Source organism: Giraffa tippelskirchi, chromosome 13 (assembly GCF_054371585.1).
Source record: "Giraffa tippelskirchi isolate mGirTip1 chromosome 13, T2T-mGirTip1v1.2.pri, whole genome shotgun sequence".
In the NCBI taxonomy this organism is placed as follows: domain Eukaryota; kingdom Metazoa; phylum Chordata; class Mammalia; order Artiodactyla; family Giraffidae; genus Giraffa; species Giraffa tippelskirchi.
The window spans coordinates 110069020-110141108 of record NC_137287.1 but is presented as its reverse complement, the minus strand read 5'-3'; the positions used below and the strand labels follow the sequence as shown (position 1 = coordinate 110141108).

Here is a 72089-nt window from a genome sequence, read left to right as displayed (position 1 = left end):
CCTGCCTCCATCCAGCTCCAGTGGGGCCAAGACTACAGAGCTCTGAGTTTCTCATCTGAGCAAAAAAAAAGCCTCAAAAAGGTCAAATGATTTAAGAGTTGCCAAAGGTGGTTGCTGTATCTCCCAGCCAACCTTCCTCTATGTGAGTACGTGTGTGTGGATGTGTAATACTCTTTTTCTTTGGGTTGAGTCTCCATGGAAATACACTGCAAAAGATGTGAAATCGAGGAGTAAATGACTCTACTAGGCAAACAACAAGCTGACATCCATGGGGCACTGCCGACCAGTTTGCAAAGGGAAAGGAGATACTCTTTGCTGAAATGCCCAGTATGAAGAAGGCAAATTTTCCTCACTGTTTATCAGACAGCTTTAATATCTATTTACTCGTTTCTCTATCATGTAGACAAACTCAGTTGCATTTTCCCATCATCAATTTGGTAGAAGCAGCACTTGCGCCCATTTTCAGAGTTACTCACGTTTATTCTCACCCCATCGACGCCTCTCTTCCCAGGGGGAGGGTGGGTTCTCTGAAGGGAGGATGCACTTTGGCTTTATTTACTGCTGAATCAACAGGACTGAGCTGCTCGACTTGGTTCGTAAGGAACCTTCTACTTGTAATTCAAGAAGAAATTATTAGTGTCCCCAGTGCTAAAGAGGGCAGCTACAGAAAGGAAAAGGGACCCCTGATTGTCTGACCCAAGTTAAGAAAGGAAGGATGAGTGTAGAGTAGTCATTTTCAAAGAGGTGTCCCTAGACCAGCAGGCTTGGAATCACCTGGAGATTTAATAGAAATGCATATTCTTCGTCCATCACAAACCCAATGAATTAGAAACCCGCTGATGGGGTCCAACAACCTGAGAAACCTCCTAAGTAATTCTGACGCACACTTAACGTTTGAGAACTATGGAAAGATAAAGAATATATATACAAGGAGGCACGTCCACATGCTGGGAGTGAAGGAGGCAGCTCTTAAATTTACTCCAGTAGTTTTAAGACAAGAGAATGCAAAATGTGTTGCAGAGACAAATGAAGTTCCAGAATACTCAAGTGGGAGACAAAAATAGGAGCTTTGAGCAAAATATCCTGTCTGGCAGCCAGAAAAGAACAACTACTAAGTGTCATAAACATGACAACTCTGTCAAAGATACATAAAATATGCTGTCATGCAGGCGTTATGGGTCAGTTTGTGTGGGGGGATGATAAAAAATATTTTCATTCATTAATACAAAACATTAAAACCTATCACTATCACCTACATGCTAAGTCACTTCAGTTGTGTTCAACTCCTTGCAACCCTATGGACTACAGTCCACCAGGCTCCTCTGTCCATAGGATTCTCCAGGCAAGGATACTGGAGTGGATTGCATGCCCTCTTCCAAGGGATCTTTCCCATTCAGGGATCGAGCTCAGGTCTCTTGCATCTCCTGCATTGGCAGAAGGATTCTTTTCCACTGCACCATCTCAGAAGCTGCTTATCATCTACAATCCCAAGTAAACAGCACACCCTTTTCTTTCCCTTACATCACACAACCTCTCTCCAAAAAATCTCAAATGCCTGCAGTGGTTCATGAGAAAGAAGTGAAATAATTTCAAAGTCCACGAATTTGGTGAGATTGGAATTATACACTCATAAAGACAACCATTTGTTCACATGTGATTTTTTTTTTCTCTTCCAGAGGTCATAGAGATCCAGGAGTAGGAGCAGGGAGAGAAAATGGCAGGTTTGGTTCTGAGCTAGAGGTGGATTGGGTGGATGGGACCAGCGGATAGAATAAGAGGCTGATGGGAAGGAGGCGGGTGACGGGTTGAAATGACTGGTTATAGACCCAGATTGAGAGGCATTTCTTTCTTTATTTACTTTTCTCAAAAAGTTTTTTTTTTTTTTTGACTGTGCTACAAGGCATGCAGGATCTTAATCCCTCAACCAGAGTTTGAATTTGAGCCCTCTGCAGTGGAAACAGGGAGTCTAATCACTGGACCATCACTGAGAACCATTTAAACCAAAGGAGATGGATGTCCTGAGACACTGGAGAAGATCTTTGTATCCGCATTCTCCCATGTGTGGATTGTGTGTGTTATCTGAGGCTAGGGAGAGATGACAGAGAGGGTGGGGGGTCACAACTGGCCACATTGAGTGCATTCTCTAAGAAGTCCTTCCATACATGATCAAGAACCATTTACAGTGGGTCTCTGGTGACAACCCCTGTGTCCAGTACTGGATATGTGACAGAGATACAAGCACTGCTAAGACCCTACCAACAGCATGGCTCATCTAGCTCTCTTACCAAGACAGACCTAACTTGAAAAGAACTACCTCTTCCACCCAGATGGAAAGTCAGAATGCCTTCTGACACTCCGTGTCCATGAAGGATGCTGGGAAACGCCCCTTGCCTGGTCTGGATGACTGAGCTACACATTTTCTGGGCAGGAGAGCAGAGTGGTGATGAATCTGCCCTGGAGACAGAGAGCTGGGTTTGAGTCCTGGTCTACCTCTTCTTAGATACGTGACCTTGGGCTCTGCGACTCTCAGCCCCTCCTCCTCACCAGCAAAATGGGGATTTTCATGACGATTAAACAGAGCAAAGTAAAGTACAGAGCCAACTCATTGGGAAAGACCCTGATTCTGGGAAAGATTGAGGGCAGGAGAAGGGGGCGACAGAGGATGAGATGGTTGGATGGAATCAACTCAGCGGACATAAGTTTGGGCAAATTCCGAGAGCAAGTGAAGGACAGGGAAGCCTGGTGTGCTGCAGTCCATGGGGTTGAAAAGAGTCGGACATGACTTAGCAACTGAACAACCAAACAACAAAGCATCTCATAAGTGCTATCATTATTATCTTTAATGAGGACAAAACGATCAAACTCAAAATCTCTCAGCTACAGTTGTCTACATTCTATGTAACCCCCATCCCTCCCTCCCAGCCCACCTCCTACCTCCCCACTTGCTCCCTACCCTTCCCCCCTTCCTAGTAAATGCACAAGACTAAAATTGCACCACCACACAGTAAGCACTCAGTAGCACTAAGTTACTGCTTTCGCTCCATTCGGACTTCGTGGTCCACATTTGGGCTTCCTGCTTCATGACTTGACTATCCCACAAGGAATCCTCCTCAGGAACTGGCCTGGGCCTGAATTCCCTACACCTTCTATATTCTAAGGCAAAGCTTCCAGATCTTCCCAGGACGCTTGAGGCACTACCATTGGGCCCAAGGGCTTCCATCTCGTCCATGAATGAAGATGATTCTCTTGGGAATGAAAAGGGGCTTTGTAGGAAAGCTGAGATGCTCAGTGGGAAGTTGGGGGAAGCAACTCCAGGCACAGGGAACAGAGCACAAGGCGCCAACACATAGAGATGTCCTTAATAGCTGGAAAAGAGGACTTCTGGAATGCTGGAACAATGGGATGAAACCGAAATGTGGGAATGGGGACCTGATCAAGCTGCAGAGAGGACAGACAGTGGGAGCAAGGAGCCAGTAAATGGTCAATGTAGGCAGGACAGAATTTTCTTGAAATTAACATCCCCCTGCCCTTGGGTATCATCAGCAAATCAAGAAGCTATATTGGATTTAAGTATATATGTTCTTCATTGTTTTTCTCTGACGTCTTTCTACCTTTTGAATCTGCTGAGAAGTCACAGCCCACTTGCCCTAAGCTGGATTGCTTTCCAAGGAGACTGTACTGGGGTAACCCCACCACGCCCCTCCAGGGTTAGGGGCAGCTGCTTCTTAAGGCTCCTTTCTGATCCTCTGGCTCCTGCATTTTCATGAAGGCATGTGTAGTCTGCCAACTTCATTGTCATTTATCCCTGGACAATTTGTTAACTTCAAGAATCCTTGAATGCCAACCTGGATGTCTTTATAATTGCTGTCTCTGTCAGAGCCTGTGTGAAAAATGTCACCAGGAGAATGAAATCAGAAAGCGAAGTTGCAGCTTGTTCCTCAGCAAGGTGACAACGACCGAAAGCATTACTTGCTTTCAGGACAGTTTTGAGAACATTTCCAGCTCCTGAAAGAAAAGATGTTTGTGAAATTGGCAAAGCTAGGCTGCTGACATTGACAGCAAATTCATAATGCGCATGCTAATCTACTTGAGAGGAGCAGACACACACCCTGGAGGAAGGCTCTAGATCCAGTTAGAAAAGGTTTTCATCAAAGGCAAGAAAGTTTAAAAACTTTTACAGACCAGAAAAACTAGCGTTGCCCACCCCTCCCCCCATCTTTTGAATATTCAGGTAAAGGGAAAAGATCTCTTTCTGCATGACTAAGTCTACTACCCAGTTCTACGTTTGGGGGTGACTCCCTTTTTATCCCTGGGTTGGGAAGATCCCCTGGAGGAGGAAATGACTACCCACTCCAGTATTCTTGCCTGGGAAATCCCATGGACAGAGGAGACTGGTGGGCTACAGTCCACGGGGTTGCAAAGCATTGGACAGAACTGAAGTGACCTAGCATGCACGTCAGCATGCCTTTTCTTTGAGGGTGGGGATTAATTTTCTTATTTGTAGGAGAATTGAAGGAAAGTATTCTCAATAAAAAGTCAAGTTTTCTGCAGAGACTGTCTACACTTATAGTTATATTCTCTTACAAGGATCATTTTAGTGCAAATGCTCAAAGCTGCTCAAATAACTTCAGAGGTAGAACTCTCACCATCTGCAACTGACTCATATGAAAAGACCCTGATGCTGGGAAAGATTGAAGGCAGGAGGAGAAGGGGACAACAGAAGATGAGATGATTGGATGGCATCATCGACTCAATGGACATGAGTTTGAGTAATCTCTGGGAGTTGGTGATGGACAGGGAGGCCTGGCGTGCTACAGTCCATGGGGTCGCAAAGAGCCAGACACGACTGAGTGACTGAACTGAACTGAACCCCCTGTCTGTTTTTGCAGACAAAGTTTTATGGAAACAGCCATATCCATTTGTCTATGGTCTGTGGCTTCTTTCCTGCTATAAAAGCTGTTTGGGTAGCTGCCACAGAGACCGAGGAGCCCACAAAGCTGAGTATCTTTATCTAGTCCTTTCCAGAAAAACTTTGCCAATCCAGGTGCTAAAACAGCCTCTTAATCTTTTTGTTTTGTTTTGGGCCTTCCTGTACTACATGCGGGACCTTAGTTCCCAGACCAAGGGTGGAACCCTGTGCCTCCTGCGGTGGAAGCACAGAATTTTAACCAATGAACCACCAGGGAGTTCCACTTCTTAACTCCTGATCACTCTAAATATTATACAATGCTTCCTTCACTAAAAAGCGGTTTCTTTGATCAGAAAATGAGATCTAGTGAGTGCAAGAAATGCTATAGCAATCCCACTTCTGGGCTTACATCCCTAAGAATTGAAAACAGGATCTCATGAGATATCTGCAGTCTCTTGTAGACTGCAGCATTATTCACAATAATCAAGAGATGGAGACAATCCAAATGTCCATTGGTGGATAAATAATGAAAATGTGATCACTACATGCATTGAACTGTTAGCCCTAAAAAACAAGGGGATCCTGCCATTTTGCAACAACGTGGATGAGCACATTTTGCTAAGTGAAATAAACCAGACACGGAAACACAGAACTGTATGGCCTCATTGGTATCTAGAATCTAAGATAGTCCAACTCAGAAGTGATTGGTAGATTGGTAGTGGTCAGAAGCTGTGGGGAGAGGGAAATGAAGAAGTGACAGTCAAGGATGCAAAGTTCCTGTTATGCAAGATCAGAAAGTTCTGAAGATCTACTACAGAGCAGAGTGCCTAGTGCTAACAATATTGTATATGTAAAATTTGCCAAGAAGGTTGATCTTATGTGAAGTTTTGTTATAACAATAACAATAATCATGAAGTAGGCAGCAGGAAACTTTGGGAGGCAGTGGGTATGTCTATGACCTTGATGATGGTTATGGTTTTAAGGGTATATACTTATCTTCAAATTCATTGAGATGTTTACATTACGTATGTGCATATTTTTTACGCTTGCCCAGTGGCTCAGCAGGTAAAAAATCTGTCTGCAATGCAGGAGACTCAGCAGATACCGGTCCAATACCTGGGTCGGGAAGATCCCCAGGAAAAGGAAATGGAAACCCTCTCCAGTGTTCTTGCCTGGAAAATTCCATGGACAAAGAAGCCTGGCTACAGTCCATGGGGTCGCAAAGAGTCGGACACAACTGAGCATGCATGCACATATTTGTACATGTCAATCATACCTCAATAAAATGGGGTTTTTTTGCTTTTATTTTTTTATTTTTTAAATCAGTTTATTTTCTATTTTTTAACTTTACAATATTGTATTTGCTTAAAAAGAGAGAGAGAGAAGAAACACTGCAGTGTATTATCCATTATCTGATAAGTGGTTCTCCTTTATGGTGCCTTAGGAAGATCATTCTTATCCTAAGAAAGTTCTTCCTTATATTCCTCAGAGATCTGTGGACCTGGGGATTCTGCCCTTTGAACACAGCTCTGACCCCTAGGGTACCAGAGCTCAGTTCTTCTTCCACAAGGTAGTTCTCTGAAGAATTAGCTGGGAAATGTTACTGGGAGAAGCAGCTCCAATTCCTCCAAGATTCTCTCATGGGTTATAGTTTAACACTTCTCCTCCCTGCTAACCCACCTCTGGGCATCCATTGTTCCTTGTGCCACCTGTACTGTGAATCCTAACCCTGAGCATGAGAACTCAGATATCCTGGCACTTCTAGACATTCTAAGGCTGAGTCTGGGCAGGGGCCACTTCCTACCATTGACATGTTCCATGTGCGCTTCTGATGTTAAGCCACATTGTCCCAGCCTGTCAGAGTGTAGTTGGGTTCCAGGTCAATGCATGGACCTTTGCATGTAAAATGCCAAATGTCATCATTTATTTCAACATATCCAGCTAGATTTGGATCTAGGCATTGCACCCTCTTTACCCAAATCAGTCCTAGAATCGTGCTTACATTCCGGCTTAATAATGTCTCAATAATTACCCCTTCCACAAATGTTATCCATCCTGAACTATTAAACAGTTGTCTGAACAAACTATGTTCCCTCTTACTGCCGTGCCCTTGTACTTGCTGTATCCTGTCAACCTGCTGTGTGCTATCACAATTGCCCCCCCTTCTACCTGATGGATTTCTCTTAATCGTCCTTTAAACATCACATCCCCCAGGAAACCTTCTCCGATGCCAGCATTTGGAGTTCCCCTCTCGACAATGTTCATTGTATTGTGAGAGCTTATGAATGGCAGGAATTGTGTCTTATTCATCACTGCATCACCATCGTCCAGCACAGGGTTTGCACATCACAGGCACGAAGTACATTTTGTAAATGAACAAACAAACGAATGAAGGAGTAATTCAAACTGAGGGAGCCTCGAAGACCGTTCTGAGGAATCCAGAAACGGGGAGTGGGAACAATTTTTAACTGGGTCATGGCCCATCACATGCCATGATCAGTCAAATTTTAGAGAGAGAGGTAAAGTCTCTGTGAAAGTGAAAGTGTTAGTGACTCAGTTGTGTTCGACTCTTTGCAAACCCATGGACTGTAGTCCACCAGGTTCTTCTGTCTACGAAATTCTCCAGGCAGGAATACTGGAGTGGGTTGTCATTCCCTTCTCCAGGGGATCTTCCTGACTCAGGATCAAACCTGGGTCTCCTTCATTGCAAGCGGAGTCTTTACCATCTAGTTGAGGCTGAATATATTGAAGGGGCAAAAATGAGAGGTAGTTAATTCAGGAGTAAGATGACAGAATCCAAAGGATACCAATGGAGATGGAGAAGGGGAAGTAGAATCAGAACGACTACCTGAGGCAGAACGGGTAGGACTTAGTGATAAATTGAATGGAGATAATGGCAACAATTTACTCCTGAATGACTAGATTCTGTTCAGAGTTGAGTTCTGTGCTGCCCAAGCGCCTGAAAGCTCTTTGCTGCCTCTATCCATTCTGCAAACAGGTAACTTACTCCCAAATCTGGCTGATAATTCAGAATCACCTCAGGTGCTTTTAAATTAATACAGATTCTGAGGCCCCATGTAAGACCCACTGAATCAGAGCTGTTTATAAAGCTCCTAGGTGATTTAGATGACTTGCCAGGTTTGCAAACTCCTGGCTGAAGCGTCTAGTTTGTCAAAAATGTCCTTCCCTGCCTTCTTCTAAGCTTAGGCTGTTGTCTTCTCTCTCTGTAAGTCTGGATGGATGTGACCTCCCTTTATATTAATCCTCTCTCTTTTTTTTATCTTGACTGATTTACAAGACATATTGATGTCTCTTTTTCAGGATGTTTATTTTCTCTGCACACATCTCACTTACGGCATTTACTAAAAGTAATGTGTGTTAAGCCACTTCAGTTGTGTTCAACTCTTTGCGACCCTATGGACTATAGTCCACTGGGTTCTTCTGTCCATGGGACTCTCCCGGGAGGAATACTGGAGCGGGTAGCCATGCGCTCCTCTAGGGAGTCTTCCTGACCTAGTGATCGAACCCGCATCTCTATGTCTCCTGCATTGGCAGGCAGGTTCTCTACCATTAGCACCACTTGGAAAGCCCAGTAGAGTAATAGTGAACATGTTTTCCTTAGCCTGTCTAAACTCAGTATTCTCACCTGTAAAATGCAGATAACACTACCTCCTCTTTGCTGCTATTGTAAGATATATCGAATATGCAAGTAAACAGTATGTGCATGAAACAGACTGGGTGCTGAATAAACATTTGGTCTTCCCATCTCAGCTAACTGCAAGGACTTTTAAGAGAAGAAGCATGTCTTAGGTAAACGTCTTTTATATCCCAAAGGAGTCTAGACCAATGACTTGTGCATACTCAGGGGATATTAAGCTAATGAAGAATCAATCAACCAATTGATAAATAAATCAATGGATGAAGAATAAATGAATGAATGAAAATATTGGTCTCTAATAACCATTGGTTGTCTATAAATGACCATCTCTGGTTGTCTCTAGGCTCAAGGCCTCCAAAGCAAGCTGCACATTATAATTTTCAAGGTATTTAAAAGTATATAGATCTCAGTTCTAATCCATGGGGAGATTCCTCCCCCCCGACCAACCACCATCACTGCCAAGCAGTTGTCTGGACACCAACTGGATGTCGTACAATTCAACCCAATTCCGACGCTATCTACCTGGAAATAGCATCAAAACCCGCAGGTTATGGGTTCAGTCCCACAAGACAGCCCTGCTCAATCCACCCACTTAAGATTCCAGTTGAAAGCCCAGGTTGTCACCTGTGCTTCTGACCAACTGGCTATACATCAGAGATTTCCATGACCCCCTCCTTCCTTGGGTTCAATTAATTTGCCAGAGCAGCTCACAGAAGTCAGGAAAGATTTTACTCTCTAGATCACTGGTTTATTATAAACAGCTATAACTCAGGAACAGCCACATGGAAAAAGGGCCTAAGGCAGGGTGTGGGGAAAACATGATGGCCTTCCATGGCTTCCTAGGTGCATCAGTCCCCCGGCACCTCCCTGTATTCACCAGTCCAAAAGCTCTCTCAGCTCCATCCTTTTGGGCTTTTGGGAGGCTTCATTACATCAGGATGATTGACTTCATTGGCCTTTGGTTATTGAGTCAATCTCCAATCTCTCTCCCCTCCCCAGAGGTGGGGGTGAGGCTGAAAGCTCTGACCCTTCAATCACAAGATTGGTGTCCTGGCATCCAGCTCCCATCCTTAGGTGTGGTCCAAAAGGCACTTAATACCCGTAACAAGAGACATCTTTGCAGTTCTCATCCGTAAGGAAATTTCAAGAGTTTTAGGAGTTCTGTGCCAGAAACAGAGACTCTAAATTTCTTATTATAAATCACAATATCACAGAATCCTTTAAAAATTCAGATGCCTAAGTTCTGTCCCAGATTTGTGAATCAAAGTATCTGGTAAGTGGAGGCCCGAGAATCTGAATTGTAAAATATGCCTTCTTGGATTCTGATGCACAACCCATCTGGGGAAACCACTGCTCTAGAGAACCAGTAAGAGGCCATATTGCTTTGTTTAATGTAAGGAGATATGTTTTCTTGTTCTACAGTAGTTATTGAAAGTTTCATTTCGATTGATTGTTCAAAACATGTCCATTAAGGTCCAACATCTGTTTAGTAGATATATCCCATTACACTCTTGTACTTAGGGCCACAGTCAAGACCTGACATAATCGGAGACATGGTTTAAACAAACTAATTACATAAGGGAACCCAGGGGCTGTGCTGAGCAGGGGTCATTGAACATGACATATGCCTTTAATCAAAACCAGGTACCGGGGGAAAATAAGATATCCCGAGCTGGAGTTACGCAGCATGGGGATTCTATAGCAGGTATTCCTAGGGCCAGCCTGGTATGGGGACTCTGTGAACAACATTGCTGCCACCACCACCTCCCACGCACTCAACATTTGAAATTTCCAAAACCAGGCTGGACAAAGATTGACTGATAGATGGCAGCAAAAGGGAGAGATCTGGCAAATAGATGGCAGAAAAAGGGGGAGATCTGACATGACTTTCACACCTTCTTGCTGGGGTGTTCTGAAGCACGGTATTGCTGAAAACAAATGTCTGGTGTGGCTGAATGATCAGTTCTGGCCCTTCATGAAATGGTAGTCACATAGGTATTTGCTTCCATTTTTGCCCACCTCACTCTCACAGCCTTGGGATTTTCACCTTCCAGGAAGACATTAGCACTTTGTCTCAGATTTTGTTCTAGGGCAACCAGGCTGAGACATTAATTGCTAGGCAGTTTTCTGTGCACTTTATATACACTATACTTTCTTTAATCCCTAACCATCCATCTAACATAAGTATCAAAATGCCTTTTTATAGAAAAGAAAACTGAGGATAACACAGTTAATGTATCCAAGGCAATGCACCCAATATGTGGCAGGGACAAAATTAAAACATACACTCTTGCACTTCAATGTTTATGTTCCTAAAAACTATACATGATTCCATATTCCAACTGGTGATGAGACTTTCTGGAATCAGTTAAATATGGTGAAACTCGTTGGTAAACTTCTCCCAGCATGCTTACATAAACTAAAGCACAATGACTTGGATCAGCCTCATCAGATTGGACTATAAAGGAGATATTTTCCGCTCCATATACTGTGAACATTTTAACCAGGACTGCCCTTACCAGGTAGGCTTCCTCAATGGCTCAGCAGGTGGAGAATCCACCTGCAACACAGGAAACGCAGGAGACAGGGGTTTGAGTCCTGGGTTGGGAAGATTCCCTGGAGGATGAAAGGGCAACCTGCTCCAGGATTCTTGCCTGAAAAATCCCATGGACAGAGGAGCCTGGTGGGCTACGGTCGCAGAGTCAGATATGACTGGGCACGCAGAGCACACGCATCCTTGCCAGGTGGATTCAGTTACACAAGACACATATTCACTTACATATCTGCCTGCCCTACATCTACGCGAAGAGGTTCTGATGGAAAAAAATGTTATATTTACATTTATATCCATGGGGTCCATCATTGTGCGTGTGTATTGATCACTCAGTCATGTCCGACTCTTTGCAACCCCAAAGACTGTAGCCTGCCAGGCTCCTCTGTCCATGGAATTCTCCAGGGAAGAATATTGGAGTGGGTTGCCATTTCCTTCTCCAGAGGGTCATCCCAATCTAGGGATCAAACCCACGTCTCTTATGTCTTCTGCATTGGCCGCTACTTAGTCTCTCAGTCACGTCGGACTCTTTGCAACCGCATGGACCGTATCTCGCCAGGCTCCTCTGTCCATAAAGATTTTCCAGGCCAGAATACTGGAGTAGGTTGCCATTCCCTTCTCAAGGGGATCTTCCTGATCCAGGGATCAAACCCAGGTCTCCTGCATTGTAGGCAGATTCTTCACTGTCTGAGCCACCAGGGAAGCCCTGGCAGGTGGGTTCTTTACCACTAGCGCCATCTGGGAAACAAATGCGTAAGTAATAAACTGAAAAATGAATTAATATAATAGTTTAGACAAGGTACTTTCACTTTGTTTATGCCTATGACATAATAATTATTTGAAAATGAGTGAACCACAGAATGAGTTTAAAAGGAAACTACATAGAGTTTAACTTAACTACACCATAAAAACTTGACCTGAACCTACAGTCCTTCCTTAACTAGCAAGAGCTATGTTCCCCAGCTGACTGTGGCACAGGTGCCCATGACATCCCGGTTTGCTGGTCCTCTTCTTATATCCTCTTCCAGAATTGTTGATGTCACTTATCAACATCTTTACCAAAACTCTACCAGGTTCTGAGTAAGTTTCAAATGTCTGTGATGTTTTGCAGAGTAAATGACTTTGAAATAGAGCAAAACCTCAAATGTACATCCACAACTCAAATATCCCTTAATATAAAAGCATTTCCTGTAGACTGACATTCAAGGTGATGTTTGGCTACAGCCAATCTAGGTTTCACGCCCACCATGTGCTGCCTTCACTTCCTCTTTGGTCCTCAAGTTAGTTCTTCCAGAATGAACTCTCTCTCAACTGATCTTCTGGTCCCACGCTGTCTCCTACTGTTTGCTGGTGAATACCCACCTTCTGTAAGGCTTTTTCTCTTTACTATTTTCTCTTCCATTCTGCTCTCATCAGATGCTATGGCTCTTATCTAGAATGAGCCATTCCTTTTTGGACACCCCCTGCCCACCATAAATTCTTCTAAAAGATGAACAACTCAACCTTGATTTCCTCCCATAAAATGTTATTTTCACCGGCCTGGAAACCACATTTCTAACTCACCTGAGAGAGAAAGAACCCTTGTGTAGGGGTGAGCAGGGGATATGATTTCGACAGGGCAGAGCCCTGAGCAAAGAAACGTGTCCAACATAGAGGCTGTGACTCACACAGAAGCTTTGTAGCTGAGGAGTTCTGCCTTTTATTTGGTTTGAAATATTTCCATCACATTCAATAAAATGGATGGCAGAATTTTTTTTTAAATATCTCTTTACACACTAAGGTTTGGTGTCTGATTCCAAAGCATGCTTCAGTATTTTGTTTTTTGTTTTGTTTTGTTAGTTTTGGTTTTACTCTTCATTCAGTTCATATACTAATTCAGCAATTACACTTGTTAATTGTTACTACACACGTGGAATGCTTCTGGGTTTTACAAGATTTGCAATGGAGGAAAATTAGGGAAAATCACGCAGTGATTCTTGACCCCTCCTTCCCATCCAGCCACACAGTAGAAGCACTGGGATCCCAGCCTCAAAGCTCCTTCGCTTCTCTTAAGTGACTCGGGCTTCCCCACATTCAGTGGTAGGATTCTCTTCTCATTTATCTATGATATGATGACAGGCTGATTAATTTTTTAAGAAAACATCGGACAGTATAATGCAATAAAAGGTCTGGGAAAGGAGGAGAAGTCCTAGTTCAAGTGTTCATGTCCAGAGCTCCAGCTACCAATCAAGATTGTTGGGAGAGCTGTTTGAAGGAGGAAATGCAGAGAGTGTGATGCTGCGAAAATCTGCAACTTCTCTGAAACTTTCACCACCTGTGAAATGGAAACAATAGTAATAACAATAACACACTTTCCTTCTAGTGCTTCACAAGTCAGTTGTAAGGAAAAAAAAAATAAGATAACATGTGTCAAGTGCTTGATAAACTGCTAAAGTTCTAAGCAGATGTAAGTTATTACATCACACCCAGAGTTCAGAAAGACAATTAGGCACCCACATTATACCACAGATTCAACTGTGATTAATGCATTCACTTTGGGAACTCTAGGAATTAATAACCATTTGCCATACATTCATTATGATCACATTAATCATTATAATTGATTGGTTAATTAGCTAATTATGGTTATAATGTAGATGTCATATGCATTTCCATAGGAATTCTTTGGTAATTCAACATTAATTAATGCCTGATCTTATCTTGATGCTAAACAGATCATGGGAATGACCTTCTAGCACCTGATTTGGTCCAAAGGGGACTTCACAGAAGAATACAATGAAGCAGGCATCATGATTTTCTGAACATTGGGTTTTAGTTGAAGAGTAGAAAGAATTTTTGAAAAAGTAAAAAGCTTAGAATCTTTTTCTTTTTTTAAAAGGTACTTTCAAATTTTTCTCATTTTCTCTTTGTACAAACCCCATGCAGGAAATAGAGGTTCATTACTACTGTCCTAGATCTTCAAAGCAAGATTTTTCTCAAAATGGGAAGGAGAGTATCTGAGAGGGAAAAGAGAAACAGTTACTAAAAGCTAACTCCCTATCCACTGCTTTGCTGGTGACCACAGAAACACGAGAGTCCCTATTCTCTGTCCCCAAGAATCTCACCATTTTCTAGGAGTCTCGAGTTTGTAGAAGAAACATAGAAAAAAACAGGGATGTTTTGGGTGAAAATTTTTATTTTTATTATCTGTTTATCACTTGTGATAGTTTACAAATTGGGGAATAATGGTAAGGAGTTTAAGGAAAATCAGAAATAATGTTTAAATGAGGCAGGGAAAGTCAGTTATTTACTATGGTGAATTGGCAAAAATTACTATATTTTGAAAACCCTCAAAATTTGGAAGTTAGCTAAATCTAAATTCATTGAAAGCTGGCAAGTACAGCAAACAAAGTAATTATACATACTTTCTGTTAACCCATTGACTGCTGTTTTATACTTCTGGGTGTGTATTGTCCTAAAAGTGAAATATCTTAAAAAAAAATAGAAAGTGGAAACATTGATATTCTGGGTTTCCTGGATGATTAAATCACCTTAGTCACCACTGAAATTTAAGACATATAACGTTTGGAACACATTACAAAATCCATGAAATGTGATGTCATACAAGATTAACATCTGAGATTCCAACTGCTACTATCACCAAAGTAAGTTTTTAGAAAATTACTTGAATGTATCCATTAGCACAAAATATTCATTTCCTCCTAAGACCGAAAGTTCAAATATAATTATCTTTAATGCATTAACAGAAGAATTTGGTGGTTTTTACTGTGATCACGGGATTTGAGCCAAAATTGTGGGGTTTTTTTTCCCTAAAGAAAAGGTGAAATAAAGCTCTAGTAATACATTTGGAATAGTCCCAGTTAAATTAAGAACTTGTAAGTAGAGTCATTTAGGGTGATAAAAGGGCACACATAGAATTAATCAGCTGATGGAAACCAACCATCTGTAAGTTACAGGGAAGGAGAACCTCTTTCTTGAGAAGGGAATGGCATTGGCTCAGGTTCTTAGCGGAGAAGGCAATGGCACCCCACTCCAGTACTCTTGCCTGGAAAATCCCATGGACGGAGGAGCCTGGTAGGCTACGGTCCATGGGGTCGCTAAGAGTCAGACACGACTGAGCGACTTCACTTTCACTTTTCCCTTTCATGCACTGGAGAAGGAAATGGCAATCCACTCCAGTATTTTTGCCTGGAGAATCCCAGGGATGGCGGAGACTGGTGGGCTGCCTTCTATGGGATCGCAGAGAGTCAGACATGACTGAAGTGACTTAGCAGCAACAGCAGCAGCAGCAGGTTCTTAGAAAAGTAGACGCTAAGACAAGATCTGAAATACAAGGGATGCAATGGAAGTAAAAGGAGAGTAAGCTAGAGAAGGTAGAAAGAGTCTTCAGACCATAATGCAGATCTGATATCTGCAAAGGACTCTAGGAAGGAAGAAGGGTTAAGCAGTAAAGATCTCAGACTTCTGAGCAGTTTCAAGAAAATTCTCAAGTCATTTAGGACTGGGATAAGAGCCTACCCTAATACCGCCTCCGTTGTAAAGCCAGTCTCTTGGTCCCTAAGCACCTGTGAGTGGTGCTGGCTGAAGATCTGTGGGAAGAAAAGGCAAACTCAGAATAGGTATCCATCTCTGCCAGGAGATGGCAGAGATCTGCTGACTCTTCTGGGAAAGAAGGAGCCACATGAAACCAATTTGCTAACAAATGACCATTTGCTCTCCTCAAGAAATAGCACCTTAGTGTTGGTGGCTGTTGCTGGGAAAGTTGGACATATGGGGGCAGCCGCAGCCAAACTGGCTTCGGTAAGTGGAAGCTCACACTACTGGGTCCATAGTAAACTCCCATATGTCACCATGGTTACTCTGTCCACACACTCAGCTCTGGGGTGGCCAGTAACGAAAGCTGTTTAATGTCACCAGGCTGAGTCATTTTTTCTACTTGGTTGTTCCAGGGCTTCTTGCATCATTAATGCTTTTCTGTTTGGGACTGAGGTGTGATACAAAAATCCTTAGGCTTTCTGCCCTCTCTCCCATGTTGTCCATCCACATGCCTCTACCTAAGACTTCCTTGGCTTACACTGTCTAGGCCATTTCATTCCAGGTCCCTGACCATATGGCCAAGCCATTGACCACTGCATTGGAGTCTAGATACACTCTCACCTTGGGCTACTTAGCTTTCCACACAAAGCTGATGACTGGGTGACTAGATTATAGGCTGAACTGTCTTCTTCCAAAATCCACATGTTGATGTCCTGACTCCTGGCATCTCATAATACAACCATATTTGGAGATAAGGTCTTTAAAGTGATAATTAAGCTAAAATGGAGTTTTTAATGGTCTTAACCCAATCTGACTGGTGCCCTTTTTTGTTTGGTTTTGTTTTTTTATTTTTACAGTGTTGTGTTAGTTTCTGCCATATTACAACATGACTCAGCCATGATTATACATACACCCCCTCCCTCCTGAGCCTCCCTCCCCTCCCTCATCCCATCCTCCAGGTCATCACAGAGCACCGGGATGCTAGGGCACACTGGGCTCCGTGTGCTGCACAGCAACTTCCCACCAGTTGTCTATTTAACATACAACATGTGTCCACAGTTGAAAATACTGTACTGAATCACCAAAATCTGCTAAGAGAGTAGAACTTAAATGTTCTCACCGAAAACAAAACAAAAAACGTGAGGTGAAGGATGCACTGATTAACTGGATAGTGAGAATCCTTTCATAATGTATCCATGTATTAAATCATCATGTTGGAGATTCTCTGTATACAAATGACGTCCTTTCCAAGAGTGTGTTCCTAAGTCCAGTTTGTTTGTAAGTCCAAAAAAGTTAGCCTAGGTTCCCAACGAACACAATCGGTTACATAGCACATAGTTGCTACGTGGTGTCCGATTCTTTGTGACCCTTTGGACTATAGCCTGCTGGGCTTCTCTGTCCATGGGATTTTCCAGGCAAAAATACTGGACTGGGTTGCCATTTTCCTCCTCCAAGGGATCTTCCCGACCCAGAGATCGAACCCACAGTCTCCTGTGTCTCCTGCAATGCAGGCAGATTCTTTACCCATTGAACCATTGGGAAGCCCCAGCTATATAGTACTGTACTGTAATAGGTTTATAACACTTTTCACACAAATAATACATTTTTAAAAACCAAACACATAAAATAAAGAAAACATTTTTAATCTCACAGTACAGTATCTTGAAAAGTACAGTAGTACAGTACAACAGCTGGCCCACAGGGGCTGGCATTGAGTGAACAGTCGAGAAGAGTTACTGACTGGAGGAGGGAGAGGAGGTGGGAGACGGTAGAGTTGAAGGATCGACAACAATAGGAGGTGAAGGGCAAGCTGCAGTCTCACTCACACTTGATGGTGATGGAATGCATGTTTGCATCTTTGAAAGTTTGCAACTTGAAGATTCATATGTAGGGGACTTATCGTATTATGATTTTATTTGCCAATTATACCTCAGTAAAGCTGAACAAAAAGTCACTCATTAAAGGAGTGCTAAACCTTGCAGGAATGAACCTGCCTTAGCATCCCCTACTGTAGTGACTCATTGGTGTCTCATGGGAAGCCTGGCCAAGGTGCCGCTCTTGGGGCAGATCCAGAAACGCCCCAGCTGGAAGTCATCAGTCGGCGGCATCCCCCACAGCAGGGGATATGAGCACAGCGCTTCCATGGCCACCACGGGGCAACAAAAAGGTAGAAATAAGGTGCCACATTAGTGCCTCCTACTCCTCGGAGGACACAAATGGTACTGTTAACCAAGTGGCCTTATCACTAAGTCTTGGAAAGCTTTAGGACTAAGTCTTGGGTCTTGTGAGAGAGCTAAGGCACTGGGAAAAACAGGATGACTTCTCCAAAGCACCCTTCCTTTGTTCTTCCATCAGCTGGGATCAGCTGTTTGGCAGGGAGAAGAGAAATAGAGAAAGAAATGAATGAGAATGAATCATTGAACTCACTCCCACCTCAGGGAAACATTTTATTGGATTTGTTTCTCTTTGATGCCAATTAAGCCCACAGGGTAGAACAGGCCAGTGAGTGAACATGTGGGCTGGGGGAGTGGATACAGGATCTGCCTATGGTTACTGTGCCATGGTTATAATTTATTATTAACTCTCTCTTCTGTGCCATGGTCTGTTGGACCATTTCAGGGGGCCAGTTCCTGGGGCCAGGACTGTGGCTCATCCAGGCAGATCAGACGGAACATGTTATTTACTTGCTTCTCTCCTTCAATCTAGGATGACTCAACCTGGCCCAAGGCAGAAAAAGTTTTCTTGACCTTGGATGAAACAGTGAGTTTTGGGAGAACTCAGAGTTAGACTATCAGCTACCCTGCTTCACTTATCATTTGACAAATTAGAAAGATCTTGGTGGAAGAGATTCATAACTTTGATTTCATCGCCTTGTCCTAAGAACCCAAATAAACATTTTCTTTAATGTTCATTTATCATGTTCCAGATGTAGTGTTACACTCCCTGAGCTCATTCATTCCCTCAACAAATATTTACTGAGGGTTGCTAGTGGTCCAGCCCTATGCATACCAAGTGTGAAATACACAACCTTGAACAGAATAGACAAGATCCCTCCTTGGGTGATGGCAAAATAAGGAGTACAGAATATCAGCTATATCAAAATATCATAATTTCAGATGGTGCTCACCTCTATGAGGTAAATGAAGAAAAAGAAGTGAGTGACATACATTATAAAATTTAATCTCCTCAAATCATCATGGTAGACAGGGGCTAATATTCCTATATTATCCCTGAGGGAAAGGATGTTCAGAGGGGTTATGTAACCTACAGAAGTTCCAACAGAACAGACAGGAATGGGGATTTGAATATAGACTAATATTTGAGCTAATATACCAACCTCACTTAGGCCAGAAGAGTTTAAAATCTCAGATCAGCTTTCAATTACAGCAACAGTCCCTTCTCCCTGGTCTTTCTTTTTTTTTAAAAAAAAAGTATTTACTTTTAGCTGCGCTGGGTCTTCACTGCTGTGTGGGCTTTCTCTAGTTGCAGTGAGCGAGGGCTACTTTCTGGTTGTGGTGCAACCACACTGCAATGGCTTCTCTTGCTGTGCAGCATGGGTTCTAGAGCACAGGCTTCAGTAGTTGTGGCGTACAGGCGTAGTTTCCCTGAAGCATGTGGAATCTTCCCCGACCAAGGATTGAACTGGTGTCTTTTGCATTGCAAGACAGATTCTTAACCACCGGACCACCAGGGAAACTTCTCCCTGGTCTTTCTTTTGCACTATATGTTCCAGCTTTTCCATTCTTGCTGGTCTTCCATTCTTGCTGTTTCTGAAAGAGTCCCAGCATCCTCCCTCCAGTCCTAGGCACAGGCTGACCAAGAGCTTTCCCAGGCCTGGGGTGCTCCCCCATGCCACTCTGAGTGATGGATTTACATGGCACTCGGCCACATCTTTGAGCAACACTGACTCACATAGAGAGAAAGTAATTCTCTTTTCATCTCTTTTTCTCTATTTCTGATTTTATTGAGAAGACAGTTTAGTACTAGACAAACATTTTTGACCACTTGCTGAATCCCTCTTCTATAAAGAAAAAGACTTACTGAGGCACAATTGGCATACACTTATCACAACTTTTTTGTGTGTGTTTGCTCCTTTTAACTGGAGAAGGCAATGGCACCCCACTCCAGTACTCTTGCCTGGAAAATCCCACGGACGGAGGAGCCTGGCGGGCTACAGTCCATGGGGTCGCTAAGAGTCGGACACGACTGAGCAACTTCACTTTCACTTTTCCCTTTCATGCATTGGAGAAGGAAATGGCAACCCACTCCAGTGTTCTTGCCTGGAGAATCCCAGGGACGGGGGAGCCTGGTGGGCTGCTGTCTATGGGGTCACACAGTGTCGGACACGACTGAAGCAACTTAGCAGCAGCAGCAGCAGCTCCTTTTAACAACTGTGTGAGTTCTGGCTGAGTTTCAATTTGTCTTTTCCTCATCATGTATCATAATTTGTTATTTCTTGCATGCCCAGTAATCTCTAATTGGATGCAAGACATTGTCCATTTTACCTTGTTACGACTGGAGATTTTTATATTCCTAAAAATATCCGTTAGATTGTTCCTGGATGTAGTGAAGTTATTTGGAAGCAGTTTAATTCTCTGGGATCTTGTTTCTAAAATGGGTTAGGTAAGATCAAAGAGGGCTTGTCAGGTGGTACAAATGGGAAAGAACCCACCTGTCAATGCAGGAGACAGACGCAGGTTCGATCCCTGGGTTGGAAAGATCCTCTGGAAGAGGGCACAGCAACCCACTCAGGTATTGTTGCCTGGAGATTCCCATGGACAGTTGAGCCCGGCGGGCTACCATCCATGGGGTCACAAAGAGTTGGACATGACTGAAGCGACTTAGCACACATGCCTGCACAAGATCAGAGATGTACTGATCCCTCACTTCTGTTGCAGAAGCCATTTGTGTGCTTAACCCCTTGCTCCGTGAATTAGGAGGTCTCCAGTCTGGCTGATGGGAGTAGGCAGTCCTTACAAAGGGCACTCTTAACTTGAATCCCTTCTTCATCTAAGTGTAGTGATCACTACTCAGTTGAATGTTTGCGGGGGAGGGAGCCCTTCGCAGGTACCTGGGGTTCCTCTGTGCAGCTCTCCCCCACACCCCCAGGCCACCAGTGCTCTGCTCCGTGAATTCTAGCTGCTTGCATCTCCCTGGACTCTCAGCTCTGTCTCCTCAGCTATCAGACTCCACCTGGGCTTCGCCTCCCTACGCTGCAATCTGGTGATTTTTACATTCCTATAAATATTCTTTAGTTTTGTTCTAGAATGAAGTTAAATTACTTGGAAACAGTATGGTCCTTGGAGGTCTTATTTCTAAGATTTGTTAAGTGGGATCAGAGCAGTTCTCACCAGCAGGAAGATTATTCCCTAGACAGGAAGCCGGGGCAATCTCAGCGTTCACCTCATTTTGCCTCTTGGCCAGGTCTTGAAAAATATTACTGCATATATATTTATCATTTTTGTTGTTGTTGTTGTTGTTTTAATAGAAAGCAAAAACATAACCCTTATACTCCATCTTGGTCAAGAATCCTCATTTCTTTTTTTTTTTTTTTCTTTTTTTTTAAGTGAAGATAAAGTAGACCCGAAAACTTAGGCAAAAAATTTTAGGGCTAAAATTGAATAACTTTGTCTTTTTTGCTTTATATTTCTTTTATGGTTAATTTATTTATAACAATCTGTCCTGATTTTCCGTTAATGGTAACATTAAAAAGCTCCAGAGTTAGGGGCTTCCTTGGTGGTCCAGGGGTTAAGACTCTACACTTCCAATGCAGGAGGCATGGGTTCAATTCTTGGTCTGGGAACTAAGATCCTACATACCATGACCAAAAGAAAAGTAAAAAAAGTTCCAGAGTTAAATGGATTTGTTCATGTTTAAAACTATATTCATTGAATCCATTTAAAGAAAATAATCAAGAAACAGCTGGGCAAGAAATCAGAAAATTCATCACTAGGAGAGTAAAGAGGTAACTCAAGTTCAGGGAGGGTAGATCTTGATGGCTCCAGACTTCCAACCTGACTCCATCCCAGCCTCCTTCGGCTGAATTCCCCTTCCTGGCTTTGAGCTCCTCCCTTTAACACCTACACCTACACTGGGCTAATCTTTCTGAGAGCAAATGTCACACTCTAGTGGTATTTCCACCCCCTGTGTCAGCCCCCGTTGTTTTCCTCTAAATCTGTGCCACCCTGTCCAACAGCCACATGTAGACACTGAGCGCTGGACACGTGGCCAGTCCTCACAGAGACATGTCAGTGAGGAATACACACGGGGTTTAGAAGACCGAACAAAAAGAATTTAGACTATCTCATGAATGATGTTTATATTCAGTACATGAAATATAATGTTTGGGATCAGTTCACTTCAGTTCAGTTCAGTCGCTCAGTCGTGTCCGACTCTTTGCGACCCCATGGACTGCAGCACGCCAGGCCTCCCTGTCCATCACCAACTCCCGGAGCTTCCTCAAACTCATGTGCATCAAGGAGGTGATACCATCCAACATCTCATCCTCTATTGTCCCCTTCTCCTCCTGCCTTTAATCTTTCCCAGCATCAGGGTCTTTTCCAACAAATCAGTTCTTAGAATCAGGTGGCCAAAGTATTGGAGTTTCAGCTTCAGTATCAGTCCTTCCAATGAATATTCAGGACTGATTTCCTTTAGGATGGACTGGTTGGATCTCCCTGCAGTCCGAGGGACTCTCAAGAGTCTTCTCCTACACCACAGTTCAAAAGCATCAATCCTTCAGTGCTCAGTTTTCTTTATCGTCCAACTCTCACATCCATACTTGGCTAGTGGAAAAACCATAGCTTTGACCAGAGATACCTTTGTCGACAAAGTAATGTCTCTGCGTTTTAATTTGCTGTCTAGGTTGGTCATAGCTTTTCTTCCAAGGAGCAAGCATCTTTTAATTTCATGGCTGCAGTCACCATCTGCAGTGATTTAGGAGCCCAAGAAAATAGATTAGGATCAGTTCAGTTCAGTTCAGTCACTCAGTTATGTCCGACTCTTTGAGACCCCATGGACTGCAGCACACCAGGCCTCCCAGACCATCACCAACTCCCGGAGTTTGCTCAAAATCATGTCTGGGCTAAAGAAAATACATTATTAAAATTAATTCCACCTTTTTCTTACCTTTTTTATAATATGACTCCTAGAAGTTTTGACATCACATATGTGGCTAGCATTTCATTTCTTTTAGACGGCACTGTTCTAGCTGCATCATCCATGGACACCTCCCAACTCTCAGCAGTTCCCTTGTGGCTTCCCTTGAGGCTTCCCTTGTGGCTCAGCTGGTAAAGAATCTGCCTGCGATGCAGGAGACCTGGGTTTGATCCCTGGGTTGGGAAGATCCCCTGGAGAAGGAAAAGGCTACCCACTCAAGTGTTCTGGCCTGGAGAATTCCATGTACTGTATGGTCCATGGGGTCACTAAGAGTCAGACACGACTGAGCGACTTTCACTTTCACAACTGTCTGCACAACACCTGACAGAGAAGAGGAACTTACCAAACAGGTGTCAAATGTCAGTGAGTGAATGAAAACATAAATGAGTGGCTTTAACTGGATTGAAGTTCAGAGGGGGAATATCGGAGCCTGGAGACAGCCGTAGTTTCTTCATCCCTGTAATGGGAATAATAATTTATGCCTCATAGAGATAATGAAGATAAACTGAGGTCATTTATCTTAATGGAGAAATCTTAACCCTGAACCTAGGTCAACAGGCAGATCAAGAGAAGTTAGACATTATAGGGAAAACGTCTCTACTTAGACTCACACCGTGTGAAGGACCTTAGCAGCCGTGTACAAAGAAAAATGAGAAGGAGATTCTTTTTGGTGAGTTTTTTCTTGCTTGTTATGCAAATGTGCTTTATACGCTTCTCCAGGCTCTTGCATAAGAGCCCAGTTTTGTGGCTTATAAACATTTGCCTCTGCCCCAGCCCCCACTGCTCAGTGGTGTCCTGATAACCGGTTCCTTATAAGCCATGGTGTGTGTGTGTGTGTGTGTGTGTGTGAGTAAAACACTTTCTCCCAGGTCTTATCTTATTGCTAAAAATAATGTACTTGTAAATTGCTTTATAAATTATTTATCATGAGGGGCTTCATCATGGAACAAGTGCTACAACGTACTGTGAAATGGGGGCAGGGAGGACTGGCAAGGAAGGAGGGAGAGAAGGAGGCATTGGAATCACTTATAAATAATATATTCATTGGCCAAAGAAAGTTATCGCCTTTTATGAAGTGTTTGGAATCTGTCTTGCATACTAAGTGAGCATCCTCTTGCGGACTCCTTGGTGGGCCACCCCAGCCTCCTTGCTGCTCTATCCCTGAATCTGGCGATTAGGATGCTGTGTGTTTATTTCAGCCAAAACCACAATTGCCACGTCTCATCACCCGGAAATAAACAGCAAACAGGGCTGACTGGTACCGCTGAGGAAACGCAAAGATGTGTTGGCAACTCCTGGGAACCGAGTCTGAGTTGCTGAGTTGGGCTCTGCATTTGGTATTCATCGCATAAGTGCTGCGCCTAATGAGGGCATTTGGTATTCATGTGGATGTCACATGTATTTCCAGAGACGCTGGGCTCTAATTTAGCATGGGTTAATGGACACCTCTATTAAAGTGTTATCGAAAGTTTGACATTCAAATAACCCAGTTTGAAAATCAGACAAACCTAGACATTAAATCTGAAGGAGAGAAAACGTAGGAGAAGTCAAGTGTATAAATGCCAACTTTAGACAGAAACATTAATCTGCCGTGGAGAGGGACGATGGGTTGGTCCAAGTGCTTCTTGCCCTTTCGTTTTGCCTGGTTCCTCCCATACCTAAGTCTTGGCATCTTCCCTGACTGCCTTTGCCAATATTTCTGTGATAAGGAAGAAAGAGGGGACAGAAGAAAGGGCACAGTTATATTAAATAAAAGGTGTTAAATAAAAGGTGCCACTCACCTCCTAAAATTCCCCACCATATCCTTGGCTCTTGTGTTCCAATCTTTTCAGTAACTATCTAAGGCACATTTTATTATTCCCAGAGAGAATGAAATTGAAAACCCATAGAACATAACTGATTCTCGAAGGCTCACACTTAGCTAGTAAACTAGTAAGAAAAGGTTAGAATAGTCACTATGCTAATATTTATGTTCTCTTTTCATTAATTTCACAAATATTTATTAGACACTAATTTGGTGACAGACTCACTTACTAGCCGGTTGATGTTAATGAATAAAATAAACTCTTGTACAACGACTTTGGGAATGTTTTACTTTTTGTTTTATTCATTTATTTATTTTTGGCCGTACTGTGTCTTCATTGTTGTGTGAGGGCTTTCCCTAGTTGCGGCAAGTGGCCCCTACTCTCTAGTTAGAATGCGCAGGCTTCTCATTGCAGTGGGTTCTCTTGCTTTGATGCTAGGGCTTCAGTAGTTGTGGTCTGAAGGTTTAGTTGCCTCACGGCATGTGGGTTCTTCCTGGGCCAGGGATTGAACCCATGTCCCCTGCACTGGTAGGTGGATTCTTAACCCCTGGACCACTAGGGAAGTCCCTCCAGCAGTATTTTATATAACTAAACTTATACTTACTTTATGACTCAGAAACTTCACTCCTAGCTATTTACCTAAGATAAATGAATGTAACCAAATAAGTGTGGCCTCTTTATTTATCATCAAAAACAAAATAAATGAACGTAATAGAATAGAATAGAATGCACAGAATCTCTTTATTCATAATAGTCAAAATAAAAAGTAGCCCAGATGTCCATCAGTAGAACAGATTGTGGTATCAACATATATCCGTACAATGGAACACTACTCAGCAATAAAAAGAATGAACTATTGATATATGTCACAATTTGGAAGAATCTTGAAAACACTATGTTGAATGAAAGAAGTCCTGCAAAAAAGAATACATACTCTATCATTCCATTTAGATTAAATTCTAGAAAAAGAAAAACTAATCAATATCAAAAAAGATCGGAACAGCAGTTGCCTCAAGGATGAGTGGAGTTGAAGTTTAACTAAGAGGGTACACAAGGAAACTTTTTTGGGGTGAGTGACATTAAAGTTTTCTGTGTTGATAGGGACTTGGTTTATATGAGTGATTTAGTCGCTAAGTCATATCCGACTTTTGCCACCCCATGGACTGTAGCCGGCCAGGCTCCTCTGACCATGAGATTGTCCAGGCAAGCACAGTGGAGTGATTTGCATTTTTTTCTCCAGGGAATTTTCCTGACCCAGGGATTGAACCCAGGTCCCCTGCACTGCAGGCAGATTCTTTACCAACTAAGCTATCAGGGAAACCCCTTGAGTTATATCAGTGTACATTTTCAAAACTCATCAAACTGTGCACTTAATACTTGTGCATTTAAATCTATGTGCATCTTACCTCAAGAGCAAAAGAAGAAATCATAAGTGACTATTGAACTCTGGTTTGTAATGATGGACATGCTGCAGTGCTTAGGGATGAAGTATACTGATGTCTCATGCTAGATTGAAATGCATCAAGTAATAAGAACAATGGACAAATGGGGGGATGGAGGGAGGGAGAGGGTATGGATGGATAAATATGTGTTAAAGATAATATATTAAAATATTATTTGTATAATATAAAGGATGTGTATATGGAGGTTCATTTTACAGTTCTTTCAATGTTCTTTATGTTTAGATTTTTCCATTATAGCATGTTGAGAAAAAACATTTTAAAATATGAAAAAAGACTCTTTCCCTGTGTTTCTATGGCTGACATTTTAGCAGTAAAAAAAAAAAAAAGAAGAACATTAAAAAGCTAAACACCCGGGCAAATATATAATTGCATATTTTGATGGCTGTTATGAGGAACAGAGACAGGGTGCGGTGTGAGAAATATATTGAAAAAATTTGTTAAATGGAAGATCAAGGGAAGCTTCTTTTGGAAAGTGGGGTTTAGAAAAGTGGGACACGACAATGAGAAAGGAACAATGATGAGAATTATGGGCATCCAAATGAGAAGGAGGAGCGTAGCACAAAGAGAGGACAGCAGAAGTGAAGACCCCAAGGTAGGAAAGAGTTTAGCACAAGCATAGACATAGAAGAATATGAACATGAATGGAGTGTAGCCAGCCAAGGAAAGAACCAGCGAGAGATGAGGGTGGAAAGGTAGGCAGAGACCAGACCATTCACAAGTTTATAGACCATGGTGAGTTGGGAATCATCTCTGAGGCAGTCGGAGCACACCTAGGGTATTATGTTTAAAGCCCAATGACAAAACAGCAACAGTAATGATCACTAATATGTATTAAGTGCCGCTTAGATGCCAGGCATTGTCTAGAACCTTATAATTTAGCTCATCTAACTTCACCTCTCTCCAAGCTATATACTATTTTAAATAAATATATAAATATGCATGCCCCATTTTTACTTAAGAAAACTGAGATTTGGGTGAAGTTAGATATTTCCCCAACATAACACAGCTTGTCCAAGGTGGAGATGGGATGTGAGTCTGAGATAAGGGGGCTTGGGAATGCTTAACTTGCCAGTGGAGAAATCTCCCTGGAGCCACAGCGGTCTTCTTCTAATCTATAAAGCTACCATGGGTAAGAGAGATTTTAGTTGTACCTTGTAATGACAAGAATCTGAATTAGCATCAATGAGACAATATTCTGAAAAAGCAAATTTGAAGCCAATGCTAGGAAAAAAAAATTGTAATGAACAGATTTTCCCAGAGATGGAAAAAGCCACAATAGGAGCTATAATTAAGGAGAGATTTCCTTCCCTTGGAGCCACTGGTGCCCAAGTGAGGTGGCCCCGGGACGGCGGGCCTTGAACATCACAAATGGGCTGGACCTCAGGACTTCGAAGTGCCTCCTAGCCCTGTGATGGTGGGATAAACCATCAGACTCTGTTTGTGGCTGCAGTTTCTCCAGCAGGTTGGCAGCAGCTGTCTTCTGAGAGCTGTATTAATAACATCTTCACTGACATTGCACGCACAAACAACATTTTCCATTTAAGCCACATTCATTGGTGGCCTCAGGAGAATCGCCGGTGAGACTGGAGTGCAGGCTAAATAGAGAAAGTCTGGACTGGCAGTGCAAGCACAATTACCATTCACAAGGGGGAATCCATGAGACCGCCCCCTCCCACCCCCGACTGAGTGGGAAAGCTGTCTGGCATTTGCTGGTTTACGATGTTGTTCTATGGTGGCTGAAGTCAGGTAACCAGGAACGTTCCAGTGCCTATGGACAGATCTCTATGGACTCAGATCTCGGGAATATAGGGTATATAGTTGTTGTTTAGTCACTAAGTCATGTCCGACTCTTTGCAACTCCATGGACTGTAGTCTGCCAGGCTCCCCTGTCCATGGGATTTCCCAGGCAAGAATAGCGCAGTGGGTTGCCATTTCCTTCTCCAGGGGATCTTCCCAATGCAGAAGTCGAACCTGAGTATTCTGTATTGGCAAACAGATTCTTTACCACCGAGCCACCTGAGAAGCCCAAGGTATATAGTTACCCAAGCTGAAAAAAGTAGTCAAGGAGGCCAGCCAGGGCTGTCACTGCCGTTGTTGTGTTATAGGTGTTTGTTTGTTACAGTTATCATTTGCCAACATCCTAACTCAGAAGTGGATGAGAAATGAAATGGTCTGAGGGTGTGCTGCTATGTGCCAGGCTCGGTGTTAAGGCACTGTATCATGGCATCTCACTGAATCCTCACAATGACTCTGGGAGTCTGCTTCTATTAATACCCCAGTTTAAGGTGAAGACACAGCTATTGAGTAACACTTTTGCACAATGGCAAAAATGGGATAACTGATATCCTAACCTACTCAAGTCAGACTCCACTGCTTCAGCCTATGCATGCATGCATGAATGAATGAATATCTGCTTAAAAATCACAAAGCCAAGGGACTTCCCTGGTGGTCCAGTGGCTAGGACTCTGAGATCCCAGTATGGGGGACCTGGGTTTGATCTCTGGTCAGGGAACTAGATCCCCCTGTACTGCAGCTAGAGATTCCACATGACACAATGAAGATCCCACACGCCACAACTAAGACCCAGCACAGCCAAATTTTTTTTTTTTTTTTTTTGAGAATGTATGCTGTAGACCACGTGCTCTCATGCATGGACACAGACTTCTTCATTTCTCTCAACTGAATGGGTTTGAAATGGTATTTCATTATAACTTTTTTTTTTTTTTTTAACTGAGGGATAATTGCTTTACAGAATTTTGTGGGTTTTCATCATACATCAACAAGAATCAGCCATAGGTACACCCAGGTCCCCTCCCTCTCAAGCCTCCCTCCCATCTCCCTCCCCACCCCACCCTTCTAGACTGTCACAGAGCCCCTGTTTGTGTCCCCTGAGGCATACAGCAAATTCCCACTGGCTATCTATTTTACACGTGGTAATGTAAATCTCCATGTTACTCTCTCCATACATCTCACCCTCTCCCTTCTCTCCTCTCCAGTGTCCATAGGTCTGGTCTCTACGTCTGTTTCTCCATTGCTGCCCTGAAAATAAGTTCATCAGTGCCATCTTTTTAGATTCTTCCATGTATATGCACCAGTATATGATATTTTTATTTCTCTTTCTGACTTACTTCACTCTGTATAATAGGCTCTAGGTTCATCCACATCATTAGAACTCACTAAAATGTGTTCCTTTTTATGGCTGAGTATTATTCCATTGTATATACGTGCCATAGCTTCTTTATCCATTCATCTGTCAATGGACATCTAGATTGCTTCCACGTTCTAGCTATTGTAAACAGTGCTGCAATGAACATTGGGGTACAAGTGTCTTTTTCAATTTTGGTTTCCTCAGGGTATGTGCCTAGTAGTGGATTGCTGGCTCATATAGTGGTTTTATTCCTAGTTTTTTTTAAGGAATCTCTATACCGTCTTCCATAGTGACAGCCAAATAATTTTTTTTTTTAATTACAAAGCCAAAAAACCAGAACCATTAGCTTGGGATTTAAAAAAATAAATAACATCGGAAGGGAAAATTATTTCCAAAAAGAGCAAGAGTGAGGAAAGCAAAAGAGCCTCTCATGTCATTGCTTTATGCTTCCTAGTAGCTAAGCTGGAGAGAAAAGGAACAGAAACAGGCTACCTGGCTGTCATGCCCACTAAAGGGAAGAAGATGAACTCATCTGGAGAGAGTAGCTAGTATCCTAGCTCTGAGCCCCATGTGCATGGACGTGTCTGAGCAAGGTCCCAGCTCCCAGGATGAGCAATGTCCAGGCTTAAAACCCTATGTCTGCCCATCTAGTCCATTTAACTGCCCTTCAAAAAAAATTTTCATTTCCAGTTGTAAAATGTATTATTTCTTATCCAGCAGTGGCCTTGGCCTTCTTAGGTATGATTTGAATTCAATAACACAAAATGATTACTATTATCTGGAAAGGAAAGTTGGTGTAGTTTGACTAACACATCTATGCCTCTAAGGGCAAACCCTAGGGTTACAACTAGTCCAAGACTGCTCTGTTTATTCTGTTCAGCCTCCCCTTAGGTAGACAACTGAGAATCCATTGTCCTTCCCTTTAGGTAGACAACTGAGAATCCATTGTCCTATGGTAGAAATGATGTAACTATAAGCGCTCTGATAAAATCTAGTCCCCAGTTTCCAATTTGTTCAGTTGATTCTAAAATAGACTTTAATTCTGTTTCAATAAGATGGCCTCTGACTCACACAATATCTTGGTTCCTTTGTCTTGCTAGAGAAATGTCTTCTGAAGAATTTAAATAAAAACAAGTTGTTCCAGCTTCTGTGGAAAGGAAACCAAGGCTTAGGGGAGGTAAGGTAATGTCCTCAAGTTCATATATATTGTGTAATGAAGCTGAATTTCAAACCCAGGTATACCAGACCTAAAATCTCTTTTCTCCGTATCACCCTCTCTCTGTAGAGAAGACAATTAATAGCCCACTTTTACTACAGTGCGGTCACAGTGACAACCTAAACATTGCTGTTAAGGCTCACATTTTTTCACGTTATTTCAACGTACGTGAAACTAAAAGATCAAACCTCACACCAGAGTTTGTAGTCTGTGTTGCTTTCCCTTTAGGCAAGATGGCTACTAAAACATCGGGCAAACATCTTATTTGCTTTTTTTTTCTTGCATACACTATTATTGTATTTCCAACAAAAGACTGTCCCTTTAAGAGTTAAGACCCTGGCAACTTGGAGATCCTGCACTCTTAGCATCTGATTAAATATAAATAGGGAGGTAGGGTGCTCCCTCACTTGTGGTCCTTTCCCTGGACCACTGAAACATAGCTGAAGAGGGCCGGAAACAGGGCCAGCCCATTATCTATTAATTCTTAATAAACTGGTGGATTATAACGATACATGGATGATAAAAAAGGATGGGTAGACAAGATCCTGTCGGTACCTAAGATCTATTTTGAATGAAAGCCAAGAAGCTGAAATGATACACCAGACACCTGAGGAGACAGTCGGAGTCCATTTATAGTAAAGCCAGACAGATTTGAGTGGGAGAATCTCTGGCCATGTCTGAGGGGCTCCCTCTGATCCCAGTCTGACCCAAAGCAATCGCCTTAAACAAGTGCTGTTACCAAACCCTTCTGTAGGCACGTGCCCAAAACTTTTACATTTGCCTCTGTCTTTGCAGTTCATATTATCTCACACTGGGTCTGAAAATCAAGCCTCAGACCACTTTGTCTCCCACTACTGGAGGATCCTAATGTTACGTTCTACAAAGGACGGTAGATGAGACAACCCAGCAGCCAGTTTGAGAAATCAGTTGCATCTTAAGTGCCATCTTTAATGGATTGGTACTGGCTGCATAGGAGGCTGTATCTCAGACTCTGAAGCTTTGTCCAAGCCCAGTGGGAAAGAGGCAGTAATTGATTAGTGATGTCTTCCACAGACACAGGGAGTAGGAGTGAAAGCAGCAAGTGTGTCTAACATTTGCCACATCTGAAAGAAGGTCTCTGTCTTTCTGATGTAGATGAGAATTTCCCATCAGTGTAATTAGTTTAACTGCCTGCAGCAAAGCTATGAGGCAGGCAAAGTCTCTGTCTCCTGAAAGAAGCAGATTATGGGTGGGACTTGGAGGAATTAACCTTGAGATGTAACCTCACAAAGACGCATGTGCCTCGCGGACATACTTCATTGCCCTGTCCGGTCTCACCAACATTCTCTCTCTCCTGATCAATCCTGAGATGTGAACACTTTAAGTCCATTTTTGACTCCTGGTTCCTAGAGTTGGCTCCTGTCCTGAGATCTTTCTGTGTACATGCTCAACATAATTATCTAATAACCTTCCATCCCCTGATGAGAATCTGACTTCTCTAAGGATCTCAAAATGTTCTCCAGGGCCTTTTTTGTTCTTCATTCTTGGCACAGTGGGTAATACTCTTTCACATGCATTTATTTCAATCTCTTCGGTCAGCAAAGGAAAAGTCTAGGGTGTAGAAAGGGCAAGAGATATTTGAGAGATCACCCATAGATACAGTGATAGGAGAGTTCAGTTCAGTTCAGTTAAGTCGCTCAGTTGTGTCCGACTCTCTGCGACCCCATGAATTGCAGCACGCCAGGCCTCTCTGTCCATCACCAACTCCCGGAGACTACCCAAACCCATGTTCATCGAGTCGGTGATGCCATACAACCATCTCATCCTCTGTCGTCCCCTTCTCCTCCCGCCCCCAATCCTACACAGCATTAGGGTCTTTTCCAATGAGTCAACCCTTCGCATGAGGTGGCCAAAGTATTGGAGCTTCAGCTTCAACATCAGACCTTCCAATGAACACCCAGGATTGATCTCTTTTAGGATGGATTGATTGGATCTCCTTGCAGTCCAAGGGACTCTCAAGAGTCTTCTCCAACACCACAGTTCAAAAGCATCAATTCTGCGGCGCTCAGCTTTCTTCACCGTCCAACTCTCACATCCATACATGACCACTGGAAAAACCATAGCCTTGACTAGACGGACTTTTGTTGGCAAAGTAATGTCTCTGCTTTTAAACATGCTATCTAGGTTGGCCATAACCTTCCTTCCAAGGAGTAAGCATCTTTTAATTTCATGGCTGCAGTCACCATCAGCAGTGATTCTGGAGCCCAAAAAAGTAAAGTCTGACACTGTTTCCACTGTTTCCCCATCTATTTCCCATGGAGTGATGGGACCAGATGCCATGATCTTAGTTTTCTGAACGTTGAGCTTTAAGCCAACTTTTTCACTCTCCTCCTTCACCTTCATCAAGAGGCTCTTTAGTTCTTCTTCACTTTCTGCCATAAGGGTGGTGTCATCCACATATCTGAGGTTATTGATATTTCTCCCGGCAATCTTGATTCCAGCTTGTGTTTCTTCCAGCCCAGCGTTTCTCATGATGTACTCTGCATAGAAGTTAAATAAGCAGGGTGACAATATACAGCCTTGACGTACTCCTTTTCCTATTTGGAACCAGTCTGTTGTTCCATGTCCAGTTCTAACTGTTGCTTCCTGACCTGCATACAGGTTTCTCAAGAGACAGGTCAGATGGTCTGGTATTCCCATCTCTTTCAGAATTTTCCACAGTTTATTGTGATCCACACAGTCAAAGGCTTTGGCATAGTCAATAAAGCAGAAATAGATGTTTTTCTGGAACTCTCTTGCTTTTTCGATGATCCAGCAGATATTGGCAATTTGATCTCTGGTTCCTCTGCCTTTTCTAAAGCCAGCTTGAACATCTGGAAGTTCACGGTTCACGTATTGCTGAAGCCTGGCTTGGAGAATTTTGAGCATTACTTTACTAGCATGTGAGATGAGTGCAATTGTGCGGTAGTTTGAGCATTCTTTGGCATTGCCTTTCTTTGGGATTGGAACTAAAACTGACCTTTTCCAGTCCTGTGGCCACTGCTGAGTTTTCCAAATTTGCTGGCATATTGAGTGCAGCACTTTCACAGCATCATCTATGAGGATTTGAAATAGCTCAACTGGAATTCCATCACCTCCACTAGCTATGTTCGTAGTGATGCTTTCTAAGGCCCACTTGACTTCACATTCCAGGATGTCTGGCTCTAGGTGAGTGATCACACCATCGTGATTATCTAGGTCATGAAGATCTTTTTTGTACAGTTCTTCTGTGTATTCTTGCCACCTCTTCTTAATATCTTCTGCTTCTCTTAGGTCCATACCATTTCTGTCCTTTATCGAGCCTATCTTTGCATGAAATATTCCTTTGGTATCTCTAATTTTCTTGAAGAGGTCTCTAGTCTTTCCCAATCTGTTGTTTTCCTCTATTTGTTTGCACTGATCGCTGAGGAAGGCTTTCTTATCTCTCCTTGCTATTCTTTGGAACTCTGCATTCAGATGAGAATATCTTTCCTTTTCTCCTTTGCTTTTCGCTTCTCTTCTCTTCCCAGCTATCTGTAAGGCCTCCTCAGACAGCCATTTTGCTTTTTTGCATTTCTTTTCCATGGGGATTTTCTTGATCCCTGTCTCCTGTACAATGTCACGAACCTCTGTCCATAGTTCATCAGGCACTCTGTCTATCAGGTCTAGTCCCTTAAATCTATTTGTCACTTCCACTGTATACTCATAAGGGATCTGATCTAGGTCATACCTGAATGGTCTAGTGGTTTTCCCTACTTTCTTCAATTTAAGTCTGAATTTGGCAATAAGCAATTCATGATCTGAGCCACAGTCTGCTCCTGGTCTTGTTTTTGCTGACTGTATAGAGCTTCTCCATCTTTGGCTGCAAAGAATATAATCAATCTGATTTCGGTGTTGACCATCTGGTGATGTCCACGTGTAGAGTCTTCTCTTGTGTTGTTGGAATAAGGTGTTTGCTATTACCAATGCATTCTCGTGGCAAAACTCTATTAGCCTTTGCCCTGCTTCATTCTGTACTCCAAGGCCAAACTTGCCTGTTACGCCAGGTGTTTCTTGACTTCCTACTTTTGCATTCCAGTCCCCTATAATGAAAAGGATATCTTTTTTGGGTGTTAGTTCTAGAACGTCTTGTAGGTCTTCATAGAACCGTTCAACTTCAGCTTCTTCGGCGTTACTGGTCAGGGCATAGACTTGGATTACCGTGATATTGAATGGTTTGCCTTGGAAACGAACAGAGATCATTCTGTAGTTTTTGAGATTGCATCCAAGTACTGCATTTTGGACTCTTTTGTTGACCATGATGGCTACTCCACTTCTTCTAAGGGATTCTTGCCCACAGTAGTAGATATAATGGTCATCTGAGTTAAATTCACCCATTCCAGTCCATCTTAGTTCGCTGATTCCTAGAATGTCAACGTTCACTCTTGCCATCTCCTGTTTGACCACTTCCAGTTTGCCTTGATTCATGGACCTTGATTCATGGACCCATTCCAGGTTCCTATGCAATATTGCTCTTTACAGCATCGGACTTCGCGTCTATCACCAGTCACATCCACAGTTGGGTATCGTTTTTGCTTTGGCTCCATCCCATCATTCTTTCTGGAGTTATTTCTCCACTGATCTCCATTAGCATATTGGGCACCTACTGACCTGGGGAGTTCATCTTTCAGTGTCCTATCCTTCTGCCTTTTCATACTGTTCATGGGGTTCTCAAGGCAAGAATACTGAAGTGGTTTGCCATGCCCTTCTCCAGTGGACCACAATCTGTCAGACCTCTCCACCATTACCCATCCGTCTTGGGTGGCCCCACACGGCATGGCTTAGTTTCACTGAGATAGACAAAGCGGTGGTCCGTGTGATCAGATTAGCTAGTTTTCTGTAGTTTTAATTTTAGTGTGTCTGCCCTCTGATGCCCTCTCGCAACACTTACCGTCTTACTTGGGTTTCTCTTACCTTGGGCCTTGGGTAATTCCTCTTGCCGCCGCCGCCGCCGCCGCCGCCGCCGCCGCCACCGCCACCGCCGCCGCCGGCCCCAGCCCCCGGCCTGGCCTAGCCCCTCTCGGCTGCCGCCTCCGGCCCCCGGCTCTCGGCCCCCGGCCCGGCCTAGGCCCTGTCAGCCGCTGCCCCCGGCCCCCGACCCGGCCTAGTCCCTGTCGGCCGCCGCCCCCGGCCCCCGGCCCCCGGCCCGGCCTAGCCCCTCTTGGCCGCCACCCCCGGCCCCCGGGCCCTGGCCCGGCCTAGGCTCTCTCGGCCGCCGCCCCCAGCTCCCGGCCCTCGGCCCCCGGCCCCCGGCCCGGCCTAGGCCCTGTCGGCCGCCGCCCCCGGCTCCCGGGCCTCAGCCCAGCCTAGCCCCTGTCGGCCGCCGCCCCCGGCCCCCGGCCCGGCCTAGCCCCTCTCGGTTGCCGCCCCCGGCTCCCGGCCCCCGGCCCCCGGCCCGGCCTAGCCCCTGTCGGCCGCCGCCCCCGGCCCCCGGCCCCCGGCCCCCGGCCCGGCCTATCCCCTCTTGGCCGCCACCCCCGCCCCCGGCCCGGCCTATCCCCTCTCGGCCGCCGCCCCGGCCTAGCCCCTCTCGGTTGCCGCCCCCGGCTCCCGGCCCCCGTTGCCCGGCCCGGCCTAGCTCCTCTCGGCCACGCTTCTGCGCCGAGCCGTCGCAGCCGCCTCGGAGAGTAGTGATGCCAAATCCTGACTCCCAGTCCACATCTTCCCAGTGTGATGTGTGTGATGGATCTGCTGTCGGGATCAGCACTGAAGAGGAATGCCATTTCTGGAAGGTAACCCCTGATACTTATGACACACCGTGTGACATATTCTTGCTATCATAACCACAGTGGGAGCCCCTAGGTAAAGACATAAGCTATGTGCACTTGAGAGGTATTGGTACATCTGGAGAACCACTGGGAAAAACCATCATGCTTTAGATTTCATATAGTCCAAGAACTCACCATTGGGTCCAATTCAGAATGTTGAAATTGAGATCTAGAATACATAAGCTATCTGGAACAAATACCACCTCTGAATCCCTTAGCCACCTCCACTTAAGGCAGAGAAATAACAGCAATGGAAAATTCAAGAACCATGTGGGTTTATTTATTTGATGTCTTTCTCACCAGGTGGTTGGCGAAGACCTTTGAATTATCTTCAACATCACTAGTTTAGCTGTCTAGGTATGGACAGGAATCTTCTTGACCACAGGGTCCCCACCCCTCTCCCAAGTGTCTAGAGCAGAGCCAGGCATGTGGCCAGTGTAGGTGAGAGAACACGTGGCTCTTTCTTGGGAAGATGTGTGAGTTACAGAGACTATAGGGGAAGAGACCTGAGGCTGAATATAACCTAGAATTAGTTCAGGAAGAGATCATGGGAAGCCCATGGCATGGAACTGACACAGTACTACAATCACACACAGCTGTCAAAAGCCAGAATGTAGTAGGAGAGAGAAAGAATTCAGGACGTGGTCTATCTGGGTTTCAATCCTACCTTTAACATAGGCTCTGACAAGTCACTTCACCTTCCTATCACTCAGCTTCCTCATCCGTACGATGGATGTAATATAGTACCTACTTCTTAGAGTTCAGAGGATTAACTCCCAACTGTGTGGAGCGCAGAACCCAAAGAACAGCCACTCCAGGCTGCAGTTAAGGATGGACACATGTCCTAAGTCTCTCTGATGAGGAAAACCCTCCAGACTATATGGCTATGACCACATAGGACTCCTTTCCATTGGACATAAAGCTAGAAGGAGCTGCCAGCAGCCACTTGCAGGAGAAGGAGAGTCTACCTGAGGATGGTAACAAAACAGAAAAATCATTTATTCAAGTTGAGAGGCACATAGATGTGTGTGTGTGTGTATATATATATATATATATATATATATATATATATATACACATGCTGATGACATCATTTGACCTCCTATATTGAGTCACATCTGAAGGCTGTTACTCATGGAATTTAGAGTTATATAAGCCAATAAATTCCCTTTTTGCCTAAGCCAGTTTGGATTGGGTTTTCTGTGACTTACAACTGAAAAAGTCTTCAGTTACAGATACTTATGAGTTTAAGAGCAACATCTGAGTCTTTGGCTTTGGGTACCACTTGGAAGAGCTATTGCCAAGCCTAACACCTTGGTGTGATTAATAGCTCATCAAGGCTTTGGGAACTTTATTCAACCTCTGGGACACTCTTTTTCTTGCTATGGGAAAAATGGGAATGATAAAACCAACATTAGGGGTTGCTTTGAGAATTAAATGATACTTTGCTCTACATTTGAAACCAACACAAGGTTAATCAACTATACTCCAACATAAAATAAACATATTTTAAAAAAGTAACAGGCTCACAGATATAGAGAACTAATGAGAAAAAAAATGATACAATATATGGAAAATGCCTAACATTGTAATCTCCACTTTTGGGGGGGTCTCAATCAACATATGGGAAGATGTCCCAGAAATGTGGGAGCTCATATGAAAATACATTGGTAATTCAGATCATAATTATTTCTGCAGGAGTTGTAACTGACAAGATAACAGAAGAGTGTGCTGAAAGTAGGAGGGTACTTGATGAAAGGCGGAATTTTTTTTTTTTAAATAAAAAAGCAAAGGAGACAGGATGCAAATTGTTTTCCTTCTAAGAGTATAGTAAAATAGCATAGCTTTCTGGATTTATCATCGAGAAGTTTCACATTGTAAAGCAGTATTTGCCGAATTTTCCTAGATAGGAGTAAAAAAAATAGTATCCCAGTTGACACTAGTGATAAAGAACCAGTCTGAAAATGCAGGTAGACATAAGAGACTCAATCCCTGGGTCAGGAAGATCCCCTGGAGGAGGAAATGGAAATCCACTCCAGTATTCTTGCCTGGAGAATCCCATGGACAGAGGAGCCCCGAGGGCTACAGTCCATGGGATCGCAAAGAGTCCTTCACAACTGAAGCGATTTAGCAGGAGCAGCATGATGGTTCATAGCACAGATCCCTAGGCCCCAGATAGTGACTGTTTTTTATCAAAGGAGTGGTGAGAGGTATGCCCCTCTGCTTGTTTCCCCTGGTAAGGAAAGAGCCAACTTGATGTATTTCCCCCTATAACTGGCAATCTCCCATCCCTGCACCCCCTAGGGAAGACTGGCATGCCTTGATTGGTTGATGGTGAGAAAACAGGGCGGTTTCACAGGGGTTAACATTATCAGTCCTTGGGCACTGGGAAGCCTGAGGCTATGTACGCATAATCATCAAGTAGTTAACATCTTCCTTTTGGTGAGAAGTTTTTCACATCAGTAAAACAACTCAGGAAATGTGCATCAAATACTGTTATCTAGGTACTTCAGAGAGGAGATAAAGCAGAACATATGGGGAAAAGCCCCCTTAGAGTCCTGCTTGTTTACATCAACAAATCATCAGTGTTGGGTTTCCTAAAAGAAAAGCCATGTCTATTCCTAAGTAATCACTTTTGCCTTATACATAGTTTTTTCTACCAGTTTAGCCTCTTTGGTGGGCTTACCTGGTGGCTCAGACTGTGAAGAATCTGCCTGCAGTGCAGGAGACCTGGGTTCAATCCCTGGATTGGGAAGATCCCCTGGAGGAGGGCATGGCAACCCACTCCAGTGTTCTTGCCTGGAGAATCCCTATGGATAGAGGCAGGCTACAGTCCACGAGGTTGCAAAGAGTTGGACCTGACTGAGGGACACAGCCCTGACACAGCCTCTTTGGTATTAGCATCTACTGGGCTCCCAGAAATGCCCTCTTTTTATGAATTCAATTGCCATTCAATCTCTGACCCCAGGAGACAGCTGCTCTCTTTCCCTGCAGGCATCTTCTCCACAAGCTGGATGCTGACAGCCGCTCTTACCGCACATCTTTCCCTGGAAGACCCTTAGTAGCGGCACTCCCCTGGCAATGACCTCTCTGCTGTGACCCTCCCCCAGGACTTCCCAGGGAGCTGAGCTCATTAGAAAAGAAACTCAAGAAAGATTAAGAGAGGCACACTCTTGTGTGTGCAGTTTCTCAAAAAAAAATTAAACATAGACTTAGCATGGGCCCACCAATTCCACTTCTAGGTCTATATCCCCCCAAAATCGAAAGCCCGGACATAAATGGATACTTGTACACACATGTTCATAGCAATAGTACTCACAGTAGCCAAGAGGTAGGAGCAATCCAAATGCCCATTAATAGGTACAGGGATAGACAAAGTGTGGTTTGTACACACAATGAAATATTATTCAGCCATAAAAGGAAGGGAAATCTGGCACATCCTTCAACACGAACCTTGAAGGCATTATGCTAAGTGAAATAAATTGGTCACAAAAGGACAAATTTAGTGTGATTCCACTTATCCAAAGTACCTGAAGTAGTCAAATTCATAGGGACAGAGAATGGTGGTTGCCAAGGATCATGGGGAAGAAAGAATGGAAAGTTTAATGGGTGTGTGTGTGTGTCCTCAGTGGCTCAGTCGTGTCCAACTCTTTTGCAACCCCATGGACTATAGACCACCAGGCTCCTCAGTCCATGGTATTTTCCAGGCAAAAATACTGAAGTGGGGGTGGGGGCACGGTGCTTCTCTAGTGGTCCAGTGGTTAAAAATCCACCTCGCGATGCAAGGGACTCCAGTTCAATCCCTGATCCAGGAAGATCTCACATAGCTAGGAGCAACTATCTCAGTGCACTATAACTACTAAGTCAGCGCTCTAGCCCAAGAAGAGCAACTACTGAACCCAGTGTACCTAGAGCCCATGCTACACAAGAGAAGCCACCTCCATGAGAAGCTCGCACACCACAACTAGAGAGTAGCCTTCATTCACTGCAACTAGAGCAGAGAAAGCCCGCACACAGCAATGAAGACCCACCACAGTCAAACAAATAAATAGATATTAAAAAAAAAAAGAATATTGGAGTGGGTTGTCCTTTCCTTCTCCAGGGGATCTTCCCTACCCAGGGATTGAACCTGCATCTCCTGCATTTGTAGGAGGATTCTTTACCACTGAGTCACCTGGGAAACCCCAGTTTAATGGATATGGAGTTTCTGTTTCTTTTTAAATTTTATTTGTTTATTTAGGGTTGTTGCTGGGTCTTCACTGATGTGCATGGCCTTGCTCTAGTTGCAGAGGGCAGGGCCTGCTCTCTGATTGTGACGTGCAGTGGCTTCTAGAGCACAGGCTTAGCTGCCCTGAGGCATGTGGGATCCTCCTGGACCAGGGATCGAACCCATGTCCCCTGCATTGACAGATGGATTCTTAACCACTAGACTACCCGGGAAGTCCTGGGTGTGGAGTTTCTGTTTGAAAACCTGAAAAAGTTCTGAAGATGGACAACATCATGAATGTATGTAATGTCATTAAACAGTACACTTAGAAAATGGTTAAAATGGTCAATTTTATGTTATGTATATTTTGCCAAGGTTTAAAAAATAACAATAAATGGACAAAATAAAAGAGGAAAGCACGCTCTCTTCCCCGCTTTGCTCCTCAGTAAGCTGGTGACCAAAAATAGACACCCAGCATTAGCATTGTGCCTGTCTTCTTAACTGTCTTGTTTTAGATGCAGATGTTTTTCACTTACAGTGTTTTGGGGCGACTAGGAATTCAGAATGTGCTGGTGTGGCATTTCTGAACCCAGTCAAACTTTGATTGGTTTGAATGGCGGTGCTCGGCTGGAGATAAACATCAAACCCAGGAAAACTGCAGTCTTTTTCTTTTGCACAAGCTCTAGCTTAACAAGATGTCTTTCAAGCAGGGCTGCCTGTGGGATCAAGCATTTTCTTTGTTCCGTGAAATACTATTTTTTAATGCTTATGAGGGATGCATGTGTGTGTTTTCTCTTTCATTTTTCTCTTTTTTCCTTTTTTTTTAAATGACTTTTTGCCTACCTAAGGTGAAAAAGCAGAAATGATCAGTGAGTTAGTTACTGCCCGAGTCTCAGAAGGGATGAGGGGGGAGACAGCACAGCAGTCTCTTATCCAAAAAACCAAAGAAGCTCATCCTGGGGTTTGAGACTTTCCTGTTCATCTACCCCCTTGCTCTCACTCTTGATCAGGGCTGCTCTTCAAAGACTCGATGGACCTGTCAGGACCCAAAGAGAAATGAAATTAGAGGCGTTCCCCTTAGGAGAGGACTGGGTATTGTCCACTAAAAAAAAATAGTCACAACCTGGAAGTTGAGAGTTGTTTTCTTTGGTGGGAATTTTTAGGAATTTCAAGCTTGGGAGACAGCATCTCAAGTAACCCTGAGAGAACTGCTCCAAGGAGGCAGGAGGGTTGGAGATGGGAAGGAGGAATCATGTTATATAGAAGTTTGCAACAAGAGGCAGGTAGTCTCAATATCAAAAGATTACCGTTGATTAAGGAAAACCAGATACCTCAAGTTAAAGAATTTAGCCCTTTTCTGTGTATGGAAAGATGCAAGAGTCTGGGCTCACTGAAATCATTCCTTTCATATATCTCTCAGCTATCTGGGGCCAGTATACTGCAGTTTTTTCACATTCTCTACCCCACCCCAACTCCCAGCTCCTCAGTGTTCATCTTGCTGGAATCCCTGATGTCTGTGACATTCTTGCCTACTGATATAGCAGGAAATACTCCATTTCTCAGTACCGTAAGTTGAAAATCCTGGATTTGACCCTGAGTTGGGCTTCCCCAGTGACTCTGTTGGTTAAGAATCTGCCTGCAATGCAGGAGACCTAGGTTCAAAGCCTGGGTAGGGAAGATCCCCTGGAGAAGGAAATGGCAACCCACTCCAGTATCGTGCCTGGAGAATTCCATGGACAGAGGAGCCAGGCAGGCTACAGTCCGTGGGATTGCAAAGAGTCAGACATGACTGAGTGATTAACTTCTGTTACTAAAGCCAAATCCAACCTCTGTATCCTACCACCAGATTAAATCTTGGAGCCGCGGTGGGCTAATGCCCTCAAACCTGTGTGTCCCCATCCTGGAGGGGGGCTCTGAGGAGTCTTCTAGTCCAGCAGCGCTGCTGATAAGAGTCAGGCTAGGTGCAGAGCCCACGCTCCTTCAACCCAGAGGTCACCTAGCATTAGGTGATGATGGATGAACTGTGACCTTCTCTGGAATGAAGCGTGCTTCATCAAGGAGTTAACACATTTCATTTGGTGGGGGTTTTCTGCAGAAGAGCTCAAAGATGACATGCATCCCTTGAGGAAGAACCAGGACCTTGCCTCCAAGGCTGCACCATTGTTTCTTGATTGCTTTCTTATCTCCACATCCCCTCCATTCACTGATTAGAGACTCTTTGAATCTGCCTTTTGGAACTCAGAGAAGAGGGGACACAGAAAGGCTTTTGTGCCCTGGAGCCCCATAGGATTCAGTTTGGTCTCATTCAGTTTGGTGGCTCAGTTGTGTTCGACTCTTTGTGACCCCATCGACTGCAGCTCACCAGGCTTCCCTGTCTGTCACCAACTCCCGGAACCTCATGTCCATTGCATCAGTGATGTCATCCAACCATCTCCCCTTCTCCTCCTGTCTTCAATCTTTCCCAGCATCAGGGTCTTTTCAAATGAGTCAGCTCTTCGCATCAGGTGGCCAAAGTATTGGAGTTTCAGCTTCAGCATAAGTCCTTCCAAGGAATATTCAGGATTGATTTCCTTTAGAATTGACTTGTTTGATCTCCTTGCTGTCCAAGGGACTCCCAAGAGTCTTCTCTAACACCACAGTTCAAAAGCATCAATTCTTCGGTTCAGCTTTCTTTATGGTCCAACTCTCACATCCATGTGTGACTAGAAAAAACATAGCTTTGACTAGACAGATCTTTGTTGGTAAAGTAATGTCTCTGCTTTTTAATATGCTGTCTAGGTTGGTCATAACTTTTATTCCAAGGAGCAAACATTTTTAAATTTCATGGCTGCAGTCACCAACTGCAGTGATTTTGGAGTTCCCAAAAATAAAGTCTCTTACTGTTTCCATTGTTTCCCCATCTATTTGCCATGAAGTGATGGGACCGGCTGCCATGATCTTAGTTTTCTGAATGTTGAGTCTTAAGCCAACTTTTTCACTCTCCTTTTGCACTTTCATCAAGAGGATGATGATGCCATAAGGGTGGTGTCATCTGCATATCTGAGGTTATTGGTATTTCTCCCAGAAATCTTGATTCCAGCTTGTGCTTCATATAGCCTGGCATTTTGCATGATGTACTCTGCATATAAGTTAAATAAGCATGGTGACAATATACAGCCTTGACATACTCCTTTCCTGATTTGCAACCAGTCTGTTGTTCCATGTCCAGTTCTAACTGTTGCTTCCTGACCTGCATACAGATTTCCCAGGAGGCAGGTCAGGTGGTCTGGTATTCCCATCTCTTTCAGAATTTTCCACAGATTGTTGTGATCCACACAGTCAAAGGCTTTGGCGTAGTCAATAAAGCAAAAGTAGATGTTTTTCTGGAATGCTCTTGCTTTTTCAATGATCCAACGGATGTTGACAATTTGATCTCTGGCCCCTCTGCCTTTTCTAAATCCAGCTTGAACATTTGGAAGTTCACAGTTCACGTACTGTTGAAGCCTGGCTTGGAGAATTTTGAGCATTACTTTGCTAGCGTGTGAGATGAGTGCAATTGTGGGGTAGTTTGAGCATTCTTTGGCATTGCCTTTCTTTGGGATTGGAATGAAAACTGACATTTTCCAGTCCTGTGGCCACTGCTGAGTTTTCCAGATTTGCTGGCATATCCTGGAGAAGGGAAAGTCTACCCACTCCAGTATTCTGGCCTAGAGAATTGGGTTGGTTTCATTACTTACTAGCTTTCTGACCTGACTGCTGTGCTAAGGTCTGTTTCAGCATCTGTGAAATGGGAGTAACAATGGGATATACTTCACAAGGCAGTAAAGTGAAAGAAAGTGAGAAAGTGTTAGCTGCTCAGTCTTCCAAATCTGCATTGTAGGCAGATTCTTCACCATCTGAGCCACCAGGGAAGCTTCACAAGGTAGTGGTGAAAATTAAATGAGATAATAACACGGACAGAGGATGTCACCTGTCATATCAGTAAACAAACGCTGTGGCAGCGATCAAGCCTTCAGCCACTGTAATCTCCCCTGGCTAAGCACCCTAAGAGGATTCAGGATAGGAAAAAAAATGAAAAAGAAAAACAGAGAGGATACTGGCCCTAGACGGTTAAGGTGCATATCAAAAAGAATTATTTCAATGAGCTCAGACTCTTAACAGCTTCCCTTATGTAGAAAAGGGCTAAATTCATTAACTTGAAATGTCTTAATTTTCTTTAATTAACAGTGATCTTTTTGATGTTCTTACTCCCTGTTTATCTGTTTTTGCAAAAACTATATTTCTTGTCTCCTCCCTTAGTTCTTTGAAATAGTCCCTCAGAGCTATCTGAGGGGCTTACTCTCGAGATTAAGTCCTCAATTTGTCCACCAAATAAAACATAATTCTCGAATTTTAGGTTTTGCACTTTTTTTCAGCCAACAATAATGAAAAAGCACCTAGCATGCACAATGGCACACAGTCACAGCTCACTAAAGTTTAGATCTTGTGATAAGAAAGAGCCTTTTACATTACTAACTCCTGATTCTGGAGAGGGAGAGAAGGTTACGGTTGATCATGGAAGAAAAATTCTGTGATGCCTATAATTTGAAAAATCCAAACGTGCCCTTTAAAAACACAGCTCACTCCGACGGCTGCTAAAGAGATGTCCAGTGGAATACAAGGAGGCATATCTTATTTTCAAAAGGGTTACCTCATTCCTGATGTTTGGCAATAGTGATTTTCCACACACAGGCAAGAATTTTATAGACTGCTTTTAATAGCGATGTGTCAGAATCAGTAACAGTGACAATATATCGTTTCATGACTCCAAATTCAACTCTTCTTAAAAGTACTGGAGCAAAATGCCAGCTAAGTGTGGGATTTACTGATTTAGCTGTGGAGGAAAGAAATTCTGCAGATCAGATCAATACAGCCAGTAAAAACAAACTGCACAATCCCCATTTTCTGCCGGAGGTCTATAAGTGAGGGCATTAGATGAGGCACCTGAATTATTCCCGAACACTTCATCTTGAGTGGCTGGAAATGGTACTTTACAACCATTACAGGGAAAGTATGATTTTAGGTCACCATGATTAAATTAAATGTCCTGTACAAAAAAAAGTTATAGTTAACATTTGGGGGGGGTGGTGTCCAAAGATTAGAATCCATAAGAGAATAGTTTTAATCAGTCAGAGTATCGGGACAAACCCAAACCCCCAATTAATTAGTTCAGTGACTTTTAGGAACCACATCTTCTGCAATAAGAAGATATAAATTTAGAATATAATTTTTTGGACAACCGGCAGCCATATATGGAAACATGATTACTCATGACTACTTTTAAAATTATTTTATCATTGTCATCACCTTATCATTATATTTTTACTAATAGTGATACTTTAGCATAAGAGCAATTTCTCTTTTATCTACCTTGAGAACTAGCCAATTTCCAAGATCTGACATGTACTATTATTGATAAAGGTGTACATTAGTGGTTATTTTGACGGACAATTTAACCTTGTCCGTTATAGTAGAAAACTTATATTTGCTTCAATCCAAGAGTACTACTACTAAGTAACTCTCTGAGAAAAGTATTCACAGATGTGTCCAAAAAATGAAGAAGAAAAAAAAAACAAACCCTTGTGATTCATTGAAGCATTTTGTGTGCAAGTGAAAACAAGGATATAATGTGAATTCATTCAGGGAATGACAAAATAAGATATACATGTCCACAACAGTTTGCAACAATTAAGCAAATAAAGTAAGTGTCTACCAATAGACATACGACAATATCTATACTCAGCAGAGTACATTTAATACCTGGCTCACCAAAGAAGAAAAACCCCGACTTGCAGTTTGCTTCTTCCCATGCTATGAATACTCCCACCATGGTCAGCTACAAGCTATCAATGTGATGTTACTGAATGTGGAATTGGAAAGACATGTGCACATTGGCTCTCATGAGTGGGTGCTGGTCACTGTCAATATATTATTGTGCAGGGCAATATGGGCTTTCCAGGTGGCGCTAGTGATAAAGAACCCACTTGCCAATGCAGGAAGACATAAGAGATGTGGGTTAGATCACTGGATTGGGAAGATACCATGGAGCAGGGCATGGCAACCCACTCCAGTATTCTTGCCTAGAGAATCCCATGGACAGAGGAGCCTGCTGGCTATGGTCCATAGGATTACAGAGAGTCAGACACAACTGAAGTGATTTAGCATACATTCATGCATGTGCAAGATACTACAGAACTAAACCACACACCACTATGCACTTGTTTGTGTACATACATATCAAACTAGATAAGTGGTTCACCTCTGTGGCAGGAAGTGAGCCTGCTAGTGGAGAGGATGTTCAATAGTGACTTCTGCTTTGTAATATTTGAACATTTTTAAACTGAAAATGTACTAACTGTAAAATTAAGCTACATTTAAAAGAACAATGGAAATTATATAGACCATGTCCTTGAAAAAGTGGATGAGATTTTGATAATTTGGGCTGAGATAGGTTTGAACTCAGAGGGATTGATAGATTAAAAGATGGAAAGAGACTGCATTAGATTGGAGATAGATTGAGTTCAATTCAGTTCAGTTGCTCAGTCATGTCTGACTCTTTGTTACCCCATGGACTACAGCACGTCAGGCCTCCCTGTCCATCACCAACTCCCAGAGTCTACTCAAACTCATGTCCATTGAGTCAGTGATGCCATCCAACCATCTCATTCTCTGTTGTCCTCTTCTCCTCCCGCCTTCAATCTTTCCCAGCATCAGGGTCTTTCCCAGTGAGTCAGTTCTTCACATCAGGTGGCCGAAGTACTGGAGTTTCAGCTTCAGCATCAGTCCTTCCAAGGAATATTCAGGATTGATTTCCTTTTGATGGACTGGTTGGATCTCCTTGCAGTCCAAGGGACTCTCAAGAGTCTTCTCCAACACCACAGTTCAAAAGCATCAATTCATCGGTGCTCGGCTTTCTTTAAAGTCCAACTCTCACATCCATACATGACCACTGGAAAAACCATAGCTTTGACTAGATGAACCTTTGTTGGCAAAGTAATGTCTCTGCTTTTTAATATGCTGTCTAGGTTGGTCATAACTTTTTGTCCAAGGAGCAAGCGTCTTTTAATTTCATGGCTGCAGTCACCATCTGCAGTGATTTTGGAGGCCCCCAAAATAAAGTTTCTTACTGTTTCCATTGTTTCCCCATCTATTTGCCATGAAGTGATGGGACCAGATGCCATGACCTTCTGCCATAAGGGTGGTATCATCTGCATATCTGAGGTTATTGACATTACTCCTGGCAATCTTGATTCCAGCTTGTGCTTCATCCAGTCCAGCGTTTCTCATGATGTACTCTGCATATGAGTTAAATAAGCAGGGTAACAATAAACAGCCTTGACATACTCCTTTCCCTATTTGGAACCAGTCTGTTGTTCCATATCCAGTTCTAACTGTTGCTTCTTGACCTGCATATAGATTTCTCAGGAGGCAGGTCAGGTGGTCTGGTATTCCCATCTCTTTCAGAATTTTCCACAGTTTGTTGTGATCCACACAGTCAAAGGCTTTGGCGTAGTCAATAAAGCAGAAGTAGATATTTTTCTGGAACTCTCTTGCTTTTTTGATGACCCAACTGATGTTGACAATTTGATCTCTGGTCCCTCTGCCTTTTCTAAAACCAGCTTGAACATCTGGAAGTTCACAGTTCACGTACTGTTGAAGCCTGGTTTGGAGAATTTTGAGCATTACTTTGCTAGCGTGTGAGATGAGTGCAATTGCGCAGTAGTTTGAGCATTCTTTGGCATTGCCTTTCTTTGGGATTGGAAAGAAAACTGACATTTTCCAGTCCTGTGGCCACTGCTGAGCTTTCCAAATTTGCTGGCTTGTTGAGTGCAGGGCTTTCACAGCATCATCTTTTAGAATTTGAAATAGCTTAACTGGAATTCCATCACCTCCACTAGCTTTAATCTAGAGATAGATTAGACAGATTGAAAGTGAAATTGAAAGATTGATAAGTAGATGATAAATAAGATAGATGGATGACAGATACACAGATAAATGATAGATGAGATATTAATAGAATATATAGATGAGATTTGATATAGTGAATAAATTAGAGAAAGAGAATTTTGAGAAGCAAGGGGGTGAGGGCAAAAGAAACAGAAAAATATGGAAGCCCATGGGTGTTTGTTCAGGTGGGGCTGGGGGTTGATTGAGGTATCAGACAGTAGAATGGATAAGAAGATGGAGGAGAAGGGGAGGCTAGAGTTGGGAAAGGAACTCAGGTAAGAACAGTCCGAGTCAAGAGCTCCTTTATGGATCAACCTAGCAAGGGAGATGCTCTTCCCTGGTGGCTCAGATGGCAAAGACTCTGCCTGCAATGCAGGAGACCCAAGTTCGATCCCTGGGTTGGGAAGATCCCCTGGAGAGGGAAATGGCTACCCATTCTAGTATTTTTGCCTGGAGAATTCCATGAACAGAGGAGCCTGACGGGTTACAGTCCAAGAGGTCACAAAGAGTCAGACTGAACAAATTTCACTTCACTAGTAAGGGAGGAGAAGAAAACAGAGGGTGGGGAGCAGTCTCCGATTAAGATCCCCATGTGGGACCAGTGCAATGGGCACTATGTTTCTCTACTATGGAGGCAAGAAAGCAGGGAAGGGGAGGCCCTTAGCCTGTTGGTGTGTCCTATAATTGGATGGTGAGGAGCACTGAGCTCATGCTTCATAAATCAGGAGCTGAGGTCATTGGCTGACAACTACAGCTGAGGAGCTGGGACCCTAGCTTTGGGGAAAGTGGAAAAGGCTTGAAATAGTCCTTGGGAAGAATAGGCGTGTGAGCTGAGCCATTGCGCAAGTGCAGGAAATGTTAAGGTCCAGTCTGAGTTAGGGGATACGAATTTATATTGAAATCCATTTTTCCTGTTATATGAGCTCTGATTTTGGGACCCTGGAGTAGACGTGAAGAAAGGAAATGCATATGTGTTCATTAAGCAGAGGAAGCCAGATTCACAACTCTATCTCTCACTCACAGTGAGACCAGGGGCATCCTTTATCCAGCCTAAGCCTCGGTTTCAGCATCTGCAAAAGGGAAAGAAGAATAGCACATACCCTATGGCTCTGCATCGTTGTGCTGCTAGAGAACCAGAGGGGACAGCGGTGGGGAAGACATGGGCATCGCATAAAGAGCAGGGCGTGTCTTAAAGTACCAGGGCCCCTGTCTCTCAAGTCCTAGTAAATCTCAGTGGAAGATAAAGGGTCAGTCGATAATGGAAGGCAGCTAAGTGAATGTGACCCAGTCCATGCTCAGGGCACAAGAAATTCCCGATAACTGGTGTTCTGAGAAGTGTTTGACCTCACTCAAAGGCACCGGAGAAGGAAGGTGACTTTTCAGAAATAAGGGGGAGGAGCTCCGGCCCTAGGCTCCCAGGTTGGCCAGCAGAAGTCAACAGACCCTTAGCCAGGTTCTACAGAAGGTTTGAGAAAGAAGTTTGAGGAAAGTGACTCTCAGAATTCTTGCACCCACTCACAGTAAACTAAGGTGGGATCCTAGCCTCTGGCCAAGTTCCGTTTTTACCAGAGGGAACAGAGTCATGTTATAGAAATATCCTAGGGCACCACCTGCATCACAAGGATAATGATTAACACACCCCTCGAAACACCTGTAATCTTCCTTCACAATAAATCCCGAGTGAATGTTCAGTGTGTGTTAGTCGCTCAGTTGTGTCTGACTCTTTGTGACCCCATGGACTGTAGCCCTCCAGGCTCCTCTGTCCATGGAATTCTCCAGGCAAGAATACTGGCGTGGGTTGTTGTGCCTTCCTCCGGGGGATTTTCCTAACCCAGGGATCAAACCCACGTCTCTTAGTAAGTTCTTTACCATCTGAGCCACCAGGGAAGCCCCTGGGTGAATGTTCAGGACAGACCCAAATAGGAAAGGGTGCTTCATAACTGATTGGTCATTACCTACGAATCCCTTCTCCTCTCCCCTAGCCTAGCAACACACTGTCTTTCTGATTTTGAACACACTTTGGTCTTTTACACCCCAGGGCCTTTAAATTTATTGTAACGTTTGCTTAGAATGTTCTCCCTTCATGTTTTCCCAGGTCTAGCTCATTCCCATCTTTCAGGTCCTGGCTGAAATGTCTTTGTGGGGATATCAATGCAGCTAGGGCTAAATCACGACATGTCTTAAATAGGGCACTAAGAAATTAGGACATCATCCTGAAGGCAATGGGGAAGATCTGACAGATTTTTGAGCAGAGGAGAGACTTGTCCGAAACAAAGCTTCAGATAAATCGTTTTCGTGGTGTGTTGTGTGATGAATCGAAGAGGGATGAGATCGAAAGCAAAGAGACCAATTACAAGGCCATGGTAAAAGTCGAAATGAAATATGAAGATCAAAAATAATGATGGGGAAGACTGATTGAAGCAAGACTTATGAATCAATAAAAGAATAAACACACATAAACACATACACATAATTTTTGCCCACATGCCTCAAACACAGAACAACCTTAGATCAAAGCACAGGGAGAAAAGATGTCCAACAGGGTGAAATGTGAAAATGCATGATGAGATCTGCATCTTGCTGGTTTCAGTTGGGTTTTTGGATTTTACGTCCACTCAACATTGAGTGGGAACAGTGTGGAAAGACAGATCATCGTTCCCTTCCTTTAATCTACACATGAAGTCAGGTTTGCATCTGAAAATCAGCTCCTTATTGATCTTAACCTTGTTAATATTCATGAGGCTCTATCAAGAGGTAGGAGATTTTAACATGGTCGCCCCCATGCTCTAAATCAATTCTCATTGATTTCAATAGACTTCATCCACCCAAGCATTGATGTTGCCCCCTCCCATGAAAACCTGTTCCCAAGGTCCTTTGGAACATGTCAGTGGTACAAGAAGCTGGACAGTCTTGCTTGCCATCATCTGAACTTTGGGGGTACTCAGGGTGGTGAGAGATAGTATTTGAGTAGCCTCTGCTCCTCTTTAGGGCCATGTGAGACTGATCATCTCTTAAATCCATTCAGCCACAAAGCCATGCTCCCCTCAAGTCCCAACCACTCAGAGGGAAGACAGAATCCTTCTTACCTTTAGGCACATGTCCATTTCAGGACAAGGCTGATTTTTCCTAAAGTTTAGATGCTACCTGTCCTTAAAGGCCTCTTACAAGTTCAGGTGACAACACTTTCTGTCCTCAAATACAAGTGAGTTCAGAGCAGAATCTCACAAACCCAGAGCTCTGGCTCAGAGTTCTTTTTTTTTTTATTAGTTAACTAATTAATGTATTTATTTATTTGGCGGCACCAAGTCTGAGTTGCATGTGGCATGTGGATCTTTCAGTTGCTGCATGCAGGCTTTTAGTTGCAGCCTGTGGGATCTAGTTCCCTGACCAGGAATCAAACTCAAGTCCCCTGCATTGAGAGTTTTGCATCCCAACCACTGGTCCACCAGGGAAGTCCCTCTGACTCAGAGTTCTTTTCTCTCTTCAACTTGCACAAGGAAAAGGCTGAGCCTTTCTTTACAGGCTTCTTCAAAGGTTTCCTTTGAAGGGCTGGGAACCCAATTCAGGTGATTTTCTTTTATTCTTTTTAATATCTTTCCCTCTTTTTTTTTTCCTTTTTCTATCTGTGTGTGTGTGTGTGTGTGTGTATATATATATATATTTTTTTTTTAAGTATGTTTGTGTCTTTTTTTTGTTAACAAAAGTATTCACCTCTTTTATCAGGGAAAATGTCCAAATGGTGAGTTGTAGTGCAGCATTAACTCCGGATTATACCCCAAAGAAGAAGAGTTATAATTGAACTTGGTGAAGTTTGTGAATCCCAGCCACATGACAAGAAAGTGAAGGCAACCTCTGGCCAATGGCCAGCAAGAAACTGAATTCTGCTAACTACATACGCTGATTGTTCCCCGGATGAACCTCAGAGGAGACTCCAGCCCTGTCTGATGGCTTGATCGCAGTCTTGTAGGAACCTAGCTTAACCCTGCCTGTGCTCTGTACCCACAGAAATTGTAAGAAAGTAAACATGCATTGTTCTAAGCCACTGCTGCTGCTGCTGCCAGGTCGCTTCAGTCGTGTCCAACTCTGTGCGACCCCATAGATGGCAGCCCACCAGGCTCTGTGATAATTTGATACACAGCCGTATATGGCCAACGCAGTGCTTGTGTAGTTTATATTCCTGAAGGGGTATCACAGTTTAGTAGCTGAGATAGCAAATATCAAGCCCACCTAGAATCAACTATCAAACTCTATTTGTTAAGAGAGCTTGGTCGGGAATTCCTTGGTGATCCAAGGGTTAGGAGTTCACCTGCCAATGCAGGGGACAAGGGCTTGATCTCTAATCCAAGAAGATCCCACATGCTGTGGGGCAGCTAGGCCCCCGTGCTACTGCTACTGGAGTTCACATGCCTACAGCCTGTGCTCTGCAACAAGAAAAGTCACCACAATGAGAAGCCTACACACTGCAACGAGGAGTAGCCCTGCTTGCTGCATCTAGAGCAAGTCAGTACAGCAACAAAGACCCAATACAGCCAAAAATTAAAAATTAAAAAAAAAAATTTTTAAGAGATCTTGTAGGTACTTGGCACTGACTTGACACTTTCTAATCCTCCCCAAACACGTGAGGTATATACAATCATTATCACCATTTTTCATATGAGAAGACTAAACCACAAAGAAGTGAACTAGCTTTCCCAGTGCTACCCAGATTTATATTAACAGTAGTGGAGCATTACCTCAAACTGGGTCTATCTAACTGCAAAGGATGGTTTCAAACACTGAACTATCTCAGGTGCTAAAAACACCCCCACGGTGTGTGCGGTCCCCCAAAAAAACAGATCAGGTAAGCCTTTGCTGTATAGATGGCTGTACCAGCCTTCGTAATGTAGGTATTACAGATGAGGAAACAGAGGCTCGTGGACTTCAAATGTTTCATCCTAGCCCATCTACACTGGATGGGACCAGGATTGGAACCTGGGCAAGTTAACATCAAATCCCATGCCATTTCTATCTCTTTCCCTGCTTCCTTGCTCTGCATAAAACTATAGCCTGAACCCACCCTTTCTTTTTTTTAATGAATTTTGTAATGTTGATTGATTTGTGTATTTGTCTGTGCTGAATCTTAGTTGCTACATATGGGACCTTTAGTTGTGACATGGGGACTCTTAGTTGCAGCATGTGAAATCTAGTTCCCTGACCAGGGATCAAATCTGGACCCCTCCCTGCCTTGGGAGTTTAGAGTCTTAGCCACTGGGAAACCTCCCCCTCCCCTTTATTTGTCATCCTGATTCAGCAAACTCCTCTGAACTGTTCTTTCCTGTGTTCAGCCAACATTTATGGAGCATTTGCTTTGTGCCAAGCATGTTTCAGGCCTTGGAAACTCAAAGACAGATAAGACAGCACCTTTGTGCATGTCGCACTGGAGATTATTCAAGCTGCCAAGGTTCATCTATGCTATTTGCTGTTGTAACACGGTGCCTGAGAACTTGGTAGATGCGATGATTATTTTATCGGTAGCTCTGCATGTCATTGGGAGAAAGCCTCATTTTGCCCCTGTTTTAGGCAGCTGCTCCTTTAACTCCTCAGCGTGGTCCCTAAATATGCCCCTGGTTTTCACAGCTCCAGACATTTTCCAGGCTTCCCAGGTGACTTAGTGGGTAAAGAATCTCCTGCCAGAGCAGGAGACCCCAGAGACGCGGGTTCAATCCTTGGGTCAGGAAGATCCTCTAGAGGAAGAAATGCCAACTCACTCTAGTATCTTGCCTGGGAAAATCCCATGGACAGCGGATCCTGGCGGGCTATAGTTCACGGGGTTGAAAAGAGTTGAACACAACACAGGCATTTCTCGGGATCCCTGGGCCCCCTTTTGACCTGGAATGCCCTCTCAATACCTTTTTGCCTGCCTGAACACTCTTGTTCCCCTTCAAACCCTTGGAATGTCACCCCCTTTCTGCATCTACTCCTTTTACCATCACAGTTAATCTTACCCTGGTCCCTTTTCTCCCAGAAATTTCACACATTTTGATGATAACACCTAAAATATTCCATTATAGTTGTTTTCTTCTTTTTTTTTTAGATTTTTGGGGCAGCACGTGGGATCTTATTTCCCTGATGGAGGATTGAACCCAGGCCCCCACCATTGGAAGCACAGAGTCTTATGTGGTTATTTGTTTTCAAATTTCTTTCCTCTATTAGGCTGAGAGTATTTTGCAAATCCAGCTCCCAACTCAGCACATAGTAGCAATTCAACAAATGCTAGATGAACTAAATTCAGTTCATTCAATCTACAAATATTTACAAACCCCATCCCTGTGCCAGGAATGAGATTCAGGGATTCGGCAGAGAACAAAATACGCAAAAAGCTCTGCCCTCTCGGAGGTAATATTATACTGATTCTACTTACGATGCCTGGCTCTGTTAGATCTCGTTGGCCAGGTTTTAATGAGCTTCCTTTGTACTGTCTTTCAATCTAATGCCAGCCCCTGGCTACGTGACTTGGGATTTATCTTGGGAAGCCAGTTTGTGCAAACATCTCTCCAAGCCCTGGGAAATCTTCAAGAAGTCTGTAAACGGAGGAGACCATGTTGTTAACAGACACAACAGCGCAAATCTGTCCAAATGAAGTTGTCTTCTCAGAAGCAGCCCCCGCGGGAAGCCGCAGTCTCAGTGAGGCTGCCAATGTCTGGACTATTTTTGGCCTCTTATTTTGGAGCTGTATATGGAATTTACAGCCCATTTGTGAACAGACTCAATGGGGGGAAATGTCCCTTTTCAAAGCTTCATTTGTCACTAAATATGCTTAGCCATGTTTCATAGATGAACAGGTGAAGGAGCTCACCGATCCAGCTATGTGGAAGCCAGAAAGAGAAAACGAAGAACCAGAAATGCACGCAGGTGTGTTTACTAGGCAGCGATCCCATCTCTCAACAGATACTGCCTGCACAGCAACTGATATCTTGATTGGTAACCTCTCATCCCTGGTTACAAGTTACTTATCCATTCCCCACTGGTTGTCATTAATGTATTGATATGTGTTGATACTGATAGGATGTCATTGATATATGTCACTGTTGCAGTTGGTGAATCCAATGTTCCTTATTCGCAAGCAATGCTTCTTTCTGTCTTTGTGCACATATGCAAAAGATTATTTACCCAGCAATTGAGGTTTCAGGTCATAAAGTGTGCACATCTTCAATTTGACCCGTTATTGCTAAATTGATCTCTAGATGAGACCTACCCACTTACAGTCACTCTGCAGTTTGTGAGAGCATCCCTTTCTTCACGTACTCAGCGAAAACTGGCATCGCGTAATGGGTGGGAAATGATGTCTCATGTTAACTTGCATATCTATGACTTATTAATGTGGTTGAGCATTTTTTCCTATATATGTATGGCTGTTTGACTTTCATATTCTGTGCTTTCTCTGTTTGTATCCTTTGTGCATTCTTTTCAAGTGGACTCTTTGTCTTCATATTGTTGATTTATAGGAATGCTTCTTACATTCCAGAGAAGAACCTTTTATCAGTTATTTATACAAATGTCTGTTGGCATATGGAAGACTTTATTTCATTTAGTCAAATTTATAAATCTTATCCTTTATGCCTTGCATTTTTTGTTAATTTTTTTAAAAAAAAACCAATAACCTCTCTACTCCAAGATCACAAAGATATTCCCATAAATTTTCTTCTAAAAGTTCTATTATTTTAGGATTTATTACTTGAAGATTTGATGTTTGTGTATGGTCTAAAGTAGAGACAAAATGTTTTTGCCTTTTTTTTCCTGTAAAAATAACCATTTTCCCCATTGCATTTACTGAATAAAGCATACCCCCTCCCCTCACTACAACTCTTTGTTATGCCACTGCAGTCTTGTACTGAGTTTCTGGGTATGTTAAGGGCTTTTTCTGCACTACCCTTTTCCTTTGATTGATTTGTCTATCTCTGTACCAAATTTACATTGCTTTAATTACCCTATCTTTAAAACAAATATTATCAATATATGGATATGGAACAGCAAGCTACTGCTCCTCCTGCTTCACAGATATCATTCACATATGGTAGCTATCTCTGGACCTTTATATTTCTAGGAATATCTTAGGATTAATTTTATCAATTTCTACCAAAAACAAGCAAACAAAAAGTCTGTTTGGATTTGGGTTGTTTTTTTTTTTTTAACTTTAGACTGACTTTGTTTTTCATCAAAGAATAAAATATGCTTTTAGGAGAAGGAAGTAGGAGAGGCACCTTTGGGTTTCAGGACATTGGAGCCAGGAGTTTCCTTTGGTTCTTGTGCTACTATTAGAGACCTTCTCAGCATCACTCTCCCAGGTGATGCAGTGGTAAAGAATCTGCCTGCCAATGAAGGAGAGGCAGGAGTCTGGGGTTCAATCCCTGGGTCAGGAAGATCCCTTGGAGTAGCAAATGGCAACCCACTCCAGTATCATTGCCTGGAAAATTCCATGGACAGAGGAGCCTGGCGGGCTGTAGTCCATGAAGTCGCAAAGAGTCGGACAAGACTGAGCATGCACGGTTGGACACACATACCCAAGCACAATGTCACCATCACGTCCCCAAGCTGGATCCCAGCTGATGGGATCAGCCAGCATGGGGACACATCTGCAGCTTGCCACTGGACTCCAACTGCAGTGGTCCTGCCCCTCCCAGGGCTCAGCCCCAAACTTGACTCTCAGTGTGACAGCTCCTTGCCAAGATCCTGAATCACGTTCAGCATCCCTGCGTCCTAAAACATCAGCAACCTAATTATTCTCCCTCACCAATCCACCAACCCTCTCATCACGCTCTGGCCCCAGACTGGTCTTCCAAAAAGATGGTCATGCATCTCTCCAGAGATGCTGGCCTTGACTTCTCAGAGCTGGGCTGATACAGTAGCCACTCCCTCTAAGAGGCATTTAAATGTGTGTCTTAATGAATTACAGTTCAAAACAAAAAATGAAAATTCCTATTAGCCACATTCAAGAGCTCAGATCCACAGTATCCACACGTGGCTGCCATCATACCTACATTTCTACCATCGCAGAAGGTTCTAGGGGGCTGAGCCACAGAAATTTGAAGCATCTCTGGTTCCCTAGAGTGAGAGCCAAGTGCTGTACATGATACACGTTGCTCCTGCCTTCACAGCCCCCACCTGTCCATTTCTCTCCCTGCCTGCCTACTCAGATGAGTTACCATCAGGGCATTTTCTCAGCCCTGCAAGCACCTTAGACCTTCCTGATCTGAGCTATGGCTTAGTCTGTCCCTGTAGCCTAGAAGGCCCTTCCTTCTCCAGCTCTTCTCTCTCCCAAGTCGATTTCTCCCTTTAAGGCTCTGCTTAAGCTTATCACCACACCTATGAGATCTCCTCTTCCCTAGTCTCCTTCTTGTAGCTTCCACAGCCCACTGTCTGTGTCTCTATGGCACCCAGCCACTATGTTATTAAACTCAACTCATGTAGGGCAGCGGCTATGCACAAAGTTCCCTCTCCTTGGATCCCAGCTCAGAGCCCTGCCCCTAGAAACTGTCAGGGCATAATTACAGAGCCTGCTGCTGCTGCTGCTGCTGCTGCTGCTGCTAAGTCATTTCAGTTGTGTCTGACTCTCTGCAACCCTATGGACTGTAGCCCATCAGAATCCAAGAGATTCTCCAGGCAAGAATCCTGGAGTGGGTTGCCATGTCCCCCGTGTGTTAATCTGCTGGCTCCCAGCACCCCTCGTCCTATAACTTAGCCCCCACCCCCTCTTTTCTACTCACTCCCCCATGTTTAATTACACTTAATTGCAAAATGATCCGTTTGGCTTCCCTGTGCCACCAAAAGTGTTTGTGTAAACAGCAGAGAGATCCTGTTCATTATAAAGACTTCCTCACATTCATCACAGCCAGTTCCGGTCCCCTCTGATCTCAGAGGAGATAGGACCGGCCACTAGGAGACAGGAAGGAGTTTATTGAAAGGGAACACAGCCATTCTGAAGGGAGAGAGAAGATAGACAATGTGGTGCATGGGGTACATGCTTCCGTCCCTTAGGAGAGACAGACAAGGACAAGGATAGATGGAGAAAGAGCAAGAGGGGTGGGAAGAAGAGACAAATAGAGAAAGCAGAAAAGCAAAGTCAAAATAGAGAGACACAGACAAGATTCATAGATGGAGCTGCTGCTGCTGCTGCTGCTGCTGCTAAGTCGCTTCAGTTGTGTCCAACTCTGTGCGACCCCATAGACGGCAGCCCGCCAGGCTCCCCCGTCCCTGGGATTCTCCAGGCAAGAATACTGGAGTGGGTTGCCATTTCCTTCTCCAATGCATGAAAGGGAAAAGTGAAAGTGAAGTCGCTCAGTCGTGTCTGACTCTTAGCGACCTCATGGGCTGTAGCCTACCAGGCTCCTCCATCCATGGGATTTTCCAGGCAAGAGTACTGGAGTGGGGTGCCATTGCCTTCTCCCATAGATGGAGGTAGACAGACAAAAGTGGACCCAAGAGCATGCCATCAGAGACATTGAGTTGGGGGTAAAGATGCCCAAGCTGCTACATATGAATACATCCCTCACTCTCCACAGCACACTTGCTCTGGGACAGCACAGATTACAACAGGCATGACAAATAGAGAGTGCAGACACACAGAAAATTGAAAAGCCATCAAGAGATCCAATGGAAACCAAACTCAACTTCAGCCACCAGAATCTCAATGACCAGCAAGATCAATCTTGGATGTCAACCACGTTCATCTGACCCTGCCTCTCTGAAAAGATCCAGAGAGAAAAGTTTGGGCTGTGGCCTGTGATTCCTTGGGAGTCCCCTAGCTGGGGTTCTTAGCAAGAATCTGGGTCTTTGCTATGAACAGAACCAAACTGAGACTTCAGTAGAACAGACGAAATATAACCAAAACTTTTTTCCCCTAAATTTATGAGTTCTAAATTTTTTAGAGTTTGGAATGTGCCCGATAAAATAATTCCTGGTCACTGGAGAGGGACAGCTTTTTCATGACAGCGAGAGGCTGCTTTTGAACCACATAAATAAAACTGGTCTCTTTCCAGATTCCTCAACACTCTACTCTCAAGTTCTATCAGCTTATGCATCAATCTGGGCAACTTGCTTCCTCATTCGCTCTTCTGTTCACACACATTTATCAGGTACCTCCGTGGTTCAGCATTGCACCAGGTGCTACAGTGGCAAACAACACAAATGTTCGTAGCACCCAGAGGGTTTGATATATTGTGTGGCTAGTCAGTCAGTGTTAGTCACTCAGTCATGTCTGACTGCAACCCCATGGACTGTAGCCTGTCAGGCTCCTCTGTCCATAGAATTCTCCAGGCAAGAATACTGGAGGGGTTGCCATTTCCTTCTCCAGGGGATCTTCCTGACCTAGGAATCAAATCTAGATCTCCTGCATTGCAGGCAAGATTCTTTACCATCTGAGCCACCATGCAAGCCCATAGTATAGATAAGCAGGTACTAAAGAAAGAATAATACAAACAAGAATTGCACTAGGAATATAAATATCAGCAACAGATTAAAAGAGTGCGGGACCTCCAAAGAAATGAAAGCAGAGTCTATCTGAGTCAGCTACCATAGTCAGGGATACCATAGAAAAGCGTTAGTCGCTCAGTCATGTCTGACTCTTTGCCACTCCATGGACTGTAGCCCGCCAGGCTCCTCTGTCCATGGAATTCTCCAGGCAAGAATCCTGGAGTGGGTTGCCATTCCCTTCTCCAGGGGATATTACAGACCCAAGGATCGAACCCGGGTCTCTCACATTGCGGGCAGATGCTTTACCATCTGAGCCACCAGGAAAGCCCTTAGGGCTACCATAACAAAATACCAAAGATGGGGTCCCTTCAAAAATGGAAGCGTATTTCTCACAGTTCTGGAAGCTGGAATTCTGAGATCAGGGTGCAGCCTGGTCAGGTTCTGATGAGCTCTCTCCTCCTGGCTTGCGGATGGCTGCATTCTCACTGTGACCACACAGGGCAGAGAGGAAGCTCTGTGGCTCTTCCTCTTATTCTAAGGGCACTAGGCCCATAAAACGAGCCCCACCCTCACGACCTAGCCTAAACCTAGTTACCTCCCAAAGGCCCTATCTCCTAATATCATCACATCATGAACACAATCATTCAGCTCGTAACAGACTCAATCAGGTTCTTATGTTATACATGAATGTTCATAGCAACACTACAATGCCTACAATACCCAAAGGTGGAAACAACCCAAACGCCCATCAGAGGATGAATAACAAACACATTACAGTACATATTGATACATACAATACAGTATTCATCCTTAAAAAAGGAATTAAGTACTGATGCATGCTACAACCTGAATGAACTGGAAAATGCCACGCTAGGTGAAAAAAAGTCACGAACGATCACAAACTATATGATTCCATTTATATAAAATATCCAGAATAAATCAACTGATAGAGACAGAACACAACAGGTGGTTGTCAGGGTCCAAGAGGAGAGGCAATGGGTAGTAACTGCCTATTGGGTACGGTGTTTCCTTTTGGGGTGTGAACTTTATCATAATAGAAAAATAATGTAGTCCTAAGAGATGTAATATTATGTGGTGAGCTAGTTTAAACTAGTCTTCTTTGGTGGTTCAGACAGTAAAGAATCTGCCTGCAATGCAAGAGTCCCAGGTTCGATCCCTGGGTGGGGAAGATCCTCTGGAGGAGGGAATGGCTACCCACTCCAGTATTCTTGCCTGAAGAATTCCATGGACAGACGAGCCTGGCGGGCTACAGTCCATGGGGTCGCAAAAGAGTCAGACAAGAAGTGAAAGACTAACATTCACTTTCACTTAAACTGGGAGCCAAGGAAAGGCAACTCTGAAGAAGTGGCATGTGTATGAAACTTGAAGGATGAATAGAAGTTAGTAGGGGGAATACTGGAGGCAGCAGAATCTGGGCAGAGTGAATAATATCCAGGAAAACCATCAAGTGAGAAAGAGCTGACTGGCACATTTGAGAATGAGAAGGAGCCCGAGTGGCTGGAGGACAGGGAGCAAAGAAAACTGTGGCTGCAGGTGACACACACACATAGTCAGTGGCAGATTTTATGGGCATTTTGATTTTTGTTTTGTTTTGTTTTGTTTTGTTTTAGCATTGATGGGAAAGAGAAGTGACATGATCTGATATACAGTTTAAGATCAATCTGGCCGCTTTGAGAATGGATTGGAAGTAACAGAAATGGTATCAAGGTCTCAATTAGAATCAGTCTGACTTCTCCCCCTCTCTTCCTTTTTCCTTTTCTTTTCTTATTTTTATATATGAACAGAATCTGGGCCAAGTTTAGAAGTCCTGCATCACAGCTTTCTTATCATCAGAGTAATACAGACATTACTCCATTTTTTTCCCGTAACATTTCTGGTGGCAGAAAAGAAGTCCAGAGCTGGCTGGATTCTCATTCTTTCTATTTAGCAACCCTTCCCTTTAGGGGCTTCCGAGGTGGCACTAGTGGTAAAGAACCTGCCTGCCAATGCAGGAAATGTAAGAGACTCAGGTTCTATTTCTGGGTTGGGAAAATCCCCTGGAGGAGAGCACAGCAACATACTCCAGTATTCTTGCCTGGAGAATCCCACGGACAGAGGAGCCTGGCAGGCTACAGTTATAGGGTTGCAAAGAGTTGGACAAAACTGAAGCAACTTAACACACACCCCTTCTTATGTTCACCTCATTTTCTCTTCCTTTTTCCTTAAGATAAAAGCAAAATTACCAAGCATATTTAAGTATTTCACTCAGGCTCACACTATGACTTTTTCAAAAAAATTCATTTCTTTTTTTTGGCTCAGGAATGTCTCTTCTCTTATATCTCTGATTACTGCTTTCTCCTTTTTCTTCCTGGATCTTTTTCAGGAACAAATTAGATCTGTTCCAGCTCCTGTCTCCTACTCCTCACCTCTTCTTTCTCATCACCATCCTTGTTTTGGCTCTTTCCTCCCAACTCTGAAGTGAAAGTGAAAGTCACTCAGTCATGTCCAGCTCTTTGAGACCCCGTGGACTACACAGTCCTTGGAATTCCCCAGGGATCGAACCCAGGTCTCCCTCATTGCAGGTGGATTCTTTACCAGCTGAGCCATAAGGGAAGTCCAAGAATACTGGAGTGGGTAGCCTATCCCTTCTCCAGCAGAGCTTCCCGACCCAGGAATTGAACCGGGGTCTCCACTCTAATAACACTTTTTTTTAAAATTTATTTATATTTATTTTTTTGGCTGCACCATGCAACATGAGAGATCTTAGTTCCCCCTGCAGGGATCCAACCTGTGCCCCCTGCTCCGGAAGCTCAGATTCTTAACCATTGGACCACCAGGGAAGTCCCCATTCCAATCATTCTTGATTAGTTTAGATCAAGCTACACATCTCCACATGGCAAAGAATCTGACATGACTGAGCAATTTAGCATGCATGCACATATTTAACCCTTGAAGTGCTGCCTTTTCATTTTAGGATCCCTAGAACAGGTACTGAAGTCTGTCTTTATATCCCTCTCTCTTAGGTAATATATTTTTCTTTTTTACACTGTCTAGATTTTGCCCACCTCTGTTTTCACTTAAATCTTACTGTTATTTCACTTCTCACCCCTGTTTTCAGAGACCCCATTTCTTCCACAGTATTAAAAACACAAGAAGACATTCTCGACATTGGCTTTGTTTCTTCCGTCCCTTGCCTACTGCATGCACTTTCTCAATCTTTTGTAATTTGAAATGTTTCACAGAGCTGATGGTGCCGCTTTAGATACTCATCTTTAAGCCATGGGATATGTAAGCGGGGCTGGTGTTTTTCCATAAACATTTTGAGTAAATTGTCTTTGCTTCCCCTTCTGGTTCCTTTTGGTTGTTCTTGGCTTCACAGATCTCCAACTGGAGGGCTTCTTCGGTGTAAACTTCTAACACTCTCATTGTTATTGAGCAGCCGGAGGGGAGTTGGGAGGAAGCCTGAGCTGTGAGCAGTGTTCACAGGAATATTTATCTCTGCAGCAATTCTTTCCATGCCTGGTGAAGCTGTTGTTGTTCTCAGCTCTGTGTTTTGCATTCACTTTTAATTTGGCACAGCCTCTATTCCAGTATAAACTTTGGCGATGCCCAGGCTCCTTCCTGGTGCTACTGCTTGATGCTTGGAGGAAATGCCTCTAAAACCCCCCTGGGAGGACTTTCTTTGATGTTGCAGCTACTTGATGCTCGGTCTTCTCAGTGCCTCTGGTTCAGAAGCTTCTGATCTTTTTCAGTGCAAGTCACAGAGCCAAGGTACCACCAGGGGAGCTTCCTTCACCTTTAGCACATCCTATGCCTAATTAGGAAAACTTGAGGATTTCCCTCAGGGTTTCCACCCAAATCTTTCCATCATGCACAAGTCCTCACCACTGTGGCCCCTTTCTTCTGCATGTGGCTACCACACTAATCCTGGACTCTCAAAGCACTACTGGCACAAATGATGCTGATCCTTAAAGTTCAAGTAAAGCTCAAATTTAGGAGGTCATCCTCCACAGACATAGAGAACAGACTTATGGACATAGAGGGTGGGGAGGAAGGAGAGGGTGGGGTGTATGGAGAGAATAACATGGAAACGTACATCATCATATGTAAACTAGATAGCTAATAAGAATTTGCTGTATGACTCAGGCAACTCACCCTGAGGCTCTGGAACAACCTATAGGGGTAGAATGGAGAGGAAGGTGGGAGGAAGGTTCCAGAGGGAGGAGACATAGGAATACCTATGGCTGATTCATGCTGATGTTTGGCAGAAACCAAAAAATACTCTGAAGCAATTATCCTGCAGTTAAAAATAAATACATTTAATTATGAGAAAAGGAGGTCATCCTCTTCCTCGTGGCCTGTCCATGCCCAAGTCTTACTTCTTCAGGTAAGTGTGTAAGATTCCTTGTATGTCACTTGTGGTATGAATGTCCTTTCCTAGGAAAGAGTTGTAAGTTGAACCCTTGGTGTATTTTTCAGCCCAGTGCCTTCTGTCCTATGTCTACCCACACTTTCTCAGTCTCCCGTAGTTGCATTGGGCCATTTCCTAGATTTCAGCTCTCCCCTGCCCACTCCTTCCCTTGGTTATTTCTCGAATGAGGATTTGGCCAGAAGTGGAGTAGAGAGTTATGTGTGTGCTCACCTTGACATCTAGTTGAAACATCTGATCTTGCTTGATGAACCTTGCTTCTCTTGTGTGGGCATCGCTTTTGTCTTAAGCTGACAGTATGTGGAGATGAACACCTGTGCAGGGTGTATGGCCTAAGGCAACAATATTCAGTGTGATCAGATGATTACGCAGTCAGATAAGATTACTCTCCCAATATGCAGACTTCCTGAACAAACACAAAACCTACCAAACTTAGAAAAAGAAAAAAAAAAAATCCTACTTGGACCCATTTAGGCAATTAAATATCTTTTTACTTTCCTTTAGCACGATACGTCTAGATAGCCTATGAATCAAATATTTAAAGGTTTGAAAGTAAACAGCGGGGCTTCCCTGGTAGATCAGTGGTACAGCGTCTGCCTGCCAATGCGGGAGACGCAGGTTCGATCCTTGGTTCTGGAGGGTCCCACATGCTGCAGAGCAACAGGGCCTGTGCTCTAGAGCCTGGGAGCCACAACTACTGAAGGCCAGCGCCCCAGAGCCTGTGACCCACGACAAGAGAAGCCACCACAGGGAGAAGCGAGCACGAGGCAACTGGAGAGCAGCCCCCGCTCTCCACGGCTAGAGAAAAAGCCCGCTCAGCAACCAAGACCCAGCACAGCCAAAAACAAATAAATAAATGAAGACGTTTTTAAAAGTAAACATCGGAACCAACAATGGCTTGAAAAGGGTTTAAAGACAACTAAAAGACTATTAAAATGTACACCGAAGTAAAAACTAAAGTAACATGTTACTGGGGATTTTTATGCTCCTCCTGAGTTGCTGCTTTTCTGGTACATGGCAGAGGGGTGGAGAGTTCAACTAATCTTCATTGTTTTCAGGGGTCAAGTTTTTCCTACAATTAGCAAGCATGTATGACTTTAATAAAGATAAAACAGGGAGAAAAATGAGGATGAGGGAACCTGTTATTCACCTAACAGGATAACCACATTGCTCATTACATTAAGAGGAGATATATTTTCATCTATTTCAAGGCTAAATACTCAGTCTGGTATTACACCCCCTCCTTTCCTGTTGTGTTTGGGAAAAGTAGAGTAAGACATTTGGGACCTAGGGGATCTTTGGTCCCGTATGAGTCTTCAGTCCATGTGATCTGGAAACTGGAGAGATAGCTAATCTGATGTAATAACAGAGAAGTTGTGACAATGTACAAAACTGTACAAAGAATCACAGGCATTTTCACAAGAGACAGAACCACACTGGATCCTCCCATGCATAACTTTCCCTCAGAACTGTTTTCCATCTTTCTTTGGGCTCTCCCATCTTATCAGATATTGAATGTAGGTGTGTAGATATGTAGTCTAGGAAAAAGAAGCTGACGATGGAATGAAGACAATGGTGGTGTTTTTTTCTCGTGATTGATAAAATGACTGAGTACACAGGGTTGGGGTTAGTAGTGAAAGTCTTGCATTTTATTTTCTCTAAAGTAAGGCTGTGAAAGCAATTTAAGCGTCCATCAGCAGATGAATGGATAAAGAAAATGTGATATACATACTCTTATATATATATATATATACATATGTACATATATATGTGTACATATGTATATATATATATATATATATACACTATTCAACCATATAAAAGAATGAAAATTTTCCATTTGCAGCCACATGGATGGACTTGGAGGGCATTATGCTAAGCGAAATAAGTGAGACAGAGAAAGACAAACACTGTATGGTATCACTTATATGTGGAATCTAAAAAATACAACAAATTAGTGAATATAACAAAAAAGGAGACTCAGATATAATCTTTATAAACTAGTGGTTACCAGTGGGGAGAGGGAAAAGAGGAGGGGTAACACAAAGGAAGAAAATTAGGAGGTACAAACTATTAGGCACCAAAAAAAAAAAAAAAGCTACAAGGTTATAGTGTACAACACAGGAAATAGAGCAAATATTTTATATCTATAAATGGAGTATAACCTTTAACAACTGTGAATCACTATATTACACCCGTGGCTTCCCAGGGGACTCAGTGGTAAAGAATCCACCTGCCAAGCAAGAGACACAGGTTCCATCCCTGGGTCGGGAAGATCCCCTGGAATAGGAAATAGCAACCCATTCCAGTATTCTTGCCTGGAAAATTCCATGGGCAGAAGAGCCTGACAGCCTGCAGTCCATGCGGTCACAAAGAGTTGGACACACCTGAATGAGCATGCATGCCAACTTGTCTCATACTTACGTCAACTATACTTTTTAAAAGTGGGCTGTGAAATATTTCCCTCTTATCTTAGGGTGTGTCCAAGAATCACACATGTCATGACATTCTATCCTCATGTTCCGATTTTAACAACAAAATCAGTGCCATCTTTTGTCAGACCAAAACAGGCAATTGTCATGATGATAGTACCATTTCTGCTGAAATGCTCATTGTTGCTTTATTTAAAACCCTCTTCCTTTAGAAAGCATCTGCTGCTGTGCCGTGTGGAAAATGGTGATCAACCCTTTCCTCCTCTTTGAACTGGGCTGTGGGAAGTTTGTGCTCCGAAGAAGTGGGGTCCTGTCCACCTTCTGTCATGCAGACAGCCCAAGCGACGATTATTTATTTACAACAGCTAATACAACTAGTGGTAACGACTTCATAGGCAGCCTCTAAGTGCAGGCTGGATGAAAAATTTACTAAATTGGAGAATAAAAATGCATAAGAAAATGTACAGAATCAATATTTCATGGCCTTTGCTTTACCTTGCTGTTCACAAATCTACTCCCGAGTTCGCATTAAAATTGAAAGCGACAGTCATGCGACAAGTTCAAACTCTGGGTTATTTCACGTTAGTTTAGCTTTAGAGGAGTTTTGTTGTTGTTTGTTTCATAAAGTCATGAGGAGCTGAGGAGGGGAGACACTTAGGAAGCCACTTAGCCAGGTGACTCTGGTTTTGCTTTTTTTTTTCCAAGCAAGAAGACAAAAACAGCGTCTGGCATTCATAAAAAGGTCACTTTAGTCATTCTGCTTCTGAACTAAGCCTTAGAAACCTTTCTGTTCAATCTTGTACCAGATTTAAAAGATTATTTTTAAAACCTTTGAAAGTCAATTATTTTGTCAGAAATCAAACCTTTATTGTCTTACTACTATGAGCTAAGCACTAAGTAATATACATTAAACTTGATGGTCCTAGAGGAGAACCATACTCCCTACATTCTCCATGTTTCCATGAATTTATGAAACTGACACTACACTGAATAAACAGCTAGAGGAACAGACATGCAATTGATGCAATCTGGATACTGAAGGCAGAACATCTTTTGTGTGTGGTGTAAGTTTTGAGTAAATGCAGACTGAAAGACAGCCATGAATAGTTCCTTTCTCAATGCTTGACCAAAGACTTAAAGACACATTGGTCTAAAAGGGAAAGCAGTTCATGAAATCTACAAAATGTTACAGACTTAAAGACACATTGGTCTAAAAGGGAAAGCAGTTCATGAAATCTACAAAATGTTACAGCTATATCCAATGATTTTCTCATGTTTGTTTGATTATTTGTTTATTTTGTTTGGACCAGTACACAAGAAATTTGGAACTTACTAATACAGCATTCATTTCACTACTTACCATTCATATTCCTAAACTATAACTTCTTTCTTTGTCAAGATTATGTGTTTGGATTGCACATGGATATAACTGTAATGAGAAAAAGAAACAGTCTTTTGGCTAGAGAGAGAATCTTGAGGACCACCCAGAAACTGCTTCTCAATGAAACCTTATTCTTCAGAGTGTCAAGCATGTGAAGATTTGTGAAGGTTTCTTGTCCATGAGATTATTTTACATATGGATGCCTTGCAACCTCCAAAGAAACTCAGCTCTGACCAGTGCACAGTGAATATCACCAAGCAAGAGCACATGATGGTCAGCAGCCTTTCTGCTTGGTCTTAAATTATCTCTAATTCCTGTGGTCAAAAAGTATTAACTCTTTGGTTTCAGTGTCCCCCATGCCACATTTTTATCGTCTCCTAGTCAAGCCTGAAAAGTGATGTTTCAGTGAAGGTTAGAAATCTGTTCCAAGCTTTAGAGTGAGAGCACAGTAATCCCAGTGCAAGTTTTGTCGTTAATCATGTGCACTTCCGTTTAGAGCTTAAGCCAGTGATAGGATGAAAAGGTGAGAGGTGGGATGCTAAGCCCACTGCAAAAGCACTAGAAATACCTTTTGAAGTGTTTTACCCTATATAGATCCAAGTTGCTGCACAAACTCAAATAGTTTATAGTATATGACTAGTAGGAGACAGGAAATTGAGGGAGTGTCCAACTGAAGATCTATATTTTCTTAGCAAGAAAGGAAAATAAATGTATCTGCTTCAAGTGGAGGACGTAAAAAGTGGACATTTCTGAGCCCTCCTCCTTACAGAGTAGTCTTGGGACCAGCAGTTGGGAACTCTTATTGGTGTAAATGCGAGTTTCCCAGGTGGTGCTGTGGTAAAGAACCCTCCTGCCAAAGCAGGAAACATAAGAGACGTGGGTTTGATTCCTGGGTCAGGAAGATCCTCCGGAGAAGGGCATGGGAACCCACTCTAGTGTTCTTGCCTGGGAAATCCCATGGACAGAGAAACCTGGTGGGCTACCGTCAATAGGGTCGCAAAGAGTTAGACAAGACTGAAATGACTTAGCACGCACATTAATACAAATGCTGCTGGCTTGCCCAGCTCAGGCTTCTAGATCAGAATCTACTTTTGATTTCTTTATCAACTGTGGAATAAATCGCGTCCATTTAAATTGCAGAATTTAATGCATTTTGGCAGTCATCAACACACATGAAACCACCCTGACAATCAAAACCCTAAAAAGTTCCATCACCCCAAAAGATTGTGCCCCTTGGCAATCCTTCCTTCCCGCTGCCCTGGCCCCCAGTAACCACTTGTCTGAATTTTTTTTGTCACTGTAGATTAGTTGACATTTTATGTAAATGGAATCATTTAGCATATGCTCCCCTTTGGGCCTGGCTTTTTTCACTGGGAACAATGCTTTTGAGATTCACCATTGTAGCTGACCTTATTAGTTGCTCATGGAGTACTATTCCGAAATGTATATGTACTTTGGTTTGTTTCTCCATTTACCAATTAATGGGTATTTATGTTGTTTCTGGATTTTTTTAATATTTATCTTTATTTATTGATTTGGCCGCACCGGGTCTTAGTTGCAGCTTGTGGGATCTATTCCCCGACCAGGGATCGAATGGGGGCCCCCCAGCATTGGGAGCACAGGGTTTTAGCCACTGGACCACCAGGGACATCCTTATTTCCCGATTTTGACTACTTTGAATAAAGCCGCTACAACCATTCACTGTTAAGTCTTTGTGAAAACATTTCTTTGGGGACAATACCTGAGACTGAAATAGCTGGATCATATGCCATGTGTATGCCTAACTTTTTAAGCACATACCAGTTTTCCAAAGTGATATTACCATTCCACGTACCCACAAGGAGTGTATGTGAGGTGGGGTGGAACCACACCCTCAGTAACACTTGCATTCTTCTCCATCTCCTTCATTTTCATGATTCCAGTGCTGTGTGGTAGTACCTCTTTGGGGTTTGCATTTTCCTGCTCACTAGTGAAGACAGAATCTGCAATTTGACAAGATCCATACCCTTTGCTTTACATACACAGTACAGTTTGAGTAGGTTTGATGTAGAGAACTTGAACAGAGAAGCTTCAGTATCAGTGTTGGTGGAGGCCAGGAACTATGGTAAACCCAGTGATGGGGGATGAGCATACGTTAGTGGTATCCAGTCTGCATGGTTGGGCACTTTCTACAGCAGCGTAAGAACAAAACTGACAGGATTTGCCTGGCTGTCCGGTGGTTTAGAATTCACTTTCCAATGCAGGGGACGCAGGTTCCATCCCTGGTCAGGAAACTAAGACCCCACATGTTGCAGGGCAACTAAGCCTATGTGCTGCAACTACTGAGCTCACCTGCCACAACTAGAGAAGCCTGTGTACCTCACCAAAGGTCCTGTGTGCTGCAACTAAGACCCAATGCAGCCACAGGAATAAAAAAAAAAAAGTCAGAATTGTCATGTGGTAGGCATCTGTAATTGATCATTAACTTCTTAAACTCACATTTTCCTTCTTACTTGGGAAAACAGAGACAGTTTTAAGAGGAAGGAAACTAAAATTTTTCATAAATCTATGATATAATCTTTTCATCTATAGCTTTGGTGCTATTTTAATTTCCTATTGCTGTTATAACAAATTACCACCCGCTAACTTATTATCTAGGGCTTCCCTGGTGGCTCAGATGGTAAAGAATCTGCCTGCAATGTAGGAGACCCAAGTTCAATCCCTGGGTCTGAAGATTCCCTGGAGAAAGCAATGGCAACACTCCAGTGTTCTTGCCTGGAGAATTCCATGGACAGAGGAGCCTGGTGGGCTACAGTCCATGGGGTTGCAAAGAGTCGGACACGACTGAGCAACTAATACTTTTCCTTGTACTTTCAACTTATTACCTTATCTTCTGGAGGCCAAAAGTCTGAAAATAAGCCTGATGGGGATAAAGTCAAGATGTTGGCAGGATTGAGTTCCTCCTGGGGACTCCCGGGCAGAACCATAACTTGCCTTTTCCAGCTTCAAGAGGTTGCCCACATTCCTTAGTTCATGGTCACCTTCCAGCACTGGCATATCACGCCAGCCTCTACTCTCGTCTCTGTCATATATCCTTTGGTTTTCACTGTCCTGTGTTTTTCCTTTCATTGATAAGGACCCCTGTGATTGCACCGGGCTCACCCAGATTATCCAGGATAATCTCCCATCTCAAGGTCTTTGATTGATTACATCTGCAAAGCCCTTTCTGACATGTAAGGTAACACATTCACAGGTTTCAGAGGTTACAGTGTGGACATTTGGGGGCCATTATTCTGCCTATTGGGCTTCCCAGGTGGCACAGTGGTAAAGAACCCACCTGCCAATGCAGGAAACATAAGCAATGTGGGTTTGATCCCTGGGTCAGGAAGATCCCCTGGAGGAGGGCATGGCAACCTACTCCACTATTCTTGCCTGAAGAACCCCATGAACTAATTTAATCTTCAAAACACCTCTACATGCTCTGAATTTTCCCCATATGATAAGCGATGGAATATTTTCCCTATTATCCCAACAAACATAACAGAAGCCCATATTGCTGGTCAATACGTGTGGAGTTAGCTGTAGCTTCATCTCTTTTTGTTTTCCCTTTGATACTTTGCTGACATGAGCCTCAAGGTGAAGGAAGAGAGGCCTAGCTGAACTCAGAGATCCACTCTGGTTATTGTCTCTGCTCGTTTTGATTTGCTTCCTGTTTTTTTTTTTTTTTCTTTTCATGCCCACAACATGAGCATTTTCCTGTAATAAAAATATTTTTCAAAAATGTGACTTGAATGGCTGCCTAACATTTGTCATCCGAATGCCTCATAACTGTTTGTGTAAGCGACAGTAATTGTGCTGGGGCCGGGATGAATGGCCTCATCAAAGAGCAGGCTGTCCTTGCAGACTGGGGTGGGACTGCCCCCCTGTGCCCAGTTGAGAGAGCCCTCCTCCTCCGGCCTTGCGGTGTGTTTGGAGCAGGGTATTTCCTGAAGAGGGGGTT

At 43.4% G+C, this 72089-nt stretch overlaps 1 protein-coding gene across 1 annotated transcript; it reads left to right on the top strand.

Annotated features, from left to right (window-relative positions):
* Positions 1-30956: 30956 nt before the first annotated feature.
* Positions 30957-67196, top strand: LOC145530988 (uncharacterized). Its single transcript, XM_081552308.1, has 4 exons — positions 30957-30991; positions 35831-36212; positions 54494-55311; positions 66942-67196. The coding sequence occupies exons 1-3, from the start codon at positions 30957-30959 to the stop codon at positions 54527-54529; spliced, it is 453 nt and encodes a 150-aa protein (XP_081408434.1). The 3' UTR covers positions 54530-55311; positions 66942-67196.
* The last annotated feature ends 4893 nt before the right edge of the window (positions 67197-72089 follow it).

Coding starts and splice junctions, on each gene's coding strand:
- LOC145530988 (XM_081552308.1), top strand. CDS start 30,957: ATGGATGATAAAAAAGGATGGGTAGACAAGATCCT. Junction 30,992..35,830: donor GGATGGGTAGACAAGATCCT/GTCGGTACCTAA, acceptor GGCCCGGCCTAG/CCCCTCTCGGTTGCCGCCCC. Junction 36,213..54,493: donor AGGAATGCCATTTCTGGAAG/GTAACCCCTGAT, acceptor TTTTTTTTTTAG/ATTTTTGGGGCAGCACGTGG.